The sequence below is a fragment of the Vipera ursinii genome (assembly GCF_947247035.1).
Source record: "Vipera ursinii genome assembly, chromosome: 4".
NCBI lineage: Eukaryota > Metazoa > Chordata > Lepidosauria > Squamata > Viperidae > Vipera > Vipera ursinii.
This window is the reverse complement of record NC_139514.1, coordinates 88,760,792-88,832,880: the sequence shown is the minus strand read 5'-3', so window position 1 is coordinate 88,832,880 and position 72,089 is coordinate 88,760,792. Positions and strand designations below refer to the sequence as shown.

The 72,089-nt window shown below is 38.0% G+C and overlaps 1 protein-coding gene across 1 annotated transcript; it reads left to right on the top strand.

Annotated features, from left to right (window-relative positions):
• Window positions 1-41,347: 41,347 nt before the first annotated feature.
• On the top strand, window positions 41,348-62,067 carry ST6GAL2 (ST6 beta-galactoside alpha-2,6-sialyltransferase 2; the record flags this gene model as incomplete). The annotated part of the gene is made up of 5 exons (XM_083363000.1): window positions 41,348-42,284; window positions 47,736-47,833; window positions 49,916-50,017; window positions 54,764-54,938; window positions 61,805-62,067. 5 exons carry the CDS (start codon window positions 41,348-41,350, stop codon window positions 62,065-62,067), a joined length of 1,575 nt encoding a protein of 524 aa, XP_083219126.1.
• Window positions 62,068-72,089: the final 10,022 nt, after the last annotated feature.

Genomic DNA, 72,089 nt, shown 5'->3' with positions numbered 1-72,089 from the left:
AAGTTGACTCTTGGCCAAGAGCTGACAGTGAAGGTCCCGCATGGGATCAAGGAAGTCATGGAAGTGAAGGGGGCATTTTGGATGATGGGTGGTAGACCAGACCATCTTGTTAGATGCACCAGCAGTAACCTTAGAAGTATGTAATGTCTTAAACCCAGCCACCCTACTGCCACAGGTGGACTCAGAAATACAACATGATTGTGTGGAAGTCATTGAATCAGTCTACGCAAGCTGATCTAATTTGTCAGATGAACCACTAGAAAACGCAGATTGCAAGTGGTTCACTGATGGTAGCAGTTTTGTCCAGAATGGTGTCCGCAAGGCTAGTTATTCAGTAGTCACGCCCTGGGAGGTTGTTGAATCAGGGCCACTTCCTCCAAGTACCTCTGCAAAACTGGCTTAAATCACAGTCCTAACAAGAACCTTCCAGTTGACAAAAGGAAAGAGGCTTAATATTTACATAGACAGTAGATATCAATTTAGAGTCTTACATGTGCATGGGGGTATTGGAAAGAAAGGGGTAACTCCCCAAGAGGGGCAATCAAACATGGACCCCAAATCATATAATTACTGGACTCTGTACACTTCCCTCAAGAGGATGCAGTCATGCACATAATGGGTTACTCAAACAAAGACACCTTGGTGGCAAAGGGAAATTGGGTGGCAGACAAGGCAGCGAAAGAGGCCACTCAACAGGCCTCTGCACATGTCTGCCCCCTGATCCCCTGTCAGTCAGAAACATCCCTGCCCAAACCAACCTATACTAAAGAGAAAGAATGGGTTCAAGAACTGGGGGCCACTTGAGTGGTGGAGGTTAGGACCAAGGTTGATGGAGCCTAAAGGTCCCCTAAGAGCTTTGCTAACCCAATTACACAAAGACACCCATTGGGGAGCAAAAGCGCTTGCCGATTTTGCATCCCAATACATGCTGGCCAAAGGCATGTGTGCTGACACAAACCAGGTCGCTGCAACCTGTCTCTGCTGTGTACAAAACAACCTGAAAACAGCACAGAAACCTTCATTGGGAGTCCTCCTACAAGGCTCCTACCCAGGAAAACAAACCCTTGGGCCTGGACCATCCTGTACATCCCTTCGAACCAGTAGACTGGGTCCTAGTGAGGTCATAGAAGCTTGACTCCCCACTCCAGGAGAAGTGGAAAGGCCCATTCCAGATGCTGCTGACCACATATTCTGCCCTGAAAGTGAAAGGCCTGTCCTTGTGGATCCATCATTCCCACGTAAAAAAGTGCCCAGACCAGGAGGTGCCAAAACAGTGGACTGTGGACTGTGACCCCCAAGCTGCAGGGTGATGGAGACTTGGGACTGAGATTTCTTTTCAAATGAAAAGCCACCACCTAACCCTGCATTTCAACATCTTCTTCTTCATTTTCTGATTGAAGGCCATTTTGAGGAATGGTAGGACTGGAATACACAGCTATAGGAGTGGTGAGTTTGGCCCTAGTGTTGCTGATTATGCTGACTGTGAATTGTCTTATTGGACACTTTTTCTTTTGAAACCATCCCATTCCCAAGGACTCAGGCATTGCCCCTGGGAAAACAGACTTTGGCAGCCAGAGGTGTGCAACCCCTGTGAACACTTATGTTTGACAAGTCTTAGGAGTGGGGCCTCTGGAGTCTGTTGTCCTCAGGGAGAAGGGCGGTATATAAATGTTATTAAATTAAATTAAATTAAATTAAATCTTGGGATTGTGGGTGTTTTACTTGGCAAACAAAACTTGGCTTGTGGGCAGCCCAGGACTGAGACTATTACTTCCCAAACCATCACACCTCACACCACCCAGTTCCCTGATGTGTTGCCTTTGTGATTCCAACTGCGTCACTGAATGTTGTTAACTTTGACATTGTAATCATTGATAACCTGCTGTGACACCCTGCAACAGGGCCTTGGCTTCCACAGGCTAAGGTGTGCCACTGTGATTAAAATTTGGGCTGAACTCTCTGAACCTGAACCTCAAGAGGACGCTGAGTTTCCTGATTTTAATGCCATACTGGCGGATGAAGAGATCATCCTTATCTCAGACCTAGACCCATCAGACTACCCTGACTTATTTTAAAAATTGGCAGGCATGGGTCCTCTGCAGTTTTTTTTATTGAAAAGTTTTACAGTACATTTTATTTTTAACAAAACAAAACAAAACCCCTCCCAACCCCCTCCCCTCTTCCCAACCCTCCCCAACACCTCCCTCCCTCCCCCTCCCCCCTCCCCGACTTCCCAGAGCTAAATACAAGGTATAAAAGTAGAAACAATCATAATCTAGCATATGCAAACAACAATAAGCTATTAAATCTATCGCACTTTAACTCTTATAAAATGACTACAAGCAATATAAATATCACATCAATACTTATTCAAATGCTAAATGAAACTTTTTAGTCCCATATTTATTCTGGATGTAATCAATCCATTTTTTCCACTCCACAATATATCTCTGTTGCGAATGGTCTTTCAAATACGCTGAGATCTTTGCCATTTCCGCCAGGTTGGAAACTTTTAAAGTCCATTCTTCTATAGTCGGCAGTTCTTCCTTCTTCCAATATTGCCCTACTAAAAGTCTTGCTGCTGTAATTAAATTCAACATCAACTTAGTGTCCACAACAGTAGTGTCAGTAGTAATGCCCAGTAAAAACAGTTGCGGACAAAACTTTATCCTTTTCTTAAATATCTTCTGCATATTCCACCAAATTTTAATCCAAAATGCTTTAACCTTTTTACAGGTCCACCATATATGAAAATACGTTGCATCTTCACCACCACACCCCCAACATTTAGGCTGGCAGTTCGGATACATACTTGCTAGTTTTTTAGGATCTAAATGCCACCTATAAAACATTTTATAAAAGTTCTCTCTTAAATTTTGAGCTTGCGTAAATTTTACATTTCTCACCCAAATCTTTTCCCAAGTATCCATTGTAATGACTTCTTGAAAATTCTGAGCCCACTCTTTAACAAGTTCTGTCTCTGAATCAATTTCTATCAATGCAAGATATATCCGTTTGATATGTGCTTGACCTTGATTTCTAATTTGCTTTACCAAATTTTCATCAGTCATTGAAAAACCAATTTTCTGATCTTCTTTCCACCTGGCCTGTAATTGCCCATACTGAAACCAAGTTTGAACAATCTTTTCTTCTCGTAAGATATTATACGGCTTCAAATGCCATACATTCCTTTCCAAACTTAGAATTTCCTTATATGTAGTCACATCATGTTTAAACCCAACACTTATATTTTCTATTGCGTGTTTCGGTATTGCCCATAAAGGTATCTTATAATTTAGCTTATGTCTATACTTTTTCCAAACTCGCAACAGAGCATGTCTTAAAATATGCACCTTGAACACATTATCCACCTTCAGGTCCTCTGCAGTTTTCTCTGGTGTTTGTGTGTGCCCTGTTGGTGGATAGGGCTCTGAACAACAGCCTCGAGTGTTGCGAGAGTGGGCAAGTAACTACTCTCATTCCTGAGACTGTTGAGGGGGAGGAAGGATTGGGGTACAAAGTTTGGGGTCCTAAATAGTACCAAATGAACAAAGACCAGAGCCAGTCCACTTCCCCCCATCATCGCCACCGCATCTATCGTGTCCTCCACCATCCCAAACCCAGCCCAAGTGGGACTGGAAGAAAGATACCATCCAGGCTAAAAAGGGGCCTATGCAACAACTGATGGAAGGGGATTATATGCTGAAAATATTGGCAATAGCTCAGAGTCTGGTCAACCAAACCAAACCAACTTTGGCCCAATGATGCTGGTTGTGTTTATCTGAATTCCCATCAGCATACAATGCAGTCCCTGTCATGCCACCTCTAGGTAATAACCAATGCCACCCTAGCCTTTGAGTGGGATGCCAGGTGTGTGTGGGGCAACTGGCAGATGCAAAGCTACACGATGATCTTTATAACAGCTTGGAAGGGTTGGGAGTTAGCTCCCTTCCCATTGTTGGCCCCGTGACCATTGGTATACAACTCCTAGGACCACCATCACCCTTGTGCATCAGGAGGAGTAAGGACCCCCAGGAAGCGACTCCAGAGAGGTGGCAAGGAAGGAGGGAAGCCCCATCGATCCTGGGGAGATGGAGGTCAATCTGGATGTCTGGGGAAAGCTGTCCAAAAACTGACAGAAGAAAGGCTAGTGTCATTCATGAATCTAGCCCAATCTACATGCAGCCAAAGCTAAGAAGTACTAAACTAAGCATGATTGTAAACAGTGTGACTGAACTGGGTAAGAATATTGATTTTCTCTCTTCTACCTGACTGATCTGAGAAAAAAAAAAAACCAAGAAGTAAAAATCCTCCAAAAGTGAGGGGGGGTGAATATGGCTGACGAAATTGAAAGATTTTAGTTTAAGAGGGATGAACTCTCTAAGTAGGACAGTATCTTTTTTTTTCTTTTGTTTTTCAATATGAGAACTATAAAAATGTATTGGATGATTAACATAAAGGAAATGTTTTAGATATTTATATGTAATTGATTTTAAGAAAACTCCAATGGATAACTAAAAATGGGAAAAATGTTTTGAATAGAGTTAAAAGATTAGATGATTGTATTTATTAAATGGAACATTTAAAGATTAAACATAGGTTTAATTATGGGTAAAAAGAACAGAAAGAATTTGGAAATAAGTGTATACTAATTCAAGAGGGATACATATTTTAAATAGTATATTATTTTCTTTTTTCTTTTTTTCTCTCTCATGTCTTTTCTTTTTCTATGTCTTTCTTTTGTGTCTTTTTGTTATTTATTTTTTAAGATATGAAAACAGATTTAAATAATTTAAGGTAATTAATTCTGGGAAAATTTTAACTAGTAGAAATGTTTTGAACATTGAAGGGAAAATAAATTTAAATAAGAATTGTAAACAGGATTTGTGATGAGACAACCAAGATGACCATATAGAAAGGAAGCATGATATTGATGAAATTATTATTGGTAGGAATTTTAGAAAAACCTTTATATTTAATTGTATTAATTTAGGTTGCAAAGAGAATATTATTGGAAGAAGAGAAAATCAAGCAAAGCTATAATGTGGATTTTGGAATATAGAAATTAATCGATAGTGATTACTTTGTAAATATAAACCCAGACAACACGCTGTTTACCAAATATCAAGATATTTATATTAAAAAATCAATAGAATATATTTTTTTTAAAAAAATAGTTAAAAGTGAGGAATCCACACTGCTTCATGAAGCAGCTTCAGGGGATACCTCATTTATTCCTTCATCAAAGCGAAACATCTCTTGTAAGCTCATACAAACCTGTTAGATATTTTTGAGTTTATATCTTCTTTTTTACCAACAGATGGCACTCAAAGCCGCAAATAAAAAAAATTAGAGAACAGTTATTAATGGCATATTAAAACAAAACAGAGCATAAAAAGGCCAATTTTAAATCCACTATTGCAATAGATAAAAATAAAAATTCCTTTAAGGCAGGCTTGTTTCAAAATGTGTTCTTGTGCAAATAGTTCAGGCAAGTATAATACTGGATTATTTAATAAAATAATTATTACATTAAATGATAAAATGTTTAAATTAACTGATAAAATAATTATTAAATAATAATGAAAACAAGCTGAATTGATGTTCTTAGATGCAGACAGGGGTATTGACAATTTGAGCTCAACTTCCTTGTTTAAGGTTCTGAAAGATAAGAATTTTGTAAAGAACTTCATAAAATGGATAAGATTGATCTATACTTCACAGAAAGCACAAAAATTGTTAATGGAGATCTAACAAAACTCTGTGAGATACCAAAAGAGAGAAGACAGTGATGTTACCCCTCTCTTAAGAGAGGAATATCCTTTAAAGAGAATTGAAATATTAATGAAGATGGTGCTTTAGCGAGTTTTAAGATTAATAAACAGAAGTTAACAAAAATATGGAAATCAAAATTCAGACATAATTGAGTTTTTTTCTTTTTAATAAATTTATAGATATTTTTAAAATATTGTATTGGATGAATTTATTTATTTATTTATTTATTTAAAATTATTGGCCACACATGGAGAAAGCGGGACACAGAGTGGGGGAAGGTGGGAATCTGTTATTAATCACCTCCATTGTACTCTTCTCCCACTGGGGCCCAGCCCAACTGGCACAGCCATCTCTTTAGGTCCATATGAAAAGATAGGACCTCGCATCAGGGACAAGATGTTCCAGTGGGCAGGAGCAACAGCAGAGATGTCCCTCTTCCTGGACCCCACAAGCTTGAATAATCAGGTTGATGGGACCTGCAGCACACCTCCTCTGCCGGCATGAGTGGTACAGGCCAATCCCGGTAGGGTGAAACAGTCCCTCAAGTAACCTGGACCAATGCCATGGAGGGCTTTAAATGTGATCACCAACACCTTGAATTGCAGACTGGCAACCAACGTAGTTCATGGAGAAGTGGTGTTACAAGTTGTACAGAGACTCTTCTAGCCACAACTGCCACCTGTTTCTTGAACAGGAGAACCCTCAAGTTGCTGACCGGGTCTTTCTGGGCTGTCCCACTCCATATATTTACAACAGTGATTTGTTAAAGTTTTGAAGAATTTTGAGAAGGAACAAAATAAATAAATAAATAAATAAATAAAAAGAAATAAAATTTTAGGACATTATTTGAAGTGACTAAAGATCAAATTTTTTTTAAATGAAAGGAATATAGAATTGGTTTATTTGATCAAGGTTAATATGTATGCTATCTCTGGTAATCCTTATTTGACTTGTTGATCAGAAATAAACAGCAAGGCTTTAAGGATTTCTTTATAGATAAGAGATGGGATATGAGAAGAACAGATCATTTGTTTTATTAAAAGAAGGTGATAGCTTACTAAGTTGATATTTCTTGTGATGAAGAGGAAAATCATTTCTTTATATACTTCTTTGGTTTTTTTCTTATATATTTTTTTCCTTTTCCTTGTTATATTTTTTTCTTTTCTGCACCTTCTATTTTTCTTTTGAAAGTATATTAGATGTTATTTACTTTTAGATGAAACCTAATATAAACCTCTTTATAAACTTACATAAATCTCCTTATAGAAAGCATTCCAGTCTATGTAGATTTGTTACTGGCCAAGCATTGATGTGATACATCATTTCTTCCAGAATGAATGTAGGAGCATAACAAGCAGAAGTAAATGTAGAGAACAGACAAGTTAGCCAATTAGCCACCCAACACTGACAAAGATTTTCTCCAATTTAAAACAAAATGTTTCTGGAATGATTATTGTTTTCCTTCCCCTGCTCTCTCATCATCATGATCACCATCATCTTCACCATCATCTTTATACACTATCTGTTTGCTTATATAAATATATAAAATGGTTTATGCTCTCTACTATAATGCTTCATAGAAAACAGCAGTAATAACTGACATGGAGATGAAATGATCAAAGATTAAACAGGAGTTTCTGCCTTTTCTTGCAATCTAAAAGTATATTGCTATTCTGGGATGGATATCTTAGCTCTCTCTGTTGCTTTAAAAAGCCCAAAGCACATTTAAAATAAGCCATAACTCTTAACAGGTAAAACACAACTTAAAATCAGTATTAGAATATGAGTTTACACACAATTTATTCCAAGCAAACATACTGAGATTGGGACTCCCAAGCTGTAAAGTTGAGCAGTCCCTCAGAAGCAGTCAGTGCCTCTATTTAATAAGACTTTTGTCTGTTATCCAGTACCCCTCTCTTGTGTATTACATTTCATTGTAGTAATTCAAGCAGTAGTAAGAAAGCCAATATAGTTCCTTTACTTTCCCCTCCTAAAAACTTCCCTGTTTCCACAGATTGCTGCTGTTGTCTGATTCATGCAATTTAGCTATGTGAATTGGAACAAAATTATAAGTTCGTTGAACAAATTGCATATCAATTAATAGAATTTATGGAAGGTACACCAGGATAAGCTTCAACTTAGGAAGACGGTGTACTTGGTCCATTGATTTAAAATGAATGATTCATGGACATCTCTTGTTCTGCTTATGTTGTTTTCTGTGAAAGAATTGTGGTTTCTACTTTTATTGTTTGCTTCTTTCCATTTTATTAAATTGTTGCTTTCAGCATACATTTGCTCCAAAATTGGCTTTGCGTAGATGGAGATTGTATGAATGTATTGTATTTGTCACAATACTGTTTTCCACTGATAGTTGTTAGTTATTAAGATGACATTTCATGATTCTGCCACTATAGCTTCTTCCTTTATTAGGTCAATCTTCTTCTCCTCCATTCAAAAATCCCAGGTGGCATGTAGTATTATTGGCATTAAAAAAAAACTTGCAGGCAAGTCAAATCTATATCCTGAAGGACCTGTCCTATATATGTTCTACATATAGGTTTTATTTCACTCATTGAGTTGTGCAACATGTTGAGTTTTGTGACTAGAATGAAATAACTATAGAACCATCCCATCCAAGGTGATTTTGCAAACAGTTGAAAGATTTGCTCTTCCCCAATTAACTATGACATCGTACTCCAGTCTTTTTCTAGCTGCAGATGAAAATGATATTCTTTTTCTGAATCCACTTTGCTATATCTTAATTCAGTCTCAGTTCTCATCCAATATTCTTGTTTATCATTCCTAATTAGCCATTTTTCACCAACTTGGAGGGATTCTGACCTTCACAAATTGCTTCAGTCTTTGATGTATACTTTCATGATTTCATGCCAGTAAACAGCATTTGCAAAATAAAAAATGTAATAACTAATTCCACAGTGTCAGTAATGATTTTGCTGGGACAGTTGAGATCCTTCATTTAAAAGGGATAGCCACTATGGTGGATAAATTGAGTAGATATAAATGTAGTTGCTTCTTTTGAAGTCTGAACAAGCCCAAAGCTTCTGCTATCCCAGTCTGTAGCTGAAGAATCTGATTTACTGCTGATTCATTTTCCCTTGCTTTTTTTTCTTTTACAGTAGCTTAAAAATGCACAACAACCTGAGTTTCTATGATATCAAGTAAGTATTTACTGGTTCATAATGAAAGCAATAACTGATGCTTTTGCTGGGACAACCAAATAAGATTAGGTAAAGGTAAAGGTTCCCCCGCACATGCGTGCTAGTCGTTTCCAACTCTAGGGGCCGGTGCTCATCTCTGTTTCAAAGCCGAAGAGCCAGCGCTTATCCGAGGACGACTCCGTGGTCATGTGGCCATCATGACTAGATGCCAAAGGCGCACGGAACGCTGTTACCTTCCCATCATAGTGTTCCCTATTTTTCATCTTGCATTTTTACGTGCTTTCGAAATGCTAGGTTGGCAGAAGCTGGGACGAGTAACAGGTGCTCACTCTGTTATGCGGCACCCGGGATTCGACCCACCAAACTGCCGACCATCTGATCGACAAGCTCAGTGTCCTAACCCACTGAGCCACCGCATCCCTTAAATAAGATTAAGATGGATGCAAAAACATATTGTCTGCATTGATGCCTCTTTCAACTCTGCAGTAATTAGAGCAGTGATGGTGAACCTTTTAGAGACCAAATGCCCAAACTGCAACCCAAAACCCACTTATGTATCATCGGGTGCCTGGTGGGCGTGGCCCATTGGGTGGATGTAGCCAATTGGGTGAGTGTGGCCAATTGGGTAGGTGTGGCCCATTGGGTAGGCGTGACTGCGGTGATAACGGCAGACTGGGTGGGACTAAAAAAGTTCAATCAATTCCAACTTAGCAAGATCTTTTTTCCCATGAGAAGTTAAAATTGATTGATTGATTTTTTTATTATTATTATTATTTATTTATTTATTTGGCACTTGGCGGCAGAGGCCTAAAGTGAAAAGGTTTTATAAAACCCAGCTGAAGGCCTAGGACTGGGGCAGCAGCATGCGTGCCCACAAAGAGGGCTCTGTGTGCCACCTGCGGCATGCATGCCATAGGTTCGCCACCACGGAATTAGAGGCTCTCCTAGAAAGTCAGATTGGGTAAAAAATAAGCATGAGGAGGTTTGCTTGAACTACTAACATAGCACATTGTAAGAAATAAAGACTGAATTTTAAATGGGAATACTGGTCTGTTCCCAGACTCAACACAGTTGTATGCTTCAAATGCATAAATAGCTACATAGCATTTAAACCAAGAAGAGAAAACATCTTTGGTAAATGCACTGAGAGTTAAATGAAGAGATGAGAGAAAGGTTTTGCAATTTATTCTTTTGAGTAAGCATTGGGAATTGTATGGGTTCTATAGGCTTTGAGTTATATATTTAATATTACAGTATATAAATGTTAGAATTTCTTATGTGCTCAACTATAATAGTGTATTGATTTTTGAAAGTGCGACATAATTGCAGATATATCTATGCTGTTTTTCTTTCAGTGTATCGTAGTATTAGGGAGGCGGTGGCTCAGTGGGTTAGGACGCTGAGCTTGTCGATCAGAAGGTCGGCAGTTTGGCGGGTCGAATCCCGAGTGCCGTGTAACAGAGTTGAGCACCTGTTACTCGTCCCAGCTTCTGCCAACCTAGCAGTTCGAAAGCACGTAAAAAAAATGCAATTAGAAAAATAGGGACCACTACGGTGGGAAGGTAACAGCGTTCCGTGCGCCTTTGGCGTCTAGTCATGCCGGCCACATGACCACGGAGACGTCCTCGGACAAGCGTTGGCTCTTCGGCTTTGAAACGGAGGTGAGAACCGGCCCCTAGAGTCGGAAACGACTAGCACGCATGTGCAGGGGAACCTTTACCTTTACCGTAGTATTGGCTGTTATATATGCATTGATATGTAAAGAATAGAATCATTTTATTTCACTGCGTATCTGTATTTTCCAAAATGAAGAGAAAATCTAAATTAAAATGGAATCCTAGATTTTTCTTTTCAGCTGTCCGTGAATTCTAAATGTATAATTGTTAATTTTAGCTATTTTCATTTCATATTTATTGCCTTTGTTTGGCAAGAATTGGGGATGAGGAAAAAATAATAGTTACTTTTTTGGTGGTTGTACAGGAGAAGAGCTAAACACTATTTCTACATAATCTTTTTCATTTCACTGAAGCTCAGAATTGTGCATATGAGTGCTGTAATGGAAAATGAATGTGCACAATGAATGGATGACTGGGGAATTGTTTGTTTTATACATGTCATGTTTTTTTAAAAAATGAAAGAATACTGATTCAAGATATGATAGGTACTTAAATTATTAAGGGTGGGTCTGACTAAGGAAGCATCTTTAGAAAGCTTTAAAAATGATAGATAGATAGATAGATAGATAGATAGATAGATAGATAGATAGATAGATAGATAGGATAGAAATATAAACATATAACACGAGAATTAAAGTGAATAAAGAACAAAGACTATACAATAATAGCATAAGCAAAATTATCCCAAAGGTATTTAACAAAATTGTTCAAATGGACAAGGCAAATCCCATCCTTATCAATTACTCAACTGGGAAGGGAGTTAAATAATCAAATTATAGTTCTCATCTCTTTACATATCCTGTTTAATACTTGATATCTACAACACAAATAAACCTAAAAGAATAGAACAAAGGTTTGCTGAGATCATATCCCTGTGACTTGACCCAAAATAGGGTTCTAACCTATATGAACCCAATTGAATATGGCACCTTCACATCAGTGATTATGCAATTGGCTGTTAGAATTTAATTCAAATAGCTAACAACAAGGTATCAACTATTTTAATTTTTTTCTACATATTGGTGAAAGTAACCTGCACAGTATACTAAATAATACCTCATCTATTCTAGTCAATAAAATACAAGTAGAGAAGGAAACATTCTATTCCGCCTTTGGCCTTTAGATTGCTTGATTTATTGAATGTTCAATCAATTATGTGCAGTCAAATCAGTGCTGAATCTTAGCAACCACATAGATTTTTCCCCCCATGAAAATCTGGCCCCAACCTGGTCCTTCAAGTCTTCCAAGAGTGTGCCATTGCCATTGTATCTGAGTCCATACACCTTGCTGCTGATCATCCTCTTCTATGTTTCTACTAAGTCCATGCATTAAAGCCTTATCCAAAGAGTCAGGCCTTCACATAAGGTGTCCAAAGTATGATGATTGAGTCTAGTTGTTTCTGCCTCAAATTCTGGGTTCATTTGATCAATAATTCATATGTTTGTTTTCTTACCAGCAGTATTGTAGAATAAGACTTTAAATGGACTTTAATCGAAGCCCCAAGATTTTGTATTCCAGCTCTAGTAAACCAGTTAGTTGATATCGAATCTTACATAGCAATGACAATAAGTGGTCTCTAGGTAAACATAGGGCATTGTTAGGTATTCAGCATTTGAACCAGCATTTTTTCTAATATTGCCATTTCTCACATTAATTGATTTGCTTTTATTACCTTGTTACAAGCTATTTCTGAATATGAATGCCGGAGATGGGAAATTATAATTCTGAATCTGTGGTTTGCCAGTGTAACTGCCAGTAGCCAAACCAGCAAAACCAGAGGGAGGGATGCTACCAGTAGACGTACCCCTTAATGTAGGCTTATATAAGTGAAAACATTGTTCACGTATAAAAGGAAAACTTGGAGAACCATACAGTTTGCCAAAGAATTACTCCCCAATTATTAAAAAATGAAGTGAAGAAGTAACATAATTAAATAAGTCTGAATAAATGCTGAGTATATATAGATCCTGATTAAGAGTAAGCAAAATTGAGCTGCTGAGAAACAAAAATGGGAAATAACTACTAAGAAAGAAAATCTAAGAAAGTTTTTTTAAAATGAAACTTATAAAAGAATTAATCATGGAATGAAGAGTGATAGTTGGAAATGAAAATGCTGTATGTAAATATTTAGTTGTATATACAAATATATGAGTGAATGATTTATCTGCTCTAATTGAAGGTAATGCTGGTTAGAACAGGATGGATCTTAAGGCATTTGCTTCTGCCTAGTCAGCCTTAGGTGGAAACATAATTCTGTTACTAAAATGCTTGCCTTTAAAGAAGGAAGCTGAGGTTCCCCCCCTCCGCCCCAGACTAGATGCCTGCAGGTCAGTTAGATTTTAGTTCTCAGAATTCTCAACACTGGGAATGCTGGGAATTGAAGTTCCAGATGCTATTGTCAGAGGTTCTTTTTTAAACTGAAGCAAATTTGATTGACCCAGGCTCAAATGATTCACAATAGCATGGGACTCTGAACAGTTTGATTTTTATATTTCCTTATAAAGGTTGGGGTGGTATTTTATTTTGAAAAAGTATTATAAGAGTGAAACGTACAAATGTATATGCATGTTTCAATTGCTAGTATACAATTTTCTCTAGACTCTGTACTACTTCTATTACTGTTACTAGTATAGAGCAATGTTTTACTCTTACAGATACTGATGTGTCTTTAATTCCTCTTTTATCTGGGGTTCCTACTGTTTTTTCTTTATTAATGAACAGCATCTAAAGCACACACGCTTTGCTGTGACTCTTCTTTTTCCTCTGGACCACTTGATCTCTATGAAGGAAAAACACCTTCTTTAATTTGGCTGCTTTCTGTGTTGCTGGCTACAAAGCTTCCAGAATGCACATTTCGTCTCCCACCTGTCTCACGGTTGCTGCTTTTATAGGCAAGTATAGATGCTTGCAATTTTTCTCAACAGCCTGGTCTTCTGCAGCTTTGGAGAGCATGTAAGTTGAGGAGTTAACCTCTTCTCTCTGTAGAGTATGGAGAAATGCCTTTCTTCAGGAAGTAATATTGAAAATAATGAACTACGAAAAAATACGAAGCCAGATTCTGAGGTAATTATTCCTTTACATTTTAAAAAAAGTGTAAGTTTTTAAGCATTTCTTTCCTTTAGGAATTTTTCAAATAATATTGATAAATTGCAGTTTCAGATTATGTCAGGTGAATCATGTGGGCTAAGTGACATAAGATCAGACTGGATCAATTTGAGATAAGACCTCTGAGAACAAGCCTGAAGTAGTGGTTAAGGCATCAGGGTAAAAATTGGGAAACCATGAGTCCTAGTCACTGCTTGCGCATGAAGCCAGCTGGCTGACATTGAACCAGTCACTTTTTCTCAGCCCTAATGAGGAGGCACTGGAAAACCACTTTTGAAAAACCTGCAGGGATTTATCCAGGCAACCATCAAGAATTAAGTATGAATGGAAGAAAAAAATCAGTTCATTAAGAAGCACCTGAACCTAAGAGCAATTTAAAATGAAAGTACTCTTTAAAAATTGCTTTGAAACTGGTAGAGAGGGAAGACTATAGTGAATAAGCTATAGAGGGTCATTGGACTACCCCTTCAGATCAGGAACTCTTCATTACCACACTGAAACAATTTCTTTTATTGTGGTTATGCTTTCAATTGAATTTAACTGGTGCCTTCCTATTTTAGTCTTCCTTGTCCTTTAAAGTAAACCAACACTGGTTAATTTAATTCAGTTACCATCAAATTTGTTGGATAAATACAAACAGATTTTTCACTTATATTCCAAGGCAGTATCTAAGAAAAGTAGTTCCACAATGCCCCCCCCCCCAAAAAAGGAAAACTCCTTTCTTTTGAAGAAACCCGAACAAATTCTCCAAATCTTAACTCTCTGAAATATGGCATGAGTGTTCTCTATCTTAGTTACTGTTTCGTGCAGTTTTCATCAAATTATATCCCAGTGACACCATAGCCTATCTTGGAAACACTATCACAAATCTGGTGACATTTGTCAGGCTAATTCCTATTATAAAAATGTACTCTGCATGGAATAACAACAACAAACCAATAATCCTTTGTGTTTCTCTCATGCTAAATAATGAACAAATGTTGCTCTGGATTCAAGGCAACGTTGGATTGGAAAATCTGATTCAGTCCAGACTATATTAAACAGTTCCTGAAGCTTTGGATTGGACCTCTTAACAGCAAAAATTTATTTCTAATTGGAATAGTAAATCTACAGCAAATCTGTGGTTCTTTAGTCCTCCTTATTGGCAGGGCTTGAGCTGCAATAGTTTCTAGAAAACTAGACTCCCCCCCCCACAAACACATACATACATACGCTGAATAATATACAGCAAAAATTACAAAGCTTGCATTGTTAATAGTCCTTTAAGATCAGGAATTATTTTCAAAACTAGAATTCATTCAAATTTGCTTAAATAATAAGCGGTTGATTTGGCATTACATAAATACATTTAGAATTGAAGTTTGAACAGGGTAAAGAATGGATGGGTGGGTGGATGGTGTGCCATGAATTGAAAAGATGCAGGGAAATAATGAAATGGCAGGGAAGGAAGTGTTAGACAGGTAAAATGTGATCTGCAGAGTAATGTGGCATCCAGTTAAGAGTCTATGGCATATATTTAAGCATCACAAAAATTCAATTACTTTTTGCTTCCTGAAGTTTTGTTGACTACACTCCAATTTTTAATGTATAGTAGTCTTTATGTTTTTAAGGAGCACTTGAACTATTTATTGAGATAAAAACATAAAATCTACCATCTCCCATTCCTTTCCAGCTGCTGCTGAATCTGCATTGGGGTGGGGTTGGAGTGGGAATGGAAAACCTGATTCAGCTTGTAGACTACAAAACCAAATTAAGTGTAGTTTCATTATTTAAAGCCCATCGATGCTTCCCAAAAGGATTAAGTCTGCTTAATGAACTTGAACTGTCACTTTGTACTATGAATGGATTGTTCAAGTTCTTTTTAGTCAGAATGAGCATGATAAAATCCCACGGCTGAACAATATAGTTTTTCTATCTACTGTAAATAAATTAATATGGTTTCAGTCTGATTATTTTATGGTATAGTTTTTGGATTTGTAATTATGCCTGTGAAATATTAGTAAAAGGAGAGAGAGGAGAAGGGGAAAATCTGTTTAAATTGCCTAAGAAACATGAAGTCATAATGTGCATAAATAACTTTTACAGTATTGGTGTCAGCAGTAAGGTAGTGCATAATTCACCTTCAACATGACCACATTAGTAGTAAGCATTAGAAATTGCCAAGATAATTTTAAAGTAACTTTTAAATTTTTTCAGCCAAGTCATTTTAAAAGTGCAAGCCAATGAAAATTAGGAGAATATCCAAATATTAAAGAACACCTCATTTTTTGGAACTCTTTTTATCTTTGGAATGCTTAGTCCAATTTATTTCAATGTGAATAAGCAAAATGAAACATCAGCACTATTTTGGCACAAAGTTATGTTAGAAATTTGACATTATATAAAATGTTATAAGCTAAGCTAAGCTAAAGCTAAAATATAAAGTTGTAAGCTAAGGTTTTAGCAACTTTTTTATCATGCATTTTGCAGATTAAGATACTGAATTTATTAAAGAATTGTATCATGGATAGAGCTTTCAAACTTAATAAAATAAAATTAAAATATATGAAAACTAAAGTAGTAATTGCAGGACAGCAAAAAAACCAAAACTTCTAAACCTGCAAAACATTTATGTTCCACAGATATCATATTAAAAAGAATATCTCTCTTTATTTAGAATACCTAACGTAAAGCTTCTGAAAGAGATTTGTAAATTCAATGATATATAATTTATTGTTAGAGTTTCAACTCCTTCTTTTCAACTCCTTGTTTGTTTAGCTAGATTGGTTCAATATAAAAGGGGGGGGAATGACATTGCCATAGGTGTATATTATAGGCCACCCAACCAAACAGAGATAACAGATGAACCTTTTGTTAGTCAGTTAACTAAGGTATGTAAGAAGCACATCACAATAGTAATGGGGATCTTTAATTACCCTGACATCAACTGGGAGACAAACTCTGTACCAAGTGGAAGATCAAACAGATTCCTGACAAACCTAGCAGACAACTTTGTCTCCCCAAAAGAAGAGAAGGGAATTAGAGGATCAGCCATATTGGACTTAATTCTCACTAACAGAGATGAAATGATAGAAGGTGTTGAAGCCACAGGAACCTTGTGGGGGAGTGACCATGCAGTATTGGAATTCAACATTATGCAAGCACAAGCAATAGAACACATTTAAACTAGAGTCTTGGACTTTAAGAGAGCTAATTTCAACAAACGTAGAGAGAGCTTGGGAAGGATTCAATGGATGAGAATCCTCAAGGGGAAAACAACTCAAGAAGCTTGGGAAATTTTGAAAAGTGAGATAATAAAAGCCCAGTCTAGCATAATACCAACAAAGAAGAAAAATAACAGCTCTCAAAAGAAACCAGCATGGTTGCATAAAGACCTCTCTGATAACTTGAAAGACAAAAAGGACAAGTATAAAAAGTGGAAAGGGGCACATAACTAAGGCAGAATATCAGCAAATAGCCCAAGCATGCAAAGATGGAGTGGGGAAAGCTAAGGCTCAAAATGAACTAAGGCTTGCAACAAAAGTCAAAAATAACAAAAAAGCTTCTTTCAACATGTAAAAAATAAGAAAAAATTTAAGGAAATGATTGGTCCACTAGTGGGAGAAGTTGGCAAGCAACAGGGAGAAAGCAGAACTACTCAACTCATTTTTTGCATCTGTATTTACACAAAGGGAAAAAACAGTCCAATCTATCATAAACAATACTGTAAAAAACAGATTAGAAACACAAATTAAGATAGGCAAGAAAATGGTAAGTGAGCACCTGTCCACCCTAGATGAGTTCAAATTACCAAGACCAGATGATTACACCCCAAAGTTCTGAAAGAACTGGCAGATGTGATCTCAGAACCACTGAACTATATCTTTCAAAGATCCTGGAGCACTGGGGAACTACCAGAGCACTGGAAAAGAGCTGATGTAGTTTCCATCTTCAAAAAAGGGGAAAAAAATGGATCCAGGAAACTACAGACCTATTAGCCTGACCTCAATACCTGGGATGATCTTGGAAAAGATAATCAAACAACAAATCAGCGAACACCTAGAGGCAAACAAAGTCATTACCAAAAACCAACATGGGTTTGTCAAAAACAGATCATGCCAGACAAATCTTATTGCATTCTTTGACCAGGTGACAAAATTAGTGGACCAGAGGAATGCTGTGGATATAATTTACTTGGACTTCAGTAAGGCATTTGATAAAGTAGACCACAACCTACTACTTGATAAGATAGAAAAATGTGGGTTAGACAGCATCATCACCAGATGGATTTGTAGCTGGCTGACCAGCCGTACTCAGCATGTGGTCCTCAACGGAACTACATTTCCATGGAGGGAAGTGTGTAGTGGGGTGCCCCAGGGCTGTGTTCTGGGCCCAGTGCTCTTCAACATCTTCATCAATGATTTGGATGAGGGTATAGATGGAGAATGCATCAGATTTCCAGATGACACCAAACTGGCAGGAATAGCCAACACTCCAGAAGATAGGTTTAAGATACAGAAGGATCTTGACAGACTTGAACAGTGGGCTTTATCTAATAAAATGAAATTCAATGGTGAAAAAAGTATGGTTCTATATTTAGGCAAGAAAAACCAAATGCACAGGTATAGTATAGGTGGTACCTTGCTCAATAGTAGCAACTGTGAGAGGGATCTTGGAGTCCTAGTGGACAATCACTTAAATATGAGCCAGCAGTGTGCTGCAGCTGCCAAAAAAGCTAACACAGTACATTAACAGAGTGACAGAATCAAGATAACGTGAAGTGTAAATACCACTTTACAATGCCTTGGTAAGGCCACACTTGGAATACTGCATCCAGTTTTGGTCACCATGATGTAAAAAAGATACTGAGACTCTATAAAGAGTACAGAGAAGAACAACAGAGATGATCAGGGGACTGGAGGCTAAAACATACAAGAAAGGTTCCTGGAATTAGGAATGTCTTGTCTAATGAAGAGAAGGACAAGGGGTGACATGATAGCAGTGTTCCAATATCTCAGGGGCTGCCACAAAGAAGAGGGAGTCAAGCTATTCTCCAAAGCACCTAAAGGTAGGACAGGAAGCCACAGATGGAAACTAACCAAAGAGAGAAGCAACTTACAACTAAGGAGAAATTTTCTGACAGTTAGAACAATTAATCAGTGGAACAACCTGCCTCCAGAAGCTGTGCATGCTCCAACACTAGAGGTTTTTAAGAAGAGACTGGACAACCATTTATCTGAAATGCTAGAGTTTCCTGCCTGAGCAGGGGGTTGGACTAGATGACCTCCAAGGTACCTTCCAACAACATCATCATCATCATCATCAACATCGATGCAATGTTTCCATATCAAGTTATTTTTATAAGTCTTAGAATCAACAAAAAATATTTTAAATAATGGACAAGACATGGGAGCAAAGGAAATCAAGCTTTACATAGTTTGTGGAGAAAGTGAAAAGTGCTTAACTGAGACATGAGCACAGTAGGAGCTTATACAGAAGCTGGGAGATTGCTGCTGAGCCACCCTACTAGATTTTAAGAAGTTTTTATTATATTTGTTTAATGTTTGTGTTTGTGTGTACACATTTAGTGAGGAAGAATGAAGCAGAGAATTAGATGTCCAGGGAGAAAATACTTGCATAGGATAATAATCAGTGAGGGGAGGGAGTATGGCAAGCCAGGCAGCCAATCACAGCTGCCAGCTAAATTGGCTGCTAAATTGGAAGGGAGCACTTGAAAAGATCCACTCTTAAGGGCTTCAGGTAACTTGGGCAGAAAAACACTTCTGAGTCATAGCTGTCTATTCTCTGCAATTCAGAAGAGGTGGGCATCCTGTACTTTGATGGGCTAAGTGGAATGTGCAGGTATGCCCTTGGTGTAATATCTATAAAGAATAATCTGATTACTTATCTTTTGGAATTAATGTGATTTATATTCCACCTCGCCTTTAAGAACTAAGAGCAAAACTACACCTTCCATCCCACATTTTTCTCTGTAACAGCAACCTTGGCTTTGATTAGTGAGAGGCTTAAAATCACCCAGTGAACTCCTATATCTGAAGGTGGATTTGAAACTGGATTTTCATAATCCTAGTTCAACACCATTTCACCTCTAATAGCATCCTGCCTGGTAGGGAAATAAGTTTCCTTTTTTCCATTCATTGAAAATCAGAAAGATCTAAGGCAGAGTATCAGCAGATAGCCCAAAACTGCAAAGTTGAAGTCAGGAAAGCAAAGACTCACAATGAACAAAGACTTGCAACAAAGGTCAAAGATAATTTTAAAAAGCTTCTTTCAACATATAAATAACAAGAAAAAAGTCAAGGAAAGAGTTGGTCCACTTAAGATAGAGGACGGAAAGGAAGTAACAGGCAGTAGAGAGAAAGCAGAACCATTTAACTCATTCTTTGTATCAGTCTTCATGCAAAAATAAACTATAGCCCAACCTACCAAAAACAACTGTAAAAGACAGACTAGGAATAAAAATTACAATAAGCAAGAAAATGGTTAGAGAATACCTATCTGATCTTGACAAATATAAATCACTGGGATCTGATGGATTACATCTCAGAATTCTGAAGGAACTGGCAGATGTTATCTCAGAACCATTATACTATATCTCTCAAAAATCCTGGAACATTCAGGAATTATCTGAGGATTAGAAAAGAACTGATGTGGTTCCCATCTTAAAAAAAAAGACCCAAGGAAATGTTATATATTGTTGTTGTTTATTACAAAGTTCACCGTTACAACAATAAGCACTCTGAACCATGAGGTAAATCTGCAAGGGTTCAGGCGCGCAGCAGCCGTTGACAGATGACAGCTGTCAAAAGGCTGCTGCAAGCCAATCACGCATGTGCGGCAGCCGGCTGACAGCTGACAGCTGTCAAAAGCTGCCGGCAGCATAAACGTGCCTGCGCCACGGCCGGTTGACTATGACAGCTGTCAGAACCACTGGCCGAGTCGCGCAGGCGCAGTAACTCAAGAGCTGTCAAAACTGCCAGAAGCCGATTGGCTGCCTTAAACGCAGCGGGAGAATGCGCCATTCGGATTGGTCAGAAGTTTGACAGCTCCTGTATAAAAGGAGGATTTCTCCTCACTGTCAGCTGTCTGGTGCTGTCGCCAAATAAACATTCAAGAACCAAGCCTGCTGTCTCTCATCCTCCTTTCACCGGACCATTCACCTGGCGACGAAGGTGGGATACGCGGTCTTCCAGAGCTAGTCACGGAGCTAAGTCACGAACAGAGGAAGGAGTACCGATTCCTCCAGCCGCTGTAGTCACTGCTGAAGTCGCTGGCTGAGGAAAAGGGAATCCTTCGCTTTCTCCGAACAAAACCACGGACCCAGACAGCATGGCCAATCTCGGTCACATTTGAGAGTTCGACGTCAGTCACCCGGAGGAATGGGAGTCGCACTGGGGGCAGGTCGAAGGGTACCTCCTCGTGAACAAAATCACAGAGGACCGTCTCAAGGCTGCGGCATTATTATGCCTCAGCGGACCGGCCGTCTATGATATCGCTGTGGGACTGTGTAGCCCGGAACCGGTTGCCACGATCTCGTATGCAGAACTGACCGAATGCCTCAGCAAACACTTCATGCCAAGGCGGTCGGAGTTATACTGGCGGCTCAACTTGCCCGCCAGTGTCAGCAACCGGGTGAATCAGCTACAGCCTTCATCACGGGGGTTCGTCACGCCGCTCGCAGATGCCAGTTCCCTGACCTAGAGGACCGGGTCCATGACCAAATAATAGCTGGGCTGCGGAACGAACGGCTACAATGTAAACTTAAGGTTTAAGGTTTATTAAATTTTTATACCGCCCTTCTCCCGAAGGACTCAGGGCGGTGAACAGGGCATATCATAAAACTACAAAAATACAAAAGTTAAAAAAGAATTAAATTATTGCCCACAGTAAAAACAATAGAAAATATATATAGATATTAAAACCCTAAGTAACTCCCCATCAGGCCAGGCCAGCTTGTTCAAATAAATGGGTCTTTAACCTGCGCTGGAAGGAGCGGAGATCTGGTGCCATCCGGAGCTCAACCGGCAGCTGATTCCACAAAGCCGGAGCGCCCACAGAGAAGGCCCTCCCCCTGGGGACCACCAGCCGACATTCTCTGACTGGAGGCCAAACCGATGGCCAAACCGATGATAGATCTCATGGAGGTCACTCTGGAGATCATGGCGTATGAGGACAGTCACCGGGAAGACTGGTCCTTGCCAGCCTGTGGCCACAACGGATTGGTCCACCAAGACAGCATCAGAGAACTTGACACAGATCCAGAGGACGACACCGGAGTCGACGCCATCCTTCCAAGGTTCAACAGGTTGCAAACAGGCCGCGACGGAAATCGAAGACCGGTCAAGTCAGAGGCCGCAAACAAAAACCTCAACCCCTCAGGTGCAAGGTCCAGGTGTGCCAGCTGCGGCGGGGCTCACGCCAGGGCCACCTGCCATTTCAGAAACGCCAAGTGTCACGGATGCAGTAAGACCGGACACATCCACACCATTTGCCGCAGCCAAAACCGGGAGACCCTCCACGAACTAGAAGCATCCCCATCAGGTAGGACCAAACCTCCCCTCCCACCCCAAAAGTCCCCACGGTCCTCAGTATTAACTGTCCTCTCAGACCAGAGGTCCCTAGCCATTCACCACTTAAAACCAAAAATAAAAATTTGGGTTAAACTACAAGGAGTCCCATGTGAAATGGAGGTGGACTCAGGGTCCTCAGTCTCCATTATATCTTGGGACACCCTCCAGGGAATCAGAAGCTGCAGCAAGCATCATATTCCCCTCCAGCCCTCCCGAATTCTACTTGCCGATTTCCAAGGGGTTCCTATAAAGTTAAGGGGACAAACCAAGCTAAGGGTAGGATTCAAAAAGTTCCATGGGGACCTCACTGCCCAGATCACTGAAGGGACCCGGGCCAGCCTCATTGGCCTTGACTGGTTCGAAGCCCTGGGGATTCGACTAGAAGGCACAAATGTTATTCAAACCTGAGCCCTCGAAGACGTCTGCAAACAATTTGCAGACGTGTTCGATGGCTCATTAGGCAAATACACAGGCCCCCCGATAGACCTCAAACTAAAACCTGAGGTCTTGCCTATCAGGATCAAGGCTAGGAGGGTCCCCTTCGCCCTCAAACAGAAAATTGAGAGTGAACTGGACCGACTAGTCACACTGGGGGTATTAGAACCCACGGATGGGGGGACCTGGGAAACCCCGATAGTTACCCCATCAAGCCCAATGGAGAGGTGAGGGTCTGCGCTGACTATAAGGCAACCCTCAACCACACATTGAACCCCCACGCTTACCAGTCCCTGCCGTTAAGGACGTCCTCTCCGAGATCGGATCTGGCACCATTTTTGCCAAGCTCGATCTGGCGCATGCGTTCCTGCAGCTCCCAGTCACCAAGAAAACAGTTGACGCCTAAACAATTGTCACATACCGCGGGGGCTTTTAAAGTAACCCGCCTACAATTCGGCATCTCGGTGGCTCCTGGCATATTCCAGGAAGTCATGGAAAGAACGCTGAAGGGGATTCCTGGGGTTTGCCCCTATTTTGATGATGTACTGATCACAGGGGAAACTGAGAGTGTTTTAGCTGCCAGACTGCAGGAGGTGTTAAGCAGATTCTGCACCGCAGGTCTAAAGCTAAAGCGGGAAAAATGCTCTATAGGGGTGCCTTCCACTGAATTTTTAGGATATAGAATAGACACCCAAGGAATCCACCCCACCAATTCAAAAATCCTAGCCATCAGGGCGGCCCCAGCCCCCAAAAACAAGACCAATCTCCAAGCTTTCCTTGGGCTCCTGAATTTTTATCATGCCTTCCTCCCCCAAAAGGCAATAATTGCGGAGCCACTACACAGGTTACTGGACAAAGGAGTGGACTAAAGTCCATGAAAACAGCTTTAGACAACTAAAACTGCTACTTTCCAATAATTCCACAATCACCCACTATAAAGAAAATAAACCCCTGTGTGTAGCTTGCAATGCTTCCCCATATGGGATTGGAGCAGTTCTGAGCCATCTGCAGAAGGACAGGACACAGGCGCCTGTTGCTTACTACTCCAGAACTCTCTCAAAAGCAGAATGCAACTACGCCCAGATAGATAAAGAGGCACTGGCAATCGTGGCTAGCATAAAGAAATTTCATGATTACCTATACGGCCGCCCATTCACAATCTTCACTGACCACAAGCCACTGTTAGGGTTGTTCACTTGGGACAGGCAAACACCTCAAATCCTGTCCCCCAGGATGCTGAGGTGGACCACATTTCTATCTGCCTACTCCTTTGAGCTGGTCTACAAACCAGGGAAGCAAATGTGCCACGCAGACGGTCTACGCAGACTGCCCTTGCCCAGCACAGGCTCAGACCCAGCCCCAGCTAGCCACATCCTAGCCATCCAAGAACTCCCCGAGTGCCCTCTGTCAGCGAAAGATACCGCTGCCGCAACCAGCAACAACAAAACCCTCAGCAGAGTATTGGCATGGGTCACGTCAGGGTGCCAAGCCATCACCCCGGGCGCAGACTTTCAGCCTAACTTCACAAGGTGCCATGAACTATCCTCTCACTTAGGCTGCATACTCTGGGGCAGCAGGGTTATAGTGCCCCCCAGGCACAGAACTAAGGTCTTACACACATTACATGACAGTCACCCAGGTATCGTCAAAATGAAGGCATTGGCCCACAGCTACGTCTGGTGGCCAGCCTTGGATAAGGACATAGAAACACACATGGCCGGGTGCTACTTGTGCCAACAGACCCGACCCTCACACCCTCAGGCCCCCATACATAAGTGGGAAGTGACTCGGAACCCCTGGTCCAGGGTCCACATAGATTACGCTGGGCCCTTCCAGGGACAGGTATTCCTCATAGTTGTAGATAGCTTCTCTAAGTGGCTAGAGGTCATCCCGGTTTCCAGCACAACTTCAGCTGCAACCATACAGGAGTTGAGAGGAATTTTTGGCACACATGGCCTCCCTGACGTCTTGGTCTCCGACAACGGCCCACAATTTACCTCTCATGATTTCCAAGATCTTTACCAAGAACAACTCTATTAGACACGTCACGTCGGCCCCCTTCCACCCATCGTTGAATGGCCTTGCAGAGGTCATGGTAAGGACCGCCAAGGATGCCCTCCAAAAAATCATCACTGGAGACTGGCACCGCCGCCTGGCACAGTTCCTCCTGGCCCACCATTCCATGCCCTGCTCAACCACCGGGAAGTCTCCTGCGGAGCTACACTGGGGCCACTGGCTGGTAACAAAACTGGACAGACTACACCCAGACAGGCCGGCGGCCGAAGAGGACCACACCAGCCCCCCCCCGAACATTTGCCTCAGGCCAACTTGTCTGGACAAGGAACTATGGGGGAAGGGACAAATGGATCCAGGGAGTCATCCTGGACCAAACCGGCCTCTTATCATATATGGTGGACATCGGGGGCGGGAACTTCCTCAGAAGGCACATAGACCAGCTCCAGTCCAGAAGGATCCAAAACCACCCCAACACCCACCCCGTTCCAGAATCCCCCAAGGCGCTAAGCTACATGCCTCCCCCCATTGCTATACAAGCACCCAGAACCCAGCGACTTCCCCACCCAGCTCGGCACCGCAACCACTCCCGGCTGAAGGGATGCCGAGGGAACAAGTCCAGGGGGGGCCTCCACCGTTCCAACAGAACCAGACGGACCCCCACCTACCTCGCAGACTTCAAATGGGCAGGAAGTTAGTTACGCTTGTTAAGTTCACTCTGTTACCGGGGGGAAAGGGGTGTTGTATATTGTTGTTGTTTATTACAAAGTTCACCATTACAACAATAAGCACTTTAAACCATGAGGTAAATCCGCAAGGGTTCAGGCGTGCGGCAGCCGTTGACAGATGACAGCTGTCAAAAGGCTGCCGCAAGCCAATCACGCATGCGCGGCAGCCACGGCCGGTTGACTATGACAGCTGTCAGAACCACCGGCCAAGTCGCGCAGGCGCAGTAACTCAAGAGCTGTCAAAACTTCTGGAAGCCGATTGGCCGCCTTAAACGCGGCGGGAGAATGCGCCGTTCAGATTGGTCAGAAGTTTGACAGCTCCTGTATAAAAGGAGGTTTTCTCCTCGCTGTCAGCTGTCCGGTGCTGTTGCCAAATCAACATTCAAGAACCAAGCCTGCCGTCTCTTGTCCTCCTTTCACCGGACCATTCAGGAAACTACAGACCAATCAGCCTAACATCAATACCTGGGAAGATAATCAAAAAATACATCTGCAAACATTGAGAAACAAATAAAGTTATAAATAAAAGCCAGCATGGGTTTGTTAAAAACAGAGCATGCCAAACCAATTTTATTTCATTCTTTGACAAAGTGACTAAATTAGTAGACCAACGAAATGCTGTGGACATAGTATACTTAGATTAGTATACTTAGACTTCAGCAAGTATAGTCCACAACCTACTTCTTGGTGAGCTAGAAAAATGTGGGATAGACAACATCACCACCAGATGGATTTGTAACTGGCTGACAAACTGTACTCAATGAGTCATCTTTAATGGTACTACATTTGTATGGAGGGAAGTAAGCAATGGGATACTACAAGGTTCCATCTTAGGCCCAGTACTTTTCAATATCTTCATAAATGAGTTAGTTGAGGGAATAGAAGGGGAACTCATCAAATTTGCAGATGATACTAAGCTGGCAGGAATAGCCAACACCCCAGAAGACAAGATCAGGATCCAAAAGGATCTTGACAGACTTGAACAATGGGCCCTATCCAACAACATGAAATTTAAACTGGAGAAAAGCAAGGTTTTACATGTAGGCAGAAAAAACCAAAGGTACGAGTTTTACAGATTAGGCTCAAAAACAGTAACTATGAGAGGGACTTTGGAGTTCTAGTGGATGATCACTTAAATATAAGCTAGTAGTGTGCGGCAACAGCCAAAAAAATCAATACAATCATTGGTTGTATAAACAAGGCATAGAATCAAAATCACGTGAAGCATTAATACTGCTTTATAAAGCCTTAGTAAGTTCACACCTGGAATACTGTACTTCATCACTGGAGATTTTTAAGAAGAAACTGGACAGCCACTTGTCTGAAATAGTATAGAGTCTCCTGCTTGAACAGGGTTGGACTAGAAAACCTCAAAGGTCCCTTCCAGCTCTATTCTGATTCTGAGATTCTGAGGTTTATTTTAAAAAAAGTACCCTTGCTGGACTTAAAATAAGAGCCTTGGTGGAGCAGTGGGCTAATGTCTCCTTAAGTAACACCAGCTGCCTGCAATTAGTGCAGGTTCGCATCCCACCAGGCTCAAAGTTGACTCAGCCTTCCATCCTTCCAAGGTAGGTAAAATGAGGACCCAGATTGTTGGGGGCAATTAAGCTGACTTTGTAATAATGCCACTTGGGGTGTGTGTGAAAGCCCTAATAAGCAGGCATATACATAGAATGAAGGCTACTGCTAAGCTTGTAAGCCGCCCTGAGTCTTCGGAGAAGGGCAGGATATAAATGGAATAAAAATATAAATAAATAAATAAATAAATAAATAAATAAATAAATAAATAAATAAATAAATAAATAAAAATAACTCATACTGGATTTCTTTTATAAAACATGTAAAGTAATACACAATGCTACATTATCTACACATGCTAGTGCCTTCAAGATACTCAGTTTTGGATTCTAGTAATCATGTCTTCTCCATCCTCTTCTCTTTGAAATTCAATACCTTTCTAATCAAAATACTTGTTGATTTTTTAAAATCCTCCGCTTAAAAATAAGAAAATAACAAAGTGCATGACATGAAGAATTTCAACTGTTTCTAAAATAAAAATAAACTATACTTTGTGAATTAAGGGTTAGAACTGCCATGATTGATTCCTTAAACCTATTTGTAGATGTAATTTGAAGCCCAAAGTTATTACTAGTAGAAGATTGTTTCAAATAAGAAAGTGGTTAAACTGCCAGGTAGACCAAAGTTCTAGTTGACCCTTCACCATAGAAGCTCACAGGATGACTTAGGGCCATTCATTCACTCTCAGACCAATTGATTGTTTGAAGGAAAAACTTGAGGGAGTAAAATTTAGCTCTGTAACATGTGAAATACTATTTTTTAAAAAAAGTGTTTTAGGGCATGTACAACACAGTTTGTCTACCACTGCAGATAGCCTCCAAACATCTTTTCCTAGAAACAAGATAATGGTGTAATTTCCATGTCAGGTAAGAACAAATGAAGCTGATTTGTATCAAGTTAAAACTTTACTGCTACCTTTTCACTGCTCCCTATCAACTTACAAGGCTGTCCAAAGTTTTTGTGGAAAGTATGACATAGCTGTGATTGGGGTAATATGTGTTAAACTTCCCTGTATGCATCTGTTGTTCTATAAACTACAGTACAGCACATTCTACAGTAACTAGGGGTTGAATTTTAAAGCCTTATACTTTAACATACTTTCTTATTTCTATTGGTTGTGGATGGACAAATGACTTTCACTCTGTGAATTAATCTGAGGTAATATAAATATGTTTTCCTGCCATGGATAGTCAGTTCATGCATCAAGTTGATGATTAATTCTCTCCATAGAAGGTATGCTGCTAGACTCAGACAAAATAAATCTTATATTCTTGTTATAAATTGAATTCACAAATTAAATAATAGATATTGTGAATTCTTGTACTGTATCTTGTATTAAGTCTCTGTATGTATTGTATGTTATGTTAAGGAGATTGTGGTTTAGACAAAAGGAAACAAATTAGAAGCTCTTTTTAAAACAGTCATAAAGGACATTTCCAGATTGAGGCACAAATGAAGTTGTCACGCTCTGCCCCCAAGAATAAGAAAACATATGGCTGTGAAGCCAGAGAATGGGCCTTGTGCAATAGTAGTAGGATGCAAGAATAATTCCTGAAACATAAGTTTCCATGGTGGGTAGCGCTTCTGATCAATAAAGTGCTAAAGATTACCATCCCAATCAAACTGAGATATTTCAGTCATCATCTGTCATTTTTTCCCCTCTTTGTTCAGGTAGTCCTCGAGTTATGATAGTTCACTTAGCGAAGGTTCAAAGTTATAACACACATCCCCAAAAGTACTTATGACCGGTCATGAAATTGAATATGTTGCAGCACCATTCTGATCATTTGCCCCTATGACCAACCACAGAGACGCTGCAACGTGCCCCCTATCTATATCCCCCCATCCTGCACCACTAGGTCCCCATAAGCACTGGACCTGCTTTGCCAGCCCACAGGATTCCACATGCTCCCCCCTACCCCATCACCAATAGCTCACTTACCTCTCAAAGATCTGCAGAGCCAAAGATGTTGAGGTAGGAAAGGCCAGCTGGGCCGGGCAGCCGACCGTCTTTAGCTCAGACACTGGCAAAGCTGTTTTCTATTTGCCATTGCATAGAATTGCCTCCCCCTACACCACCATGAACTCCTCTAGTCTTACACTAGCCCAGGGGTAGGCAACCTTGGCTCTTTTATGATGCGTGGACTTCAACTCCCAGAATTCCTGAGCCAGCAGGCTCAGGAATTCTGGGAGTTGAAGTCCACATGTCATAAAAGAGCCAAGGTTGCCTACCCGTGCACTAGCTGAGTTAATGCTGGGGGAGGGAAAGGATTCAGTCAATAGCAAACCTTCTCCTTCTTATAGACTTGTGTGTGTGGGTCCCTACACATGCTTCTCCTCTTCGCAAAAGCACTTTTATGAAGAGGGACAGTGTATGTGTGTGTGTTTGTGCCGTCGTGTGTGTCCTTGTGCACACTTTCCTTCTTCGCAAAAATGATTTTGCAAAGAAGGAAAATGTTCATAAGGATGCACACACACAAGCCTGTAGGAAGGAGAAGTTGACTGGATTCTTCTCCCCCACCATTAACTCCACTAGCGTAAGACTAGTTGAGCTAATGGTGGGAAGGGAGGGAAGTCTAGCATCTAGCGACAATGAAAGAAAACAGCTTCACCAGCATTTCAGAAAAAGACTTTTCTGCCACATGGCCTAGCCTGTTCTCCTTTCCTACCCAAACATCTTGAGCTCTGGAGATATTTGAAAGGTAAGGAAGTGATTGATGACAGAGAGTTGGTATGGAGAAGGCCCAAGGAGCAGTAGGGATCCCAAGGGGTGGGAAGCGAAGCATGAGATATCATAGTGGGTGGGGTGAGGCCTTGGATGGCTGGAGGCAGTTAGTCTTGTCCTGCACTAGGCTCCCCATGGTCTTCCCCACCCCTGAGCTGCCCCATGCACACTTAATGACCATGCATTTGATTAACAAATACATTAGGTAGAACAGGGATGGGAGTTCATTCACTTAATGTAATTCTGTTAACATCCTCTTGGGTTATGACTGTAATGGGCAAGCTCCATTATGGTCATAACTCAAGGACTACCTGTTCTTGATTCTTTTCTTATCTAGCTCCATTGGTTAGAACTCTGGTTCCTATACCTGCTTAAGTCATGTTTTGGACTCTAACCTTGTTAGTTTGCTTCTTTTAATTTAACAGTCTATGAGATTTGACTAGCTGATTGCCCTGTGTTAATGTTATTCCAGGATTCCTGGTGTTTGCTATTCCATAGCAGGACATGGCTAATTGTAATGTTTCTTATCCATTTTCAGAATGTAAACTCTACAGGTTGGAATTGGAAGTGAGGATGAGTGTGACTTTCCTATGACTTTACACCAAGGTTTTCACTGGCCAGCATTGCTGACTATTTATTTTTTCACTTAGTTTATGAGTTATTTTAAGACTTTGTTTTGTTGGAGACAATCAGGAAAAAAACCCCTGCAAGATATTAGTACATGTACTCTTCAATTTATGATCAGAATTGAAACTATAATTTTCCATTGCTAAGAAAGGTGGTTGTTGAGTGAGTCATGCCCAGTTTTACAGCCTTTTTTGCCATAGTTGTTAAGTGAATCACTGCAGTTGTTCAGTGAATTATGTGGTTGTTAAGCAAATCTGGCTTCCCCTATTAACTTTGCTTATCAAAAGCCAGCTGAGAAGATCATAAATGGCAATCATATGACCCTGGGATGCTGCAATCATCATAAATACTTGCTGATTGTCAAGCCTCCGTATTTTGATCACATGACCATGAGGATGCCACAATGGTCCTAATTGTGAGAACTGATTCTGTCATTTTTCTCAGGGCTGCTGTAATTTTGGTGGCTAAATAAATGGTTGTATGTTGAAGACTACCCATATACCAAGTTAGCAAAAGAAATTATTGATCAAGATTGGAAAATGGTTATTAAAACAAGCATGTGCCATATGTTTGGTTTGAAGACGTACCCAGTAATTGTGCATCATATTGAAGGTCAAACCTTAAAAGCTGAATGCAAGGCTTAAGGAATGTAACTGTGTAAGTATTTTAATAGATTCAAAAGACAGAAATAAGACTCAAGGGTCTATTTTCTCCTTCAAAATCAAAGAGGGGTTAAATGTTTTTGACCCCAGCCATTCTGGAGGTTAACTTCAAAACAGAGTCTGATAATCACCTTGCTCCACTTCAGGTGTAATAGGAAGCTAAGGTTAATTGAAGACTTCCTGATTTATTATGGAGTGCTGAAGAAGGAAAACTTAAGTTTTGGTACAAGTCTTATATGTAGCTCACCTTATTAAGAATAAATGTTAACCTATCCTCTGTTCCATGAACTGCAAGAGGCTAATTTCTACAGTCAAACATCTGGGTAGATGATATGAAAAAAAAGTAGTACCTATACAGCCCTTTTGCAACTCAAGTTCAAGATTTTTTGGTGTTTCATCATTCTGATGGGAAAAATATGTTACAAATCTAAGCTAGAATTGTTAGCTCAAATTATGAACATTCTTCATTCTGGAGCCTAAAGTTATTAGAATTTTTCATTAATAGGAATTATTCCATCCTAAGCATTTATTCAGTACTTCTTGAAGTCAGAGTTCAAATAAACTTTTTTGAACATTTGAAAGGAAATTATAGGTTGTCACGTTGACAGGGAAATGTTAGCTTAGATCTCCGAGATGCTATGTTTAATTATACAGGTTCCTGCAAAATTGCCTAAGAGATATGTTAACTGTTTAAACTACTTTCTAGCTCAGTAATACATTGAGGAAATACTGCCAGTAAATTCAGAATGAAGATTTGCATAGTTCTGTTTGAAAATGGGGAAGTGATTAGCAGGAAAATAGCTGGTAATAATTTCAAATGAAAATTACAATTTCATATCTAGGTACAGTCCTTTTGTTTTCAGAATTTTTATTCAACATACTCTTATATTTTTATGTACTTGTATATAATGGATATATCTAGTGTACTGATGCTAAAAGCATAAGCTTAAAGAATTCAAGTAGTATAGACAATGTTGCAAAATTATGTCTATCAGCTCACAAAGAATTGAGAGTGAATGACTAAGCCACAAAATGACACATATTTTTAAAATGTGCCAAGAGAAAACAGTTTCTTTAATACATGATTTAAAGAAAAATAATTAAAATAGTGTATATTAGAGAAATATGTAATGGATCAATTCTTTGTTCAGCCAGTGTGAAGTGGATCTCTTCTTTATATTTTTTGTGATAATAATTTATATGCACTCAGCTTACATACTCCTTTTTCTTTCCAACTAAAATCAATTACTAATTCTAGTTTCTAGATGCTAAAAGAACAAGTTATTTTCATCAAATTTGCTTAAAGGAGCAATTATCTCAGTTGAAGATGAATGCTTTATTTTATGAGAAATGTAATTAAATTATCTTGTTTAGGATTTATTGGCTTGTCATGAACTGTGCAAACTAATTTTGTTTTTATTTAAGTCAAGAAAGAAAAATAGTACTAATCTAGCAATTTTAGATTGTAATTTTTTTCAAATTATTTTCAGCCTTTAAACAGATTTTTAAAATCTTATTTTGTCACATTTTCTTAGGGATGGCAATCTTTAGTCACAGTATAAATTTAAATTAAATTCCCTAAATAAATTTAAATTAAATTGGTAGAAAAAATTGGGGGGAGGGGGTGTATTGATATCATTACTAAAGATGTCAAAGCCAGAAAAATGTGAATTTTTTCAAGCACATGGAAGCCAAATAATATAAATATATATCTAAAGGTAAAGTAATAAAATTTGTTATGAATTCTATATTTGTTTAATACGATTACTATGAACATTCAGTGAACATTCAGTGAAGAGCTTTGGTGGAGTAGTGGGCTAATGCCTCCTTAAGTAACACCAGCTGCCTGCAATTAGTGCAGGTTCACATCCCACCAGGCTCAAGGTTGACTCAGCCTTCCATCCTTCCGAGGTAGGTAAAATGAGGACCCAGATTGTTGGGGGCAATTAAGCTGACTTTGTAATAATGCCGCTTGGGGTGTGTGTGAAAGCCCTAATAAGCAGGCATATACATAGAATGAAGGCTACTGCTAAGCTTGTAAGCCGCCCTGAGTCTTCGGAGAAGGGCGGGATATAAATGGAATTAAAATAAATAAATAAAATAAACATTAAATTCTAAAACTTTATGATGAGTTATGCAGCATAAATATTTTATATTGGTTGGTTTTCTCAATATTTTTGAAAATATCTCCTCTAAAGTCATTTTAATATAAAGAAAAAAAGTTTACATCAAAATGAAATCTCAAATTATGACCCATTGGTTGTGGATTTTCAAGAAAAGATTGGACAACCATTTGTTCAAGGTCATATGAGGGCTCCTGCCTTGTTGGACTAGAAGACCTTCTGACCCAATGATTCAATGGTAATCTATTAAAGATGTTTGGAACTAAATTGTAAAATTTTCAGGTTAGCTTTCTGTGTGCAATTATTTTTAGGATTGCTGCCTAAATTTCTAAAAAAACAACAACAACAAAAAGAGTAACATTGTGAACCAACCCAACCCTCCTCGGGATGAGGTACAATTTTCATTCCTTCTTGTTAAAAGCAAGTATGGGAAGAGTTAGTTATGTTTTACATTACACCTGAATGACATATTTTGATTTAAACATAGTTATACATGTTTATGTGTGCTGTATCAACCACAGCACACATATATAAAATTTATTTAATATACAGATTAAATAAATTGTCTTTGGTAGTTTACAAAAATGTAAACATTAAATAAATTGTGTTTGGTAGTTTACAAAAATGTAAACATTAAAGCCATACGGTCAGCAAAATAAAAAGTTTTATAATCCTAGATATAAGGGAATATTTGCACCTTCTCCTAAACTGACAAGGAGAGATGGACCAAGTAATTTTTTTTTTCAAAATATAGGAAAATGGCACACACACAAACACACTCTTGTCATATTTATTTAATGACTTTATATGGCCATCCGTTTTATATGCATGACTCTGGGCTACTAAGAGTTAGAACAATGTAAAAACAAAGAAAATTTAAAACAACATTAATAACAATCACAAAATTAATAACATTAATAATGTAGCTGACAACATACAAGATATTCCACATTTAATGCAATCATAATACAACCATGATCAAGAAATAGGTTCACCCACCTATCAGGGCCTCATACCTGGGCACAATATCCTTTTTGTTGCATTGATCCTTCCCTCATTCCCTCCTTCCTTCCTTCTGTTTTATTATATAAGGCAGTAAATTAACAAAAGATGCCCCATTAAATATTTTCAAGTCAGTTCTATAATGAAAATTAAAGTACATGTTTTCATTATCAGTTTCTGATAACATTTTTTGCTCCTTGTTCTTCTCATAGCTACAGAGGTAAATGTGGATTAAAAATTTCTAAGGTGCCATATATAAATCACACTCAAAAATATACATAAAATATACATAAAACAAGTTTGCTTTGTCATATATCTGATAGTTCTGTCATAAAATTAATTCAAAATATGCATGTGGCTTTCGAAGACTTCAAATTATTTATAATTTCAAAATATTTTCAGTATTTAAGATGTGTTCTTCTGTTTCCTTAAACATAACATCTAGAATATAATTGAAAATCCATGCCAAGTTTATGTATACATATTTCTGCAGGTCTGTTATTTGGGACAGAAAGAGAATTGCCAATAGAGCTTTTATTGGTCTTAAATGATTCATTTATAGCAGAAGACATTTTTCACAGACTCTCTAATCCTATTATACCTGGTGTATTTTTGTAACCCTATACACCTGCTGTGTCAGAACAGGAGAGTGCTAGTTGAATCACAATTTTTTAATTCATATGCTTTTCTACATTGTACTAATTACCTTGTGTTTCATTTCTGCTGCACCACTGTTAACCTTTCAACTAATATGTCAGGTGCAGGAAAAGGGACATTTTAGAAGACAGAGAAGTTTAAAATTATAACCCCTTTGTTCTTCCTCAGCAGACATAATTATTCACAGGTAACTTTAGGATGATGATGTTAGCACAGCAGATGGAATGTATGATAATTCATGCTGCTGACTCCTGCAGTTCTTGAGGGTTTGCTAACAGGATTGTTCTCATTTTAAAACAAGAGGTATTTCATCTGCTTTAGCTAAAGCTAAAACGAATATAGTACTGTAGTATCAGATTCTGAAATGTAACAAATATTTCTTAATTTGTTGTTTTGGCACCACAGAATATTGGGTAGTAGTGGGTATTTTTTTCTTCCCACATAAAATATATACCCTTGTAGTAAAAGTTATTTAGCCAGCTAAAACAACTTGTATATAAATTTCTCCATATATACTTTTAGAAAATGTTATTTAGCAAGCTTATCATGTATTGTAAATTACTCTCTCTATAAGCCTTTTATCTATATTCCTATTTGTAACATTTAAAGCAGACAGCATGAACTCCCTAATTTAACACCTGCTGAGCAGTGGAGAGCCAGTGGAGAGCCAGAGCTGCACACTATAAAATTATTTTTACCAAAGGATTCCAGGTTTGTGGTTATGACCAAGTCAGTGATAAGGTGTGCTACTAAGTCAGGGATGCCAAACTGCCGGCCCGCGGGCTGGACGCGTGATTGGGAAGCCACGTCCATCCCATTGCCGGCAATGATGAAAAAGCTTCGACTACAGAAGAGTGGATTTTAAAGTTTTCCGACCTGGCTGAGGTGGCGAAGATTTTGGTCAATTTGAAAGATTATTTGTAAGAATGTTATATTATGGAATGGAGAAAATGGATTGAGTTTATCTAGAACAAGTATAGGGTTAAGAAGTATTATGTAGTATCTGAATAACTCTTTTTTTTTCTTCTCTTTGTATCTTGGGTTTTTTTTGTTTTTTTTGTTTGTTTTTTGTTTTTTTATATATATTTAATATTACTAAGGATTGTTCTATATAAGCTAGAGAGTGATAGATTTCAGAGTTTATGGTTGTTAGCATATGGTTGTTTATGTTTGCTTTTTTATATATATACCTTGTATTTAGCTCTGGGAAGTGGGGGGGAAGGGGGGGAGGGGGGAGAGGAAGGGGGGAGGGAGAAGGGAGGGGGAGGGGGGATTTGTAAGGGGGAAAAATTGTATGTTAAAACTTTTTAATAAAAAAAAAGAAAAAGCTTCGATGCGTTGCGCGACATCACATGATGTCGCAAGTTTGACATGTCTGTACTAAGCCATCTCCATGTCTGCCTGTGAAAAATCAAATATTGAAGATTTGAGCTCCATTCCTGTACTTCTGCTCTTTGGAAGGGAGCTGAAATCCTTAGATAGGCAGCTCTTTCATCCAGCCCCCAGAGACAGGAGGGAACTGAAATCCTAGCAGAGACTCTGGACTCTGTCCATTCAACAACCCATAAGATTGTTTAACAACTGCAACCAGGAGTGCCAAAATTTTGTTTATTAGATTTTTATCCCGCCTTTACTACTTTATAAGTAACTCAGGGTAGTGAACATACACTATTACTCCTTCCTTCCTCTTCCTGATCATCCCCCACAACAACAACCCTGTGAGATGGATTGGGCTTAGAAAGAGTGACGACCCAAAGTCATCCAGTCAGCTTTCCCACCTAAGGCAGGACTAGAATTCACAGTCTTCTGGTTTCAAGGCCAGCACCTTAACCACTACACCCTGTGCTCTGCCGCCTCAACTGATCTTTGCTGTCTCTTTCTCCTGCTGTTGACAAGGCATGCCTGGCCTGGCTGCTGAACTAGGTTGAGACTGAGCTTCATGCTGCACTGAAAGCAGCCCCCTGAGACGCAGCACAGAACTCAGCCCCAGCCCAGCCCAGGAGCATACAGCCCCCTCAGCCCAGTTCCAGCCACATTCTCATGAGACAACTCATGCAAAACCAGGGGAAGAAAATCTAATGTGGCTAACAGCTGCCTCATGAAGAGCCAGGACAGTCATGTCCTGTCAGCAGCAGAAGCAAGAAGACAGCAAAAGTCAACTGGGGCAGTAGAATATAGCAAACCCCCCCCCCAGGGCCCAGAAGGGCATAGGTGGGAACATAGCTGGGTGGGTAGAGTAAAAGCCTCCTGTGTTATAAATGTAAGCAGTCTGCCAAGCGCCTGAACTTTGGTCATGTGACAATGGGGGTGCTGCAAGGACCATAATCTTGGGCACCAATGATGTCCCTTCATTCAGCACTTTTTGAATTCATGGCCATAAATCGAGGACTACTTGTACTGTAACATTATTCTTTACAATTCTTTTATTTCTTAAATTTTCTAAGGTTGTATTTTGCAGACAAAATATTTGAATTAATTTCCTTCTCTTTAACTGTTGTTCATGGATTTTCCTTTGGGCAGGATCTGTTTTATTTTTAAGAGGTCTGAGCTATTTTCTATTCTAGTGTATCAAAATAAAAACACTGACAAATAGACAAAAACCTTGATAGTTTGTTTTATTTTTCTGGTCTATAACTATGTTGGAATCCATAATCACTTGTTTAAAAACAGAATGTGGAAGCAGGGACAATTAAAATTATAAAATTTACTGGAAAGGGCAGTTAGATCTGGGTAGTAAATTATTTTGCATGGCACTTGGCAAAATTTTTGTCATTTTAGTTCCAAATAACCTGAATGTTTTATTGATTTATTTATGATTTATTTAATTTGATTTCCTTGGTAATGTATTTACAGGTTTCTATTTTATTCATATTTTTAAACATGATTATTTTTAAATAATTCATATATTTGTATGGCCTTTACTCATTTTGTTGTAAATTGGCTACATAAATAGGACAGCAGAAAAAATTGCTTTTTATATTGTGCATGATAGGTATTAATTACGCATATATCTGGAATGCCTGACAGAGGGAAAAGGAAGAATACCGTCATTTTTATTACATTTTCACCAAAAAGCTTTAAAAATCCATCAATACAAATATCAAGTTAATATTTTCTAACTGTTGGGTAGATTTGTTTTAATTTGACATTGTGATATTTGCATTTTTAATTGATTTGTCAATTGTAATTAGAGATATATTACCTGAATATTAGTATCTGCTACTTTGAACATAACTTTAAATGATGAGTGGGATACACTAACAATTAATTGGGTTTATATCCCCAAAAGTTGTGAAATATTTCTTTTGTCCATCTTCCTGCAAAGTTTTGTGTAACCTATCTTTGTCAGGATGAGCACAGCTATATTTACATGGCATGGGCTGATGAGTTCTAATCTTCCTATCTCCAATAGGCTTTTTACATTTTAGGGATTAAAAAGGGTTAAAGAAGGGAGGCAATAAGTAAAATGGCTGCTACTTGATAGAAAAAAGGGTGGGACTCATAATTCTGTTCTTTCTGTCTGTTGGTCTTTTTCTTTCTTTTTTATTTTCTTTCTTCTCTTTTTCTTACTTTTCCTTTACTTTTTTATAATTTTATTATATTCAAACATTCTAATAATACATTTTTTTAAAAAAAAACAAAGCTTTAGTGGGTAAATTACATCAGTTTAAATGGTTAAAATCACTTTTGAAACAAACCTGTAATAAAGAGATAATGTTCCATGTGATGCACCAAATAGTGAAAGATTAGTGAAATATAATTGTGTCAAGCCCTCGCCTCAAAAGCTTGTTTCTGTTTCAACATTCCCTTATAAATTCTTTGCCAATATATTTGGTGAGCATTACTACTCAAGAATCAGTGGTGGTAGATATCTGAGACTTCATGGATATCTGAGACACCATGAATAACTTTTTAAATGAGCTCAGCCATGATTACCAGTCACTGAACCATTTATTTCATCTGTAGTAAAAAAAAAAAGCCATGCCTTGTACAAGATTTTCAGTGAAGGTGGAGAATAGTAGAGATGTTTTCATTGAACTCACGCACCAGATTTCTTTACTGTTGCATAATAAGATTTTTTTCAATTCCCTAATCACTATCCTTTGCAAATCAGCCAGATGGCTTACTTGATGCATTAAAATAAAGACTCTTGACCAGTATGAGAGACCAAGGTGACATGAGAATGGCTATCAGTTGCTCTCTTAGCCCCTTCACTGATTGACATATATGGTTTTTGTCCATAAAAACTCAGAGGTTTCTTGTGACTCAGTGGATATTTTTGTCTATAGGAAAATTTTTACAGGTAAAGATGAATGATGTGCTTCATTTTGTTCCTGATAATATTTTATTCTATGATATTCTATATTTTCCTGGTTGTATCTTTGAAAAAAGTGATCAAATTTGTAAGGTTCTCTGTTTTCTTCTCCTACTGTTGTCTCAGTTTTTGCTACCAGTGTATTATTCTTAAACTGCTCCAGTTTAAGAAACTAAACTAGCTGGCTTTTCTATCTGCTGAATTTTTAAATGAATTCCTCTCAACAGAACATTTATAACCTATGTGATTTTTTTGCATCAGTATTCTATTAACTATGTTTTGCTATCAATGATCTAGCATTTTGTATTTTCTTGGTAGCTGTGGTTATTCAATAAACGAACCATACCTTAAGGTGATGTCAGAATACAGCCATCATTTATAATTGACATACTTCTTATCATTTCTGTTATATATAAGCAAAATTACCGAGGTTAAGTAGTACACTCTATATGCTTGTATAGGTATATGCATGGAAGCTTCCTATTCTGTCCTGAAACCCAACCTGCCCTCTTCCCAATGATTGGAGGATCTAGGCTGAGCAAGTCATGTCAGAGTATAACTATTAAGATCCCTGAGAGGACACTGAGTCACCTGTAGACAAATTGATGTTGTTGTTGGTATATTGATGGCCAATCAATTCAGGACACAGGCAAGAATGTCAGACTTGTTCAATGCATCTATATCGCTGCTAATAATTGTATGCTGGGCTACATAGCATGTATAACTCCAGGTTCTGAAGAAAAGTTATAATACACTTTGTGCTGAAAAGATTTTTAATTACTTTGCTCAGCTAATACTCAGCTAATAATAGTAAAATATTTTCTCTACTTAACCTGTTCAGGCTTCAAAAGAAATTTGCTTTTGGAATGTCTGATTGCAGTAATTCAAAATCCTTACTAACCTGGGAACAAAGGTCTATTTGAAAGGTGGTGATGGAGGAAATTCATCTGTCTTTTATTTAACAGTGCCTAAACTTGAATGATTATCGTAGTTTTGTCTTTTTTTTTAAAAAAAAGAATTCTAAGCAATAAGAACAAATGAAAGAAATTGCTTGAAAGAAATAGAGATGCTTCTTCCATTCAGATCTCCCATAATAAATAGAAGGAGATCTAATTTAAAGTGCCTTTGTTACAAATAATAGATTTAGCAGAGGGGCTACACTCAGATATTTGTAAGTGATCAAAGGAAAACTAAGACTCCTTCAGCACAACAAGTTTCAACAGAGAGTGCTCTTTGTAAATAGTGACCTGTATGATCAGTTCTAGGACTCTTAACTGTCATGTGACTTTGCTATATTGCAATTTAAGTGCAAGTAATATTATTTGTACTTTTTATATAGAGCTTTTAATTGTTTAATAAGATTGCTTCACAACTTTTCAGCATTGTTGTAAGATAAAGCCATCTTATCCTCATCTTTTAAAAAGAGGTATGTAGAAGGGATAAGGATCACAGCACATGATTTCATAGAAAACTCAGTGCCCAGCAAATGTTTAAATATTACATGTTGTCTTGAATCTAAATAAAGTTTGAGCTAATGTACCGTATTAGGTTGTATTGATGATCCTTTCTTGATACAGTATATCAGTACATTAAATTCCCATTAGCATATTTTAGTTCTTCCAGATCTTTAGCACCTGGAAATAAAGTCTCATTGAATTATACAAAATTAATTCCTTAGTAAATACGCATTGATTTTATTACATTTCTTTTTTACTTCTGAGTCAAACGATTTCATTTTGCTGGAAGCTCTGTGATTCTGCACTAGTTTACCGGTCATGGTTTAGTTGTTGCACAGCAGTGTCCCCTAAAATCACCCAATGCTAAATAGATGGAATACAGCTTTCCCTAAAAGAACCTCTCCTATTGATACAAAAGAAGAATTTTATTATATAAAAATTTTATTGCATAAAATTACATTTTACTGGGGAATGAGGGTTATATCACAAATTATGTGACTGAACTGTTAGTAGAGAAAAGCAGTCTATTGTACAATAAGAATAGCATGGTATAGTTTGTTCAGAATCATCACATTTAGAGTTCTTATTTTTCTGAAAAATAGATTGCTTCTGTGCTATCTTGTCAATATTTCAAGAGTTTCATTAATACTATATTTTTTCCAGGTTTTATTTCTTTTCATAAAATCTTTAAGGCACAGAGGAATTGTCACAAACGTTGCCATGAAACCCAATCTGAAACAATGGAAACAAGCAATGCTGTTTGGAATATTTGCCTGGGGGCTCCTGTTCCTATTTATCTTCATATATTTCACAGATAGCAACACCACTGATGCAGTTCCTAGTTCCTTCTCATATGTTGAGACTAAAAGACTCTTGCCTATTCAAGGCAAACAGAGGGTTATCATGGGAGCAATTCATGACACACCCTTCTCCGAAACAGTCAACGAGATGCTCTTTGACAAAGATGTCTTAGATTCATTTAAGTCAGAGACTGGGAATACTAAAAAGTGGACTGCCTTAGATAACAGTTTTGAAAGTGAAGAATTTTTTCCTTCTCAGTTAGGAAGAAAATCCAAAAGCAATTTTCATCAGAGGAACGGTGATTATTTATTTGCTGCTGGTCAGCCTCAGTTATCAAATAATGTTCAGCGAATAGTGAAATTAAACTCTCCACAGGAGGAGGTTCAGAAGAGGAATATTTTACAGAATACTTGGTTCCCTCAAAAGAAGATAAAGAAAAGGCACATAAATCACAGAAGAAGAGAACTGGCTGAAGAGTCCCATGAATGGAATGAAATCTATTCCACAATGTCAAAATCGCTCCTGTTCAGGCTTTGGAGGGGGGATGTCTCCTCCAAGATGCTGAATCCTCGCCTTCAGAAAGCAATGAAAGATTATTTGAATGCCAATAAGCATGGGGTGAAATTCAGAGGGAAGCAAAACTCCCAACTGACTTCAGAACAGCTCTTCTGTGAGCTCAAGGCACGTGTAAACATCAGAACCATTGATGGTGAGGAAGCTCCCTTTTCAGTCCTTGGTTGGAAAAAACACGTCCCTCAAACTTCATTGAATAAATTATATCCTCGTGGATTTGGAAGCTGTGCTGTCGTTATGTCTGCTGGTGCCATACTGAACTCTTCACTGGGGCATGAAATAGGTGGGTAAAGATGTTTAGTTTATTTGAACTCTGGTATGTAGCTGAAATTCAGATAACCACATGTGGGCTATTTCTGTATTCTTTGGCCTTTATAAGATAAGGTAAAAGAAGCACTGGGTTAGACCAAAGATCTAAGACAACATCCTATTTTCTATAGAGGAAATCATATTCTTTTTCTGGGATTAAACAGAACAGCATTTTGTAGCAATCTTCCCATATTGCTATTCTCCAGCAATATGTGAGGCATACTTCCTCTGAACTGAGAACTAATATGCATTTGTCTCCATTTGAAGACAATGAATTTATAAATATTATGAGAAGGGGTTTTTTTTTCTTCCAGCACTTAGTTTCTCCTTTTTATGTGATCTTTTCTATCAACTCCTCATCCCCCCCCAACAAAAAAAAATTTGGGAACCAATGTATTTGGAGGTCTGTGGAGATTCTCAGTCAATCGGGTCGTTCAAAAGATGCTTTTCAAAATGCAACTGGACTTTCTTTCTTTTTTCCCCTTGAAGGCGTTTTGCTTCTCATCCAAGAAGCTTCTTCAGTTCTGATTTCAGTTAGATTTCCTCATTGCTGAATTTTGTAGTGTAAAAAAATCAAGCATGAGCCAACAGTTTCTGGGACTTAATTTTTAGGATGGCACTCTTGTCTCAAAGGTATATTTTTCTTCAAAAGACTACTGAACTGTTTTTTCCTTGAGGAGGAAGGAAAAAAACATCTTGCTTCTCATCCAAGAAGCTTCATCCCTGCCATCTGAACTGATTAAGCTTCTTGGATAAGAAGCAAAACATTTTCTTCTTCCTCAAGGAAAAAAAAAAGTTCAGTTGCCTTTTTCAGAAAAAAAACACCTTTGAGACACACTATCTTTGGTTCTCCCAGTAAGGAATCCAAGAATTAGGATGCCTAAATTAAAGCCTGTAATAAGCAGAATCACTTGCCTCCCCCTTTCCTCTAAATTTCATCAAGCCCACAATTTTTCTAAATATAATTTAATAATCTTTGTATCATATCGTACAGTAACAATAAGCAACTGAAGTAGCAAAAACTTCCTCCCTTCGCCTCCATTTTGCTGCTCATCTCCAATTTTCAAAATGGCTATGGGTTTGGTTGGGTTTGTTTTCACTGAATTGTATCTTATTTTTCTATAGAAAGTAAAGTGTTGAAAAATGTTAATTAGCTAACATCAGAAGTTGACAGATGAAAAAGTAATGAATTAATTCCCCTGACTAATAAAGTCATGTGGCCACAGAGAAATCTTAACATCTACAAGACAAAATGCTTAAGCAACATTTCATGTGTAACCTCAATAAGACACTTTATCCTGTACTTCAGATATGAAAAATGCTCTTTATAAATGCAAAATAAATTATGTAGAACTAAAATATAAACACTTTTCTTTAGCAATAATGCAAATCTATGTCTGTATCCACTAAGAAGTATGCAAAATTTGAAATACTCTGTGGTGCAGGTAGTCTTCCATTCACCCCTTGCCACATGTTCTTCAAGACAGAGAGAGAGAAGAGTTTCTCTATTATTAATCTCACAAATACTAAGTTGTCCTATGTACTTAAATATGTTTTCTTATTTTTACCTTTACCTATCCTTCTTTATCTTAATGCTTATTATTCTTTTCTCAAAAACTAAAATGTTTGTGAGCACTATCTAGTTATTTCAGTAGGCATCTCTGCTCAGCCTAAGAGCCATGCTGTCCTAGCACTGAAAGTTGAAACTGGGTAATATCAAATATTAAGGGAAGTCCTACTGGTTTGAAAAATAAAATAACATAACCGTTTCCCCTTTTCTCACAGTGTGCTGCTGCTGATAATAAAACAATTCAAGTTATAGATTTTTTACAATGTAGTTGCTCACTATCTCATTTGTATGTCCCTACTCCTAGGAGATTCAATGAATATACTGTACATTAATTAAAACATTTTCTAAGCCAAGTTTAGTTTTAAGGGTTTTGAAAGAACAATGACAATTTATTATATACTGTAAATACATGCACCACTTTTTTCCACTAAGCTTTGTCATTTAAACAGAATTAACAGTTTTGTCTGAAGGGTAACCTTCCTGGAATCTTTCTATTTAGTATGTTCACTACATTATGACTCATCCTTTATTGAAAATGTTTCTCTTGCCTTTGTGGTGATACACATTTCCTTCTCTTCAAAATATTCATTAAACATCCCTATATATATGCAGATAAAGATACCAGCTTGCATATGGAAGAGACCATCTTGAATAATACTTGGCTGAAAAAAAATCTTCCAATTTCCTGAAAGTTTTCTTCCTCTGGAAAAACAAAATGCTTTTATCTTGTATCGCACTCTCAGATATATGAGAATTTATTTTAGTGATGCTTATGAGGTTTGTTTATTTTTGTGAAGCAGTGGAAGGTACTATGTTTCATCCTGTATCTCTCTTGTCATTCTGTGGCCCCCTGACTGTCCTCCTTGATCTGAGAAACCCCCATGTGGGGAGTTGCCTCTTAATGTCTTTCTCTGAGATGTTTTTGAAACATGGGGATTAGAAAGGCTGCAAACTACAGAAGACATCATTTATCATGAAAGTGGGACATCCCAACACAACTTCAGAAGCAATTTCTTTCCCATTAATTTTGTAAGATTACAGATAGTTCTTGACTTACAAACACAGTTGGCAACAGAATTTCATTGCTAAGCAAGACTGCATTTATTAAATGAGTTGCACCCAATTTTATAATCTTTTTTGCTACAAGCAAATCACTGTAGCTGCTAAATGATTCACGCAGTCGTTAAGCAAATCTGGCTTATACATGCCTGTTATCAACGTTCGAATTTTGACCACATGACTGGGGATTCTGCTGTGGTGATAAACCTGAATTGTAAGTCACTTTTTTCAGTGGTTGTAAATTTGAACAGTCACTAAATGACTAGCTGTAGTGAACATATTTCAAAGAAAGTCTTAATCACAGTAATATCTGAGAAATAGACATACTATGGATAATAATCTAAAATAAATATGATTGGAAGTGTATATCTTGATGTGGGTATTTCCCCGTAATTGCAAATGCATGTATTCACTATGGAATACATGTGTTCCATTTTTGTAGTTATTTTACTATGCCTGCTGAGCTTCTTATGGGATCTGTGGATACAGGAAGTTCAGCTTTCAGTCAGATTTTCACGTTGCACTTATGAGCTAACTATGTGTCTATATGAAGCAATGGTTATTTTGCAAACAAATGTTAGTTATAAAACTGATGCTATCATATCTAATTCCTGGCAGCCCATAGTCTTCTATTCTCTTCTTTTGCTTTGGTAGAGTCCTAACATTCATTAATTTATAGAAAGTGACATTCTCAGTGTTCTCTTCCCCCCATCACCACCCCATAGCCCACTTGCCTGTCTGCCCCCCTCTTAAAATAGTGTTCTGTCATTCCAGACGTAGTGTTTCACTCATTACCTGCTCTGGACAGTTTCACTTATATACCTCTAGGCTGCTGATGATAGCAATAATAATAGTAGTACATATAATTTTATCTGCCACGTTTCAGATGTTTAAAGCACATTTGTGATACATTTATCTCAGCAAATAATGAGAATAAGCTGCAAAATATTTAAAATGGATTTTTCTAGTGGCAATCCATACAATACTCACTGCTTTCATATTTCTCTTTTCTTCATGAACTATCACCCCTTTTGTTCCTTTGTCATCTCAGTGTTAATTCTTTACTGTTTTTTCTACATTGGGCCACTGTTCATTTCTTTTCTCCTTTAGTTACTGAGAAAGGAATGCACAAAGGAAAAGGACAAATGTTTTATTTCTTAGTGCATATATATTTTACATTCCTGCCTGTATATATGTTACTTCTGCTAATGCTCTCTTACTTGTTTATTTAAGGTATCCTGCTTTATCTCACGTCAGATCTCATGGGGACATAGGTTCAAACCTTACAGTTTTAATATGCAATTTTTTTACCATATTTGTGTTGGTATTTATAAGAAAAGGCCCCCTACTTTACTAATTTTTCTCACTTTTTTGTGGGAGAGGAAAAGATGAATGATAGGTGACAAAACATGAAAAAGGACATAGAAGTGGAAAATACTATCATCTGCACCTCCTATAAAATACCATGAATTTATGATGGCATGATGTTACAACAAAAGTATTTTTTGAAAACTCCCTGTATCTTACAGTGGAACTGTCAGCCCTTCAAGGTAGTCCAGGCAAGAAATCAGCATTATCAGTATTAACACTACTACCTTACTATTGCCCTGCTTTGGCTCTTTCTCTTCCTGTCTCCCAATTACAGGAACATTCTTTCTCCTGACAGCTATATTAGATTGATCTAGTGCCATCAAGCCAGTGACAACCCTTAGTGAACACATAGATTTTTTCTCAAGGAGAATCTGATTCCAGCTTGGTCTTTTAGTTCTTACAATGGTGCACCCATTGTTGCTGTAATCAAGTCAACCCAGCTTGCTGCTGCATGTCCTCTTCTCTTTCCTTCAACCTTTCCCAGTATTACAGACTTTTCAGATACTATTCAATCATTCCAGGCCAGTACAGAATTGTATCACAGCAGGATAGCAGAATGCTGTATGGATAACTGAATTGTACCTGATGATGAAATGAACATTGCCAAGATATATCCACACTCTCTCATAATCTAAATGTTAGCATAGTAATTCAGGAAACAGCAAAAATGTATTTGAAGATAAATATACAAGATGCATAAAAATATTTATATATTAGGAAGTTCATTACAACTGAGTATCTCTTCAGAGCATAGCTTTTAAAACAATAGTGAAAAAGGAAACCATAAATGCAACTAGTTCTGCAACTAGGTATTTGCATTTATTGTCTCTTTGCGAAAACAATTACGTATATATGACAATAGAACCATATTTTCATGGATTGTTAATTTTTCTGTTCTAATTTCAAAAGCTTAATGAAATTTCTATTTACATGGACTGTTCACATTTCCGTATTAATTTTAAAAGCTTAAATATTTGTCTTGGCTTAGATTGTTCTTTGTACTGAGTGAATTTAAATATTATAGTAGAATATAATAGAAAATGAGCAGTGTGATGGCCTAAAGGTGGAGCTCTCACCTCACAATCAGGAGCTATGAGTTCAATCCTAGGTAGCAGTAGATATTTCTCTCTCTGGATGCAAAGAGAATATACTGCTGTGAGCTCCACATAGGTGTCAGGAAGGGCATCTGGCCATTAAATGCTCAGCTCCATTCAATCGCCCTCACACCATCCTGATGCAAGGGATTACAAAGTTGTTAAAAGAAAAAAAAAGTGGAATATAATAAATCTATTTGTGCTTAATACCTGCAGATCAGGCATGTATACTGGAATCTATTTAGAACATAGTAGTATCTACCTTTAAATACGCATCTGTATGATTGCACATGTATAAAAACTCAAATAAATATAACTTCTTTCATACTAGATTCTCATGATGCAGTTCTGAGATTCAATTCTGCTCCTACTAAAGGCTATGAAAAAGATGTTGGAAATAAAACTACAATGCGCATCATTAATTCCCAGGTAAATCTGTTGAAGATCGATAAATATATATTATTTTCTAGGAGATATTGACCTTTTGTAAGCAATATGAAATTTAATAAACACACTTCTAAATGTTTACATGTATCTCCATCCATATACTCAACAAAATTTCTTTAACCACTCTACAACATAATTTTAAAATGTATTATCTAAGTTATTAGGTGCTACTGTTTGAGTAAACTCATATTTTATTTATTAATCAAAAATGGATTCTGCTCTTAGATAGTTGATAATCATCAATCACATGTCTATTAGCTTTAGTGTAAAATTCTGTTAGGATTGTAAATAATAAACTTCTACCCTCATAATATGTAGGACATTCTTTTAATTTTATATCCTAAGGATCACATTAAAAAATAGAAGAGGAAAATAAACAGGAAAGCCAGACACAGTGGCATTTGTTGATTTGTCTGTCCTTATCATCTTTATTATTTCATTCTTTATAAATTGTAACTTAAGTAGACAACTTCATTTTTTCTGCATTTTAAATATACAAATTTATGCTTCCTAGGCAAATAATCAGGAGAGATCTTTTGGATTGTATAATATTCCAGATAAATAATTCTTGTCTTTAAAAATGCAGGAAAAAATGGTTTGGAGAAAGATATTTTAAATTAGTTAGAAAGATACTTCATGGAGAAGTAAATCTGAATTTTTGAAATTTAAAAATGCCATGGGATGTGGAAATCGGATGGAATGAATATAGAATTTAGTACATACTGTACTAGCATTAAATATTCAGACTGTTACACCATAAGAACTCGCGGGAACTAGACAAAATAGAGATGACATAAACCAGCAAAGTTGTAGAGAGTGGAATGAAGCCAAGAGCTGTAATGATTAGAAATTCATGACCAAACAGAATGAATACTCCTTTTTAAAAACCTGCAGCACCCTCTTGTGGCAGGTACATTATTCACTTCAAAACAAACTTCTATTTGTATTCATTTTCAATTTTGTATTTCTTAACTATGACTTGCAGCTAATAAATTCCCCGTTCCTCAGGCCATAATTATTTCTTAAATACTTGTGGGAAAATATTTCATGCCTGCAGTATCCCCGTACATAAGCTGAAAATGACTTTACATTTTTTTGTATAGGATCTCACCATTCTTGAGCATACAGGAGTCCTCACTTAACAACCACAATGGGGCCTGACAACTCCATTGTCATTAGGTGAAACATCACATGACCACGCTGCCCTTATGACATCACTTTTGCTTCCATAGTTAAGCAAATCACCACAGTCATCAGTGACTGCTACTTCTTTTTGACTTTTTATTTTTCAGAAGCCAATTGTGAAGTGCACATATAGCAATCATGTGACTTGCAGGATGCTGCAACAGTTGTAAATGTATCTCCAGCTGTTGTAGTTTACCAATAGCTAGCATTTTAGCAGTGACAATTTTTTTTAAAATCCCATTTATATCCCGCCATTCTCCGAAGACTCAGGGCGGCTTACAATCTAAAGCACAAATCAATGTGCTTAGCAATAGCCTTCATTCTATGTATATGCCTGCTTATTAGGGCTTTTGGGGGCCCCCAAGTGACATTATTACAAAGTCAGCTTATTGCCCCCAACAATCTGGGTCCTCATTTTACCTACCTTGGAAGGATGGAAGGCTGAGTCAACCTTGAGCCTGGTGGGACTCGAACCTGCACTAATTGCAGGCAGCTGGTGTTACTTAAGGAGGCATTAGCCCACTGCTCCACCAAGACAATTACTGATTGAAACCTACAAGAAAAATAAAAAAACTGATTTATTCTAGGTAGACAGCAGCATGTTCTTTGGCAAAGCCATTCTCCATTTCTTTCTTTCTTGAAAGTGATATGACAAGACTTACCTTCTGCTCTACAATGGTATTCTACATATGGTGTGTATGCAAGGGTACTTCAAATTTCTTTTCGAAAGTGTAAAGTGCATTTAAACCTGATGACAGAGGAGTTGAAGGGGATTTTAAACTAATTTCTAAGCTAAACTGCCAGATAATGGTAAGAACATGGAAGAGAAATAAAGTTTGGAATATTTTTAGTAGATATGTGTTTCTTTGCATTTAACAGATTCTTACTAATCCTAATTATCATTTCATCGATAATTCCTTGTATAAAGATGTTATTTTAGTGGCTTGGGATCCTGCTCCTTATTCTTCAAATCTGGATAAGGTAAGTCATCAGTTATTGTGTTGATGCCACTGTGTACTTTCTTTATTCAAAAGAAATGAACTTCATAGTCTTCCTTAGGGCTTTTGCCAAAACTGAATCTATGAGAGAAATTGTTAAACCATTTACGGATCTAGATTTGAATGTTTAAAATACTGAAAAGCAATGTTGTTTTCCATATCTCATTGAAATGTATTCCTAGAGCACAAAAAGAGTGACCTAGTGATCTGTCTGTATGTAGCTGAACTTTAGCATTTTTAAATATCTGCCTTTGGGGAACTTCTGTATTTCCATTTTTTTATGTTTTCTGATTCACATGTGCACATATACACAACTATTCTCTATTTATCCCACTATTTTCTTTCATGATAAGTAGGGTTTAGAAAAGGAGTAATAGTAAGCAAAAAAGAAAAGATGAAATAGACAGCAAGAAAGAAGGCAAGAAAAAGAAACCACCATTTATTATTCTATCAAGCTTGTTTCACCCTGCTTCCTAATGTGCCTTGTGTTTTTTAAACTTTTCCCATCTCCCTTTTTTAGGATATAAATTCACCACAATTTTCTTGAAATTTCCTTTCCTTTCAGTCCATGTATTTTTTCTTCATTTATCTCTTTTGCAATTCGGCTTTCATTCATTCTATTTGCCCAAACCTCCTCATCATACTTTTTCTCTACTAATCACCAACTCTTGTATTTATTCAGCACCAATTCATTTTTCATTACATCTCTTCTTGTTAACCATTATCCCATTCAGGTTTCATTCAACTTTTATGTTTCTTCAGAAATTCCATTTCACACTGTCATCTCATACCTATCTACCGTCATCACATACTTAAAATATCCATTTTCTCAGCTCCACTAAACACTTCATCAAATTCAACTACTGGTTTTTTCCCCATGCATGTAGAAATAAAATTAATTAATTAATTCCATTTGTATAGCTGTCAATCTCAGATTAATGACTCTAGGTGGTTAACAATCTGAGAAATATAAAAACAGAAAGAACAAAAGCAACACACATAAAATAGGGAATTTAGATATATAGCGATGCATGGGCTCAACCTTCCCACCTGAGCCCCAGGCAGAAGCAAGTCTTTAAGGCCTTATGTAGAGGCAGACACAGTAGGCCAATCTGATCACCAAGGGTAAGATATTCCAAAGGACAAGCACCATGGGGAAAAAAGGTTCCCTTCTGGATCCTGTCAGATGATACTTCTTAGTAGATGGAACCTGAATCATGGCTCTTTTGTCAGATCTAATGGGAAGTTGGGATAATTGGGGAGAGGCAAGCCCACAAATAATCTGGCCCCCGACCATGAAGGATTTTATAGGTTAAAACAAGCACCCTGAATTGCACTCAAAACAAAATGGCAACCTAGATAGGTACAGGGAGGAAGAACCATAGCATTTTAAATTATATCTGGGATTTTAAAATCTAACCTGCCAGGCTTATTAAATAAAGTTTCATCTTTTTACCTTAGAGAGAGATTCATATCACACATGGTCAAATTGCGCAAGTTTTACATATTGCTATAACTAGTGGTGGGATTCAAATATGTGAGTAACTGGTTCTCTATGTGGATGCTGCTTCCAGAAGTCCATTCTGGGCCTGGGCACCAAAAACTTAAGCTACCGGTTCTGCAAAAGTGGTGCAAACCAGCTGAATCCCACCACTGGCTTATAACCACTTCATTCATAAATCAAAATCTAGAAAAAATGTGTAGCCACATAAGTACAGAGCAAATTTTGAAAATGGAGTAAATATCTGATTAGGCTAAAATATGGACAAATAATAAAGTCACATTTTAATCATTCTTATTTTTCTTGAATATTTTTCAGGGTTTCTGCAATATTCTATCATTCTAAATTCCTGAAATCCTTTATCCTTTACTGCCCAAATATTCCAGATGTCTTTATAGGTAGCACCTGGTTAATGACCATTCATTCAGTGACTGTTGTAACAATGCTGAGTGAGTGGTGCTTATGATTGGCCCTCGAAGTTCTAGCCTCTGCAGCACACCCATGGTCATGTGACTGCATTTGGGGGCTTGGCAACTGGCTGAAACTTCCAAACGTTGCAGAGTGCTGCAGACATGTGCACCAGGAAAGTCAATGGGGAAGCTGACAGGGAAGATCACAAGTCACTCCTGCCCCTTTTTCTCCCAAGGAGCCTCCTAGAGCAGGGCTTTTCAACCAGTGGTACGGGTACGACCTGTGGTACATTGGCACCTGGCAGGTGGTATGCGACCATCCTAGAAAAGTGGTAGTGGGGAAGGGGAATGAGCTGAACCGGTGGTAGCACCACACAAGCCTGAGCGAGAGATGGCTGGAGCTGCAGGTCTGTCAGGGCTCAGCGGAAGAGCTAGGATCAGTGCCAGGCTCCAGCTGGAGTTCGGCACTGATCCTGGCACTTCTGAGCCCAGAAGAACCACCGATCAGCTGGAATGTTGCAACATCTCCAGGGTTTTGTGATTTACATTCAGATGCTTGGCAACTGATTCATATTTATGACGGTCACAGTGTCCCAAGGTCATGTGAAGTGACCAAAACCTGCTGCAACCACCCAGCAGACGGGGGCAATAAAAAGCAAACACCCCCCACCCCACCCCCTCTGCCAATCCTCAACAGAAATGCTCACAAGAATTAAAACCTCGGACAGGAGGAAGAGCACCGCCGGGCGGGCAGGCAGGTGTCTTGCTCATCTGTGGCTTGGGGGGCACTTTTTTCAGTGCCATTGTAACTTTGAACAGTCACTAAGCAAACTGTTGTAAGTCAAGGACTACCTGTACTTCATCACCTTTTTCCTTTTTTTTTTATTTGGTCATGAAGTTTTTGACACCTTGCTAGGTGACTGGTGGTACTCGGATGTTGCCATATCCTAAAATTGGTACAATGAGTGAAAAAGTTGAAAAGCCCTGTCCTAGAGAGCACGAGATCCCAGGAATCTCATACTCCTTAGTGCATTCATGCCTGCTGTACTCTCCAGCCATACTCCATAAAGACCATGTGTCCAGCCATGCCATAGTATCTCCTCCCCAGCTCAGCTTACTCCAGACATGTCAAACACAAGGCCCGGGGGCCAGATCTGGCCCGCAAAGTGGTTTCATGTGGCCTGTGAAGCCATCCTGGAAACAGTGAGGGAACGGCCCCCACTGCCTTGGCCCTGGCCCAGAGACCCTCCTTCTGCCAGAGACCCTCAGAACTGTCCCACTCCTGCCCAGGCCCCCATAGGCACCCTTGATGCGAATGATGTAGAGCTGGCTACGCCCACCCAGTAGACCATACGCACTCTAGCCACGCCCACCCAGTAGGCCACGCCCACCCTGGCCATACCCACCTGGCCCCCTGAGGGCAATCACAATGCTGATGCGGCCCTCAATGAAATTGAGTTTGACACCCCTGGCTTTCTCTATACCAGCCTGCTTGCAAGCCATTTGGCACTTGCAACTTCTTACTGACAACCTTATTGATTGTGCTTGTTGCAATCTTGCAAGAAGTCACAAGTCCAGTCACATGAAATTCTCACTTAACAACAGCATTGGCAACTGCAGGGATTGCTGTTGCTGACCAATATAGTTGTGTGACATCATGCTTTATGACTCCATCACTTAGCAATGGAAATTATAACCCCTCTAACCATTGTTAAGCAAGAACTACCTAAAAATGCTGCAGTTGGAATTGCCATTTGCTGGACGTGTATATGTGCAAAGTGTCATATTTGGGCCCTTTTTTTAATCTTACCCATTGGTATGATATCATTACGAAAGTGAATAATGGAATCTTGCACCAATAGAGAATAAAACACTGTATTTTTGCTGAACAGTACAGTCTCTAATTTTGACAGCATTTTCATAAAATTATAGAATCAAAGGGCTGGAAGGGATCTCAAAGGTCTTCTAGTCCAACCCCCTACTCAGGGCAGGAACCTTATACCATCCCAGTTAAATGGTTGTCCAGTCTATTTTTTAAAATCTCCAGTAATGGAGCTGTTATTTAAATATAAATAAAAATGAATAAAAAATAAGGTAAAAGATTTTACCTGAATTTCTCTCCGTGTGTCTATACATGTGTGGTGAGATAATTGTTTCCTAAGTCCTAGAGATACTGAAATTTGTGTGATAATAACAGCTTCCTAACCGATCCTCCTATCAACTACTAATCTATTGCAAGCAATGTTTAGAGGTTTATTTGTATTTTAGAATTACCAAGAAAGTGTGTCAAAATCTCTGCTCATTTTGCTGTCTTTTGTATCATAAAATATGTCATTAAGCAAATTACGTGGTCATTAAAAAAACCCATGTGGTCATTAAGTGAATCCATTCTGAATGAATGGGTTTTTTGCTGGAAAACTGACAAAAATGCCCAAAGCTGGCAAAAACCACAGTCACATGAATATGGGACATTACAATCTGTCATGAATTCAACCAAGTGTCCAAAATGCCATCATGTCACCCGGGGAGGCTGTGGGGCAGTTGTAATTTTGAGGATGGACCATAAGTAACTTCTGGGGTCAGTCATAATTTTGAATGGTCGTTAAGTGACTGATCATTAACTGAGGACTACCTGTAAATTAATAGTGATTAAAATAGTGATGGATTTTTAAGTAAAAGATGTAGCATACTGCTTCTTCTGAGCTATACCATGAATGCATTCATATTTACAGAGATGACAATATGATACTTTAGATAATTTTTGGTGTATGCTAAGCACTCTATGAAAAATTTTATTTTCAATTTTTTCCCCTGCTAGTGGTATAGGAATCCAGACTACAACTTGTTTACTCCATATGTACAGCACCGCAGTAAAAATCCAAACCAGCCATTCTACATTCTTCATCCAAAATTTATATGGCAGCTCTGGGATATTATTCAGGAGAACACTAAAGAGAAGATACAGCCCAACCCTCCTTCTTCAGGTTTCATTGGTAGGTATGTCTTATGGTAGATTTTCTCATGTGTTGTGTCTCTGTAAATAATTATTTATATCAGTTGAAATCTTGTATATCAAAATGGTAAAAATGGTTAAAAAATATTATAGAAACCGTTGGAAAGCATGTTGTTCAGTTGTTGTTGTTAGCTGCGAAGTTGTGTCCGACCCATTGCAACCCCATGGACAATGTTCCTCCAGGCCTTCCTTTCCTCTACCATCTTCTGGAGTCCATTTAAGCTCACACCTACTGCTTCAGTGACTCCATCCGGCCACCTCATTCTCTGTTGTCCCTTTCTTCTATTGCCCTCAACCTTTCCCAGCATTACACTCTTCTCCAGTGAGTCCTTCCTTCTCATTAGGTGGCCAAAGTATTTGAGTTTCAACTTCAGGATCTGGCCTTCTAAAGAGCAGTCAGGGTTGATCTCCTCTAGGACTGACCAGTTTGATCACCTTGCAGTCCAAGGGACTCGCAGGAGTCTTCTCCAGCACCATAGTTCAAAGGCCTCAATTCTTTGGCGCTCAGCCTTTCTTATGGTCCAACTTTCACTGTTGTTCAGTAGTAGGTGACATATCAACTGCTCTTATTTCTGAAAAAATAATTTATTATTGAAGTGTGCGCCACAACTTTTATTTATGGTGGACAAGAAGCTTTTACTTGGTTTCATACAAAGATAAAATATAAAACTAATGAATAATGATTAAAGTCATAAATCATCTTACCAGGTCACAGTTCAACTCTAGATATGAAAGTATTTCATACTCTGGCTTGGTGGCATTTGAGAATTAATGGAATATTTTAGCTTACGTAGCTGAAATTATAAATAAATTTGCATATAGGTGTTTCAATGATATTCACATAAACATCAGATAATTTATGAAACATGTCACAATTAAGAGCATGCAGATTAAAATATAGTGTCTACTTTCTAATATAACAAGATCTTCCATCTGCCTTTATGCCAAAGGCAGGACTTGAACTAGGACTTGAGCCTCCCCATTTCTAGCCAGGTGCCTTAACCATAGCACCAGACTAGCTCTCTTGCCATTAGCTGGGTCACCTTTTTACTTAATCTTAGTCTTATTTTTTCACTGTGTTTTGTGACTTACATTACCAGAGCCTGCAGATCACTAGTAGTGTCATTAGCATAACATAGCAAATTGTGGCCGGCATGACTAGACGCCAAAGGCGCACAGAACACTGTTACCTTCCCACCAGAGTGGTCCCTATTTTTCTACTTGCATTTTTACGTGCTTTCGAACTGCTAGGTTGGCAGAAGCTGGGACGAGTAACAGGCGCTCACTCTGTTACGCGGCACTCGGGATTCGACGCGCCAAACAGCCAACCTTCTGATCGACAAGATCCCAAGTAGCCTTGACAACTTGTAAACTGTGATAAATGAAAGTGATATTAGTGATGATTTCATGTTTGGTTTCCTATCTTAAAAAGAACATTTTTTCATAAAACTATCTAGTAATTTTTAATTAGACCCAGAATTGTTTGAGTACAGTATATACTGCAAGCAATCATGCCTTGTTTTATATACCATAAGTCCTGAGTTTTCATTTATTTGAGCCATAATGATTATCTGATAAAATAGTCTGTTGCTGAGAACTGTGATTGCAAAACTAAACATTAAAGCAACTTTAAAAAAACAGTTGCTGATGAGTCTGAAACAGACATTGGCTGTAGCATAAGTTGCTTTTTTGTTTTGTCTTTAGTTTCTGCAGTAACAGCACTCATGCTGCAGTAACAGCACTGGAAGGGAGGCAAAGTATATTTTATAATGTTATGTAGAAAAAAACATTTACAATGTGTAATTTCTTTTTATTTATTATTACATTTATATAACCACGTATTTCACAATGTTGACAATCTTTATTTTTAGGGTTAAGTTATCTGTTAGAAAAAGATTTTTTTGTATTCTAGAGAATGCATTATAAGTTTATAAAAACTTATCTTTTTATGGTAAAGTATTCAGAGCTTTTGCATCTATTGTAAAATGCCATATTTGAGTTTAAGAAGAAAACAATGGCTTTTTATGGATTTGCTATATGTAAATATTACAATATTGTCTTTTGCTAACTCTGCAGAACAGGAAGAAGAGGAACAATACAAATTGTTCCAACAAAGGATTAAATCATTTCAAATAAATATTAAATTTTCAGTTGATTAAACTGCAGTGAGCAATGAGCATTAAATATTTGCAAATATGGTATTGTAGGCATTAAAGTATTAGAAATTATATTGCTGCTTTATATTTTGCAAAAAGAGTTTGGATAGCTCAGCCGCAAGAAAATTAACACTTCTTACATTATTTATGCTACACTCCATACAAATCTTCTCAGAGAGGGAGAGAGATGATCTGCCTGAAAATATTCAATGGCTACATAAATGTTAAAGAAATCACATAAGGCAGCAGCCCGCAATCTTTTGGGCACCAGGGGAGAAGTTTTTCTGCGGACTGGAGGGGGCGTGGTTTCGAATGCTTCCTACATCCCATGGGGCTTTGCTTCTTTGTGCGACCCAGTTTCTGACATGCCGCAGAATGGTCCCGGTCCACGGACCTGGGGGTTGGGACCCCTGACATGTCATACATTGAAAGATTATCATAATCCAAACAGGATTATATGCATGCTTAACAGGTGGCTACATTTAAAAACCTCCAGTGATGGGGACTCTGTTGATTTTTTTTTGCTGAATTGTATGTTGAATGAGATGAAAAACATTTCAGTAGTCACCTTGGTCCATATCAGTAGAGCCATGAAAAGCAGCAGCAGCCCTCTTCTCATCTGGAAGAGATACTATGTGATGACTAAGAAGGTCAGAGGCCCAGGCCTATTGTTGTAGTATCAGTGGAAAAGAAGTAGCCTTCAGAGCCTCCTTATCATCCTTTGGTCTTCTGGAATTGAACCTTCAGCACATAAAGACCTCCTTATGAAGTTTTTCCTCGCTTTATTTTTAACATACAGTAGTTTGGTTTGTTTACATAAGCAGATACATGAGTGTGCACTCTTCCATAACACTATCTTACAACTGTGATGATATTATAAAACTAAAAAAGCAGAAAATCACTTTGAAAATCACTAATTACAAAGCTGGGGAAGGAATTGGAAATCCAGTTTTATTTCCAGCTAGTTTACACATGGGACTCAAGCATCTTAAGTCTGCAGTGTGGAAAACCCCTTAAACAAAAGAATTGCCTTTCTGCAGCCTCCAGATATTTTCCGACTATGATGTTGCTCCCTGAACACACACACACACACACACACACACACACACACACACACACACACAGGCATCTTAGCCAATCTACAGCCTTGGGAACAAAATCTCACCCTGAAACATTGTCATCTTGAGATAGATAGGCTAATTAAAGCAAGATCCAGGTAGCCCTCAGAGGTCCTCTATACAATTTTCATAGCCATCATTCCTGGAACATAAGGAGAAACCAAGAAAGCCTTGGAAGTCAATCCATTCATCTAGAGTTTATCCCAAGAAGCCAAAAAGAAGTGGTCCCTTGAGTATGGAACCTGCAGTCTCAGATTTTTTTCTCAAAATTATAATCAAGCCTGTCTGGGAAAAAGGGCCAAAATTCTGGGAGCATAATTTTCCAAAGAGACATTTCCAGAAAAATCTCTGTCGAACCACTATTGCCTGCATTCTGAATGAATGAATGACATAGGCTTCCTTGGGCAATTGATTAGCTACTATGAAGATATTACTGGGTTAGATGGGCCAGAGGTCCGATCAGAAGGGCACTTCCAAAGTTCTTACATCAGCTGTCATAAAGTGGATTATGTCCACTGGCTGAGCTGCTACAAAAAGGAGCAGCTGTTAACAAGTTGCATTCACTGTCAGGAAATGTTATCATTCTTGAAATATATTTATCAGTATTCAACTATGGAGGACAATCCATGTGTATGTGTTGTTGTTTCTTATGCACTTTTTAATGTGTTTTTAGCTTTGCTTTGTTCTTGCATTTTTTTCTGTTTTTGAGTTTGCATTTTAATTTTGTGAATAAAAATTAAAAAAAAATTGGAAGCAAAAGGAGCAGTTGGGCTGCCTGCCGCTGCCAGCAGTTTGGAAGTTCGATTCTCACCAGTTCAATGTTGGCTGAGGTCGGTAAAATGAGGACCCAGATTGTTGGGGCAGTATGCTGACTCTGTAAACCGCTTAGAGAGGGCTGTAAAGCACTGTGAAGCGGTATATAAGTCTAAATGCTACTGCTATTCACCGTCAGCAAATGTTGGTGCATTCTTAAAGAAAAAGGCAATTCAGGCACTTTTCCATGTACTGATATCCAACTGGATTATAAACAGATGGGTTAAACTTTATTTTTCCACATCTTTGTTTTTATCAGTTTAAATTCAAAGCATAATTGTTTACATACAACTAGTTCTCACCTTACAACTGTATGGAGCCTGCCCATTTCAGTCATAAGTTGTGATGTTTGTACAGAGGGTCACCCTGTGGACAACCTAATTTTACAATCTTTTTTGCAGCGGTTAAGCAAACCAATTGTTGGTTATGGGCTGCTTTTCTGCAAAAACATCAAAAAATACAGTTGCATGACCGTGGGACCAGTGGTGGAATTCAAATATGTGCACAACCGGTTCTGTGTGGATGCCGTTTCCGGAAGTCCATTCTAGGCCTGGGCAACAGAAAATTAACTACCGGTTATGCCGAAGTGGTGCAAACTGGCTGAATCCCACCGCGTGGGACTCTGCAAATTGCCATAAATGCAGGCCAATTGCCAAGCACTCAAAATGTGGTCATGTGACCATCGGGTTGGGCAGCCATTGAAAGATTGGAATCGAGTCATAAGTACTTCTGAAAAGGTCCATCATAACTTTGAAAGCTAAGCAGGAGATTTGGGATAGGTAAGAAGCAGTGGTAAACTTTCTACAAATTGATTACAATAACAGTTCATACACAGAGGATTTTTAAGTTTTAATCTTGCTTTTTTATTATTGTTTTACCTGTTAACTGTTTTGTCATTAATATAGTAGATAGATCACAGGTTAATAATTTGCAAATAGAATTAATAGTTTAAAAAATGAGTGGTGGAAGGGGTGGAAACCAATATTGTTGTAATATATTTATCAGTATTCAACTAAGGAGGTAATATGTGTATATGAGTTTGTGGTATTTTTAATGCACTTTTTAAATGTCTTGTTTGTTTTGTGTTTTTTGTTGTTTTTTAAATTTTTGGAGTTTTTTTATTTTAACTTTTGTTTAATAAAATAAAAATAGAAAATAACTTTGAAAGCTAAGCGACCAGTTGTAAACCGGGGACTTCTTTATTCAGAAGATTTACAGGTATTTGAAGGAAATGCTTATACAAAGACAGTGCATGCAATGGGAGCACTATGTCCATTTCAAAAGTTCAACATTTCACTGGATCACGTTTATCTTTAAAGTCTGATGAGAAAATTTAATGTCTTGTCAATTAAAAATAATGCAGAAATTTGCTACATTTGTTTTAACAAATCAAATGATTATGCTTATTTTGTAGCACAGAATTTAGTATCATATTCTACTTTTCATTCTAACAAACGGGTATGTTATTTTTATGCTTATATAGTACTTCATGCTCCCAAATTTAGCATCCTCCAGATTGGTGGTGACTCTGGTTTCTGATAGTTGCTTTTATAACCGGGTTGGAGCATGATTTTGTCTTGGTAACCAAACTATATATTAGTAATAGGTATGGTAAAATGTTTTTATCTTAAGTTTGTGAAAGCCAATTCCATTTAGAAATGTTTGTTTGACATTTGTATATGCCGCCATGAAAAGAAAAAGGGATTTGGTATTATCTCAAAGATGCTTTTTCACTAGGGAACTGGATTTTCTTACTCAGCTCTGACTGGGTGGTAGAGAATGGAAGGATTTATACTCCTTGTAGGCAGCTGGTCATTTGCATACTTTTAGAGAGTGATTGAGCCAGCTGGAGGTTCATCTGTGTCCTCAAAGTTACTAAGTAGTGCAAATGGGTGTGGAGCCTTCTTGGAACTGCTGATAGGACTGTGTTGTAGACTGGAGATAGGAAGGTCTGCCTACCAGCAAAGTTGGGAAAGAAAAAGAACTAAAACACATCAAGGAAGCTCTCAGAACTTGCGGCTCTCCCAAGTGGACCTTCATCAAATCCCAAAAAAGGCCCAGCATGAACTCTTCCATAACAGACAAAGAAGAAAATAAATGAAGAAACATAGTCATTCTATACATTGCAGGAATATCGGAAAAGCTCAGGAGGATCTTCAGCCAACACAACATATGTGCACACATCAAACCCAAGAATACACTAGGGCAGAACCTTGTCCACCCCAAGGATAAAATCCCCAGACACAAACTGAGCAACATACATCATCTATCTCCAGTCTACAATACAGTCCTTTCAACAACTCCAAGAAGTCTCCGCAACCATTTGCACTACTCAGGTGACCCTGACGACACAGATAAACCTCCAAGTGGCCTCAATGACTCTCTAAAACAGACACATCAAACTCGCGACAGTTTTGCCATTGCTGGCAATGGGGTGGGCTTGGCTTCCAGATGATGCATCCAGCCCACGGGCCGGGAGTTTGACACCCCTGCTCTAAAAGAATGCAAATGACCAGCTGTCTGCAAGGAGTATTAATCCTTCCATTCCCCACCATCCAGTCAGAGCTGAAGAAGCTTCTTGGATGAGAAGCAAAATGTCTTCAAAGAAAAACAAGAAAGTCCAGTTCCCTCGTGAAAAAGCATATTTGGAACAATTATGACCTGGATGACAGAGAATCTCCATAGTTATTGAGTTGATATTATAACTGCATATTACAGTCTGTGGTGAAACTGCAGTTATGTATGTACTTCATTTTTAGGGATTTTCATCATGATGTCCATGTGCAGTGAAGTCCATGTCTACGAATATATTCCCTCCATCCGACAAACTGATCTTTGCCACTACCATGAACTCTACCATGATGCAGCTTGTACCTTGGGGGCTTATCACCCTTTGCTTTATGAGAAACTGCTGGTGCAGAGGATGAACACAGGAATCAAGGAGGATTTGTATAGGAAAGGGAAAGTGATTTTACCAGGGTTTAGGTCAGTGAGATGCCGACAACGATTCTGGTTCCCATAAGAATGATATATTTCTTAAACAATGTGCAATAAGGTGCTATAGTCATACTGATAAATAGCAGAAATACTTGAAAAATTGATCGTAGACTAACCAGTCTTAAGTCTACAATGTGTAGTTAAGTAGCAGGCATGATGGAAATTCTTGTTTCTAGGGCCACTTATTTTTTCTTTCCAAGGTTTATTTTAAAGATGTAGCTTTTTGAGAAATGCAAAATATAGTGAAAATAAATTTGAGTATTTGTGTGGTCTGGCAGAAAACATTAAACATTTCTACTTTCATGTGTCAGATTAAAGCCTTTTAGATGAAGCATTTTATTAGTTTATTGTAATACAATAAAACAATTCTTAGAACAAAAATAAAAATGGAATGATAGCGAAAAGTTCATAGCCTAGGATTTCTATCCTTTCCCTCTTATAAAAAATTAAAAAAGAACAATCAAAAAGAACAAAAACTAGATATGTATTTAATACAATGAGCCATATTTTTGTCTTTATTTCGTCTAGTGCTAGAATATTGCATCCCAATCTTACAAGTATTTGTGCTAGTCTATTTTAAAAAGCATTAAGACTCTATTTAATTAAATATATAGATTTATAGATAGGAAAGAGTGACAAGAGAGAAACTACCTATTATTTCAGAAAACGGTTTATTATTTTGACCTGATGCATTAGCCAAAAAACTCTCTAAAAATCTGCAGGGGCAAAAATATCCTGCACAATGGAGAAGAACATGGTCTGAGTGCAGGAGATTCCAAGTTAAATTCCAGCATCTCCAGCTAAGGCTAGGGGAAAAAAAATTTCAAACATTGCCAATAAGTATTGGATTTCAGGGGTGTCAAACTCCCGGCCCACGGGCCAGATGCATTATCTGGAAGCCAGGCCTACCCCATTGCCGGCAATGGCAAAACTGTCCCGATACATTGCGCGACATCACGTGACGTCGCGAGTTTGACATATCAGAAATGGTGAAGCGGGTTGCTTGCTGTAAAGCAACTTACATTGTTTGATGAATATTCAAGTGCTGCTTTTACCTTTGATAACTTGTCCAGGTTCCGAGCAGGGGAAATAGATATAGACACTGATATTGATATGGCTCAATGGAAAATGTTTATTTCAACAAACTACATCTAATCAATCATCCATTTTTATTCCAAAAACAAGTTGATGCCTCAGGGAAGTTCAGATGCAGAGCTTAAAGATTATAGGCTCCTATGGAGATAGAGACTCTGAATCAAATATTTGGGCATTAACTAATCATTTTCTTAAATATGAAGATCTATTGAGCTGCCTTGCCTAATTGCAAGTGAGTATTCGGCATTACCAAAAATATTTACTTTGTACCCTGACTAAAATTGTAACTTTTTAAAAATTAGTTTGGGTCAAGATGAACAAAGTTGGGGTTTCAAAACTACATAGGAAACACTTTTTAAAAAAGCTGGGAACACTACTGTGTATTAACTAAAGTAATTTACGTAGTACACATTATTATGGAACGTGCTGAATCATAAGCAGGCCTGATAAAAAAATGACCAACTGTACATTCTTTTCTTTAGATGAGCATAGTCTTTTTAATATATGTACTCAGCTGGGTTTGGAAAAAAATTCCATCTGTGTGCACCTGCCAGTTTTTACCAATAATCAGCCAAAGCATACTTTATAATTTAAAAAGTATAATTTGATACATGGCAGTATACCTTGAGCAGTCATTTTAACCAAGTGTCATTTGATATTCCTTCAAGGATTTTTATTCTGTGCATAGTGCCAAATGGACTTTTCCCAAGTACAGTTATTGCCTGTTTTCCAAATATGGACTAGCACAAACTTGTGGATGCCAAGATCCTACTTTTCAACTAAACTTTGTTTCTTATCTCACTTTTTCAAATATTCCAGTGCAACAACTTCTACAACTTAAGTTGTGGTTGTTTATTCTATCAATTACAATAGCCTTAGGCTGTAAAGTTTAGAAATATATGCATTTTTTGGCTCTTATTTTGAGATTCGTTTTACAAGAGAAATGCTCCTATGTATTTTAGACCTATGTAATCCGAAGGAAGAAATGAGAAAAAGAATAGGAGGATAGTGGTATCTCTTCTTCCTCATTCTCTTACTAATTCTTAAAATGTTGTGGATAGAATAAAGCAGAATGAATTATAGATTATTGGAAGTTTATTTCTTTTGAGACAGTGAATGTGAACTAAATGTTAAATAGAATGTGTATATTTTTAGGTCAGCTTACTATATATACAAAGGGGGGAGAAAGAGAGCAGAGTGCACATGCATTTTGGTTTATCTATAAATACTGCATTATTAACATTTGTACAGTAATTTAGTGAAAAATCTCACAAACGCATGTAAATTCTGTTTAAGAGTTTGCTTTATTTGCTGCTTTAGAAAGCAAACACAGGTAGTCCTTGACTTACAGCCACAATGCAGCCCAACACTTCCGCTGCTGAGCAAGGCAGTTGCTAAGTAAGTCATGTCCCATTTTATGACTTTTGCCATGCTTGTTAAACAAATCGCTACAATTAAGTGAATCATGTACTTGTTAAGCAAATTTGGCTTCCCTCATTGACTTGTAAATGACAATCCCAGGACCCTGGGTCACTGCAATCCTGATAAATACAGGCTGGTTGCCAAGCGCCTGAAGTTTTATTGGGTAACTGTGGGTATGTTGCAATGGTCATAAGTGTGAGAACTGGTCATGTCACTTTTTTCAGTGCCATTGTAACTTTGGTCATTAAATGAATGGTTGTATGTCAAGAACTACTTGTAATGTTTTTTAAAAGGCAGGAATTGATTGGAAAGGTAAATTTCAGTTGACACAAAGGCACTGATAGCCTCACTCATCTCTGTATTGATATCGATACAGGTGAAAAGCTGCACTCAACTCTTTTGGTAAATGATTAATTTTCTGTTATTTTATAATCTATAATTTTCACTGTGAATTTTTTAATGTGGTGCTCTCGATTTTTTATAAATAATGCCTTCAAATGGTGAAATTCAAATGTTTTTTATGTATATTGCAGGGAATTAACTATTGAGCCAATTTTTCATTGCTAGACAAAAACATAATAATCATTAAACTGTATTCTTCTACTCTTATGTAATTTGAAGGCATATTTAAGCTATCATTGGTCTTCCCATTAGTCTTGCTTTCTGAAATCTTGTTTTTTTATCATAGTTTATATCCAACATCCGTGCTCTGATTCTACCAGAGCACTTAAAAAGAGTAGAACCCACTTTAAAAGTAGAATCCAGTTCCCTATGAATTTCAGGTTTTATGAGGTTAAAAGATAAAGAGTTCCTACGTTCAAGATTAGACCTTCAAAATATATTGAAAGTGGAATCACAGTTTGTTGGAATTTTAGAAGTCAAGGATGTCCAGATAGGTTTTTTCAGTGGCTTGGGAGAGCTATTGTGTGCTGTGTGTGGTTTTCACAGAACCCACAGTGTTGCTTAGTTAAGTCTCTAATTCAATTTCTCTGATGGAACCTGAGTAGCCTTGAACTCTGAAAATTTAATTACTTTTAATAATGAGTACAAATAGCCCTATTCCTATATAAACAATGCCTTCTTATGAAAGTGTAATCAGGAGAAAGTTTTCCTGGATTTAGTTCTAAAGATAGTATTCTAGTACTCTCAAATAGAAAGTTAATCTTAATCTTGAGGCAATTACAAAAATTGAAAGATAAATATTTAGTATCATTTCGGTTATATAATAGTGGGATTAGTATAGAAAGTCCCTTGATGACTTTGGGCTAGTTGTTAGCCTCAAAAGAGTTGTTGTAAAGGGAATTAAATTGGAGAATAATGCTGTATATGTTGCTTTGAATTCCTAGGGGACAATATCAGCGTTGATGTAACAAGCAAATGTAACACTTAAATCATACTTTAAATCAGAATAGCAGAGTTGGAAGGGATCCTGGAGGTCTTCTACTCCAATCCCCTGGTCAGGCAGGAAACCCTATATCTGGGGTAGGCACCCTTGGCTCTTTTATGACTAGTGGACTTCAACTCCCAGAATTCCTGAGCCAGCATGGCTCAGCATGGAGACCTTTCCCTTTCCCCTCAGCATAGCTGGCTCAGGAATTCTGGGAGTTGAAGTGCACAAGTCATTAAACAGCCAAGGTTGCCCTATACCATTTCAGACAAATGATTATCCAATCTCTTCTTAAAAACTTCCAGTGTTGGAACACCTACAACCAATGGAAGCAACTTATTCCACTGATTAATTGTTCTGTCACAAAAATTTCTCCTTAGTTCTAGCTTGCTTCTCTCCTTGATTAGTTTCTATCCATTGCTTCTTGTCCTGCCCTCAGGTGCTTAATTGACCACCTCTGCTTTGTGGCAGCCCCTGAGATATTGGATCACTGCTATCATGTCACTCCTAGCTTTTTTTTTTCATTAAACTAGACATACCCAATTCCTGCAACTTTTCTTCATATGTTTTCAGCCTACAGTCCCCTGATCATCTTTGTTGCTCTTCTTTGCATCCTTTCTAGAGTTTCAACATCTTTTTATAATGGCAATCAGGATGCACTTTTTTTTCAAGCCAAAAAATGTGTTTGCCCCTTTCAGGATAGCCTGCCAAACAGTGGGCAAAGTTAGAATAAAGAAGTAAATGACTGAAGACAGGACAACTAAATTTACACTAATTTAATTAAAATTAGATACATGAACATATTTCATGTACATAACAGGCAATAATGAGCCTTGGTTTTTCTGCTGTGTTATCTTTCTGGTGGAGTGATGAGATCAGTTTTCTTACTTTAATCACCGTAATTTGTCACTAATGCACATCTATATGTTTGAAAAGTGCAAATTATTGCTAGTTTAAATGATAGTTGCCACAATCCAGGACAGAGCAAGGAAGTTTTTTGTTCCTTTTAGAGGAAGTTTTCGTAAAAGCAAAATCTTTGATAATTATGTGAAATTTACTTGCTTATGCTATCAGTGTTTACCCTAACAAAGCAGCAGGAAACTGTAACATTTTTTTAGCAATTATATTGTCCAAATTTAGGGGCCATGAAAAATAGCTGTATTGTTGCAGATGACTACCCTGATTTAAATTTAACATAATTTATCCTTTGGTAACTTAATAAAGTACATAGGAGGATGGGAAATGTGCTCGTGCCCATATATAAATAGCCTCATTCCAGATAATTAAACTATGATTAGCACAAACTTGACAAATGTCATCTAGTATTTTGGACTCTAGTTTCTATCATCTCTAATTACTGGAATGAAAATCATGAGAATTACAGTCTAAAAGAGCCAGAAGAGTTTAATCCAAATGACTGAATTTAAACTTTAACCCTAAGCACACTTATTTGGAAGTATAGTCTAGTACACGGGTGTCAAACTCGCTGCATCATGTGATGTGTCGCAACGTATCATGACTTTTCACATAGCTAGAGCTGGGGTCGGCACAGCCTCATGATGCAACCGGCCCATGGACCAGCAGTTTGACACCCCTGGAATCAGTGACATTTATTGCCAAAAGCAGTTGTAAATATGTGTAGTGAGGTGAAATGTGTGCTTGCAATGTTTTAGTTTTAGTTTTTTCTCATAGATGAATTATTAAAAGAAAGCAGGACAATTTGGACTAATTTTAAGGCAACCATGGTAAGCTGGATTTCAGAATGTAAAGCCTTGCTTGAAGAGGTTTTGGAGCCACAGAGCATCAGACTTATATTTCATAGCACCATATTTCAATTGGGTCATGTCAGATATCATACCAGCCGTGTGGTTATATCTTTCATCCTAAGTCAAATATCTGAAACAGATATTAGTATTATGTATAGATTGAAAAAGGGCATGTATTAATAAAGAAAATATATGCATTAGTAATAATTATTATTAAAAGTCAGCTTATTAAATATTAAATACAAATGAATGTACAGGTAGTCCTTGTGTAACAACCATAACTGTTGCTAAGCACTGCAGTCATTATGCAAGACATCATATGATCACGAGGGGCTTACAACCTCATTTCCACCACAGTCATTAAGTGAATCACCTGTAGCTATTCTGCAAACATTGTGTGATTGTGACTTGCAGATTTACTGCTGGCTTTCTCCACTGACTCTAGTTGTTGGAAGCCAGCAAATAGCAATCACATAATTGTGGGACATTGCAATAGTTGTAAGTGTGAGGAAACAAACAAGGCAGTTGTTAAACAAAACTACCTTTATTGGAAAATATTCAGGCTCTATGTGATACTGAGCACTTGAACTTTATTCAAAAACTCTATTCTAGTCACAGATTAAACTTTGAACTGGGTAACGCAAGTCAAAGTTCCTCAATTAATTTGATTAAAACCAATATTTTTAATATTAAATACACAGGGATGTTTATTAAACAGTATGCCAGTGTGGTTTTCTAGTGTTCCAGCTGAGCATGTACAAGCTGACAATGGATATTCAGATTGCTGTTTTTTGTAGACTTCAGAAGCTCAGCTATCTAGTTTACAAAGGTAAATTAAAAAGCAATTGAATTCCATTTAATATCCAAGTTTTTTCACCTGGTATTGTATGATTTGGAAATAAATGAATTACACTGTGGACAATTTTTAATAAATTTCCTTTATAGAAATAGAGGTGGTCATAATATTGTCTTTGGTGTAGCAAAAAATACCTTAATAACTGGTTTAGATTTTAGTAACTGATGCTTCTTGAAAGTTTATGGAACTAAACATTTTTTAATATTGCAAATTTTTGTTGCTTAATAAAGGATTGTATCCTATATGGTTACGTCAAGGCTGGTTCATGCAACAAACTTTTTCCTTCTCTTCTTCGGAAAACAAAATAAAACAAATGGCCTCGGCCATGGCTTAATCTACTGAATATAATGGAATGTGTGTTAGGAGAATTGCCCTTATTGAGAATCTTTCTCTGTTGAATTTTCCACTTCGCACTGCAACTCTCCAAGATGTAGTTAGTAATATTCAGTAAGTTTGATACTCAATGGAAAGATCTTTAGGGGGAATAGAAAGCTACAGCAAGAAGTAAGAAAAGTGAGTTGCACAAAGCTACCTTTCTCTTAATGCAATTTTGCATACAATGCATGAGTTGAAATTTGTTCTTAAATTATCTGTGAACTGAATTCTTTAAAGCTAGTTGCTGAGCTATTCAGTAGAAAACTGTGTACTTTTTAATAGCCTTGATAATTATTTTGTATGATGATTTTTAAGTGAATGTACACTCTCCAAGAAATGAAAGTTTGAGATTTTCCAGAGTCATGTTTTTAAAAAGTGTTTGTATACATTTTAACACTTTTGTATTTTCTATTTTGATTTTATATATTTTTTTGTAAGAATAGTGTATAGGCATTCTTGTAAATAAAGTTCTTTTTGGTAAATTAGAAGTACTAATTGTTTCCTTATTTAACTTGAAGTGAAATTGCCTGGGATACAAAAGAAACTATTTCTGCAATCCTGTCCTCACTCCTGAAGCAGTAACAATGCTACCTCACTCACCTGCCCATCCAGTTTCACATGCCTTCAAGACAGCACTCTTGCCTCATCCTTTTGGGATACCTACCAGGGAGAAGATTGAATGATATGATAGAATTGTCTGGATTTTTGTTTTACTTCTACACTGGTATGGCCACTGGACTTTTGTTTGAATCTTTGTTAACTGCCCAGTCACAGACAACTGAACCTTCAAGGATAAAGTATTGTAAATATTTCATGAGTTACTAATTAGAACTAATTAACACCAAATGGTTTGGAGACTATGAGTTGGTTAGTTTTCTAAATTAATTTAGGTGTGATAGAATTACTGCATATACTTGTGTATAAGCCAATTTGCAGATAAGATGACCCTTAAATTTTTAACCAAAATACTATAAAAAATTAAATTCCAAGATTTTAAAAAATAAAAAATTTTAAAATTTTAAAATTAAATACAATTTAAAATGTTAATCTTGTAAGCCACATATTCTAGAATCACTGTTAGTGAGTTGGGAAACCATAAACCTTTGTATAATAAATGAAAAATGTTCCATTTTCAGATAAGCTGACCCTCTAGATGTTTGTATGTTTTAATTTTCAAAATTGGCTTATGCATAGATGGCATATTTTTCATATTTTGCTTAAAAACTAAGGGGTCTGCTTGCCCATAAGTATATACGGGATATATGGGTACTTTTAAAAGTTAAACGAAAAATTTATCATGTATACTAACAGATAAGCCCATTCTCACATAAGCCAAACTAATTTTTTTATGTATTTTGGCATCTAAAATCTTTGGCTGATCCACAAATATATATGGCAGTAACCAGTGGGGTTTTTTGTAAGACAAATGGTGCCGGAACACACACACACACACACACACACCAGTGGGGTTTTTTGTAAGACAAATGGTGCCGGAACACACACACACACAAAGTGGGGTTTTTTGTAAGACAAATGGTGCCGGAACACACACACACACACCCCAGTGGGGTTTTTTGTAAGACAAATGGTGCCGGAACACACACACACACACCAGTGGGGTTTTTTGTAAGACAAATGGTGCCGGAACACACACACACACCAGTGGGGTTTTTTGTAAGACAAATGGTGCCGGAACACACACACACACACACACACAAAAGTGGGGGTTTTTGTAAGACAAATGGTGCCGGAACACACACACACACACACACACACACACCAGTGGGGTTTTTTGTAAGACAAATGGTGCCGGAACACACACACACACGTGGGGTTTTTTGTAAGACAAATGGTGCCGGAACACACACACACACAAAAGTGGGGTTTTTTGTAAGACAAATGGTGCCGGAACACACCCACACACCCACACACCAGTGGGGTTTTTTGTAAGACAAATGGTGCCGGAACACACACACACACGTGGGGCTTTTTGTAAGACAAATGGTGCCGACACACACACACACACACCCGCCAGGCCATTCCTTGATCAGCAATCTTTCACTCCCCTCCCAAACCGGACTGCCATACTAAGGTGGATGGGATAGGTGGGATAGGCCTGGTCCCCCTCCACCATTTCGGAGCCAGGAGAGAGTGACGGTGAACAGCTCCGCTGCCGCTATGTGCCGCTGGAAGGGCTTTCTTTAATCTTCGCCCCGCAGATCACCTGCCAGGGTGCAGCCGCTGCCTTCTTGTCCTCCGCCAACTCTCGTGTAGCTTGCGTCATGACCGAATGACACAAGCCTTTCCCACCGCCAGTCTTTTGTTGCCTGTCTCGCAGAGAACGGAGAACACAGCAGTTCTGCCCAGGGAAGCAGAGCAGAAAACAGCACTTGCTTGCTGCCTTGCATTGCTCCACATCTCCCTTCTGGAAATGGCAGCCCCATTTCCTGCAGCTTCTTCTCCTGGCGCAGCTCCTCCTTCTGCCCGAAAGCATTTCTTTGCTAACCTGCTTTCCAGCTCTGGTATGTTTTTGTTCTGCTGCAGGGAAATGGAGTTTGTGAGACTAAAAAAAGTTCAGTCAGACCTTCCAACTCCTTGTGAGGTTTTTTTTCCCCGCAAGAAGTTGGAAGGTCTGACTGAACTTTTTTTAGTACCACAAATTCTGTTGAAAAAAGGTGCCGAAACGCCATTCCGTGCATTCTATGACAAAAGAAGCCCTGGCAATAACTAGAAGAAGAGGGTGGTATGTTGTAAATGTTGTAATATTAAATTATAAATCAGTTATTTGCAGGGAACAGAAGTATTGACTTTAAAAGAAGGAAATCTAGTCTTAATGCTCCCCAAATAGCTGTGGAAGAACTTTCTAAAATTGCAGATCCTGTCTCTTCTAGGTCCCTTATATGCCAACAACTAATTAGCAAATTTACATGCATTTTGCCTTTACTGAAACCAATGGGAAGGATGGTGATCCTTATTAATAGTACTACTAAGTTTCTTTCCACCTTACTGTCATGAGTCCAATAACATCTTGACTATGAGAGCTACTTAGTGATCAGCCTCAGGTGATATTGCTCCATTAATCATTAATTCTATTGCGCCTACCCTAATTTGGAAAATCAACTAGATCACTGATTTTCAAACAATTT